We start from the raw sequence: 72089 nt of genomic DNA, 5'->3' as shown, positions 1-72089 counted from the left end.
CTTACTCACATACCCATAGGATTCTATCAATTCTGATCCACTCTCAACCTATCATGATAAGTTGATAAAATCATGAATAACTCAATCCCTCCCAAATAAACTTTAAAAACTTAAAAATAAAAACCTAAATAATATACACACACTATCTACCTTAAAGAGCATCAAACAAGGTTATTTGAGTACTCGAGTGATAACAATTATTATAAGAAAACACAATAAAAGGTAAATAATCATCCCAATTATTTTTAAATTCAACCACACAAGTTCTCATAATATCCTTCAAGGTATGAATAGTTCATTCATCCTAATCATCGGTGTGCAAGTGAAAATTTATGTTAAGCTTAACATGGGTACGACGACCTTTATGAAACAATCCAAAACTAGGAAGTGAATTGGGAGTTTCTATCTCAAATGATTGATAAAGGCACTCCATTCAACTTAATCATCTCCTAAATATTGAGCCTAGAATAGTCTTCAGTTGAATAAGAGGTCTTCTAAGAAAAAATGCACAAACTTAGTCATTTGGTCTACAACAACCCAAATAGAATTACATTATCGACGAGTCCAAGGTAAGCCCATAATAAATTCCATATTCAAATATTCCCACTTTTAAGAAGGAATGCTAATATCTTGAGTCCTACCTCTCCGAATCTGATGCTCAACTTTCACTTGTTCGCATTTGGGTACTTAGCCACAAATTTTGCAAAATCCTTCCTCATACCATTTCAGTAATAAACTTTTGGTAAAATCATGGTACATCTTAGCGGTTCTTGGGTAAATAGAAAAATCAATAATTGTGAGCTTTTGATAATATATATTGCCTCAGCTTATCAAAATTTGGACCACATAAATAATCCTGATAACGAAGCACGCCATCTTCCTTTAGGGAGAAAGCCTCAACATGTTTTTAGAATTTTTTTATTCAACTCAACTTAAATCGAAACAATATCCTATTTTGCCTTTATATCCGATTAAAGACACCTAACCATGTTGCATCAAAACACAACCAAGACCAATTTTGCAGGAAACATAATACACCAAAAAAACATATGAACTTCTAATAAAGTCAAAACCAAGGCTGAAATAAGTCGAGTCTTCAACTCCTGAGAACTATTCTCATAAGCTTAAGACAATTGAAATTTACTTTATTTAAAGTTAAAGGAGAAGCAATATAGAAAAGTCCTTCTTCAAACCTCCATTATAACTGCTAAGCCCAAGAAACTCCAAACATCTAAGGGATAAAAATGTCTATCACGGTTCTTAACTACCTCGATCTTCTAAAGATTAACTTTAATACCTTCCCCCAAAATAATATGGCTAAGGAATGCAATCGACCTCAACAAAAATTTTCATTCATTAAATATGGAAAACGACTAACGATCCTTTTAAATTTGAAATACAGTGCTTAAATAATTGACAATGTCATCCTCACTCGGACAATAGATCAAAATGTCATTGATAAATAAAATAACAAACATATATTAGTATCACTTGAAGATCATGTTCATTAAGTTTGTGAAAGTTGCATGAGTATTCATGAATCCAAAAGACATAAGCACAAATTTGTAGTAACCATACTGAGTCCCGAAGACTATCTTTAGAATTTCAAATCTCTCACTCTATGTTGATGATAAACTGATCGAGGTCAATCTTGGAAAATATGCTAGAAGCCTGAAGTTGATCAAACAAATCATCAATACTTGCGTAGTGATACTTATTCTTAATTGTGATCCTATTCAACTAATTATAATCAATGCACATTCATATATACTCATCTTGTTTACTAACAAAGAGAACTAGCATACCCCATGGAAAAATACTTGGTCTAAATAAAAGATTTTCCAAAAGGTCCTTTGACTAATCTTTCAACTCTTTAAATTTTATCAAAATCATTATGTAAGGTGGAATAGAGATAGCTTGCTTATCTAAAATAAGTCCAATTCTAAAGTTTGTTTCCCTTTTAATATCATCTATCAATACTTCTGGAAACTCATCCGTGATAGGGATTTATTCAAGAATAAAGGCTTCCGAACTTGCATCCCAAACCAAAACTAGATGATAGCTTCAACCCTTAGAAACATCTCTAATGCCATCAAGAACCAGATAAAATGGCATATAGTCGTTGAGTTACTACCTACGACTCAATGAATGTTCATTTAAAACTAAAATTTAACAGCTCTAGTCTTGTAGTTAATAAAGGCATAAATAGCATGAAGCCAATACATATCAAGAATAACATAAAAATCAAGCATATCTTAGCTCCACTAGATCAACTGAGGTGATTTTTAGAAAAAATGAGATCTGGCGATTTCTAAAAAAACATTTAGCTAAAAGAAGTCTCACCAAAAATAGTAGGGACCGAGAAGGACAATAGTAGAATTTTGAGGCTGAAATCAAATTTCATACCAAAGTATAAAGTCATGAAAGAAAATTTGGATCCTGATTTAACAAGGAATAAACATCAAACTTAAAGACTCACAATATACAAGTGAGCACATCAGGGGAAACCTCATGATTTCATCGAGCTTGAAGAGCACATAAATTATTCTAACATTGTCCACCACCAGAGCTAGATAAAGTACCCTATTGAGTCGGGCGACCTGAAGAAACACTAGGTTGACTCTGTCGACACCCATATCCACCCTTGTTAGCAACCAAAGGAAAATCCCTCAACATATGACCAGACTATCTAGAACTGAAATATCCACCAATACCGACTAAACATTCTCCACGATGGCTCTTCCCACATTTTTGACATGAGGGGAAAGAAGATCCACTAGCAGAACTACTTGGAGACTTAGTTTTTTGCACCCTATCCATATTGAACTTAGGCCACGAAGCAGTATTAGAAGATTGGTCTGGTCTTGAATACCTATGTCGGAATTGAGAATTACCACTACCATCGGATCTATGATGAGAGTAGTCATAATTATTGATCCCAGTCTTTTTAGTCTCCCTAACACTCTCTTTGAGTTTCTCTTCCTCAATTTGTTGATCATAAGTCATCAGCTTTGAAATAACCATCTCTTTGATGAACATGGAAACTCTACACTCTTTCACACCTTCTTTGAGACACCATAAATGAACTTGCTCATCTAAGCTCTATACTCAACCACTATACGCAAAGCATACTATGAGAGTTGAGTGAACTGAAAAACGTATTCCTTCACACTCATATTGTCTTGCCTGAAGTTAATGAACTCTTTCACCTTAGCTCGTGGACAAAATTAAAAATGCACCATTTTTTATCCCCAAAATGCCATTTTATACTCATGCCCAACCATTTTAATAGACATCTCAAAAAAACATTGAAACTCTATCCATTGAATAATTTTCTTTTAGTTATTAGCTTGGATAACAAATTTCCTCACAATTCACACTTGGGTTTGAAGATTGAAAGCTTCATTGTAGTAATTTTTACCCCCTCATTCCTTTATTTGAATTTCTTGAAATATGGGTTTAATTGATCATTGTAGATTTGGGGTTTTGTGCTACAGATAAATAATTGATTGGGTTGTTGAATTTGTTTTTCTTTTTTTCTTTTGTAATTGATGGAATTCTTCTCATTTGTGAAATGTGTTTTTGAATATCAAATCAATTTCATGCTTAAATTTCTTTCCTAATGAAAATGATCACTCCTTTGGCCCGCCCAGTTTACTTTGATTGAGTTTGAGAGAAACAATTGAGGTTGAGAAAGTTGATTAGTGCATATTGGGTGTAACAATTCATACATAGAAACATAGCTAGAGATAGTGATTCCATACTATACATATGATTGGATTAGTTGTTTGCTACCTAGCTAGATTCGAGAGAACTTGTTGAGATATAATTTCCTATGTTTGATAAAAATAGGTAGATGATTGTGATTCCAAGGTATATGCGACTCTACCCGTGATTTAGCTGCATAATGTTGAGTTACAATGGATTGCTTGAGTGAAACTAATTTCTCATTCCCCTTTGATTCCTTGCCTGATTAGATTTTTGCCCCTATCCGTAATTGTTACTAAAATCATCTTTTTATATAATTTGTACTTTTTGTTTGGATTCAAACAGGTAATTTGTAATTCTTTATCTTTTCAATTTATAATATATTGTTCCTTGTGGGATTTAACCCCAACTTCATAAGTTGGCTATTAAATTACTAACAACCGCTTACTTGTTTAATCATTTTACAAGTAATTTCAGTGTTATAGCACGTAGAGAAGATTTAGCAGAAATATATAGTTATAATTCATTTAATTTTAGAAAGAAAATTGATTATATATTTAATGTTATTAAAGCTTGTATTTAAGGTATGTTAAGACAAAACTATCTTTTTCATATCACACCAATCCTAGAAAGTACAAATCAACGAATGTTGTCCTTTTTACTATTCTATTACAAGAAACACCCGATGAGAAGGGCATTGAGATGTCAAATAATTTTATTTGTTGAACTTATTGTATCATTATGACACTTGTAAATCTATGAAGTATGTCTGACAATTTAAGTTATTTCCTTTCAAGTTTCTTATTCGTTACATATAGTAGCGAGCTATTATCCTCAAAGGTAGGTTGCCATGTTGTAGAATTGTTATGTTACATCTAAGAGAGTTATTAAGTAATTTTTCAATTAAGAAGGTTTTACGAAATAACAAGTGTTATTTGAAACGATATTAATATTAAATGTTGTGCTCCATTATTTTGGTTAGATACGTATAAAGCAACCTTATTTCTAAAAAGGATCATACATTTATCAGTTGGTCTCCTTTTGAGTTCCTAAATGATTAGTTTGCTAAGTTGAAGACGATTCAAGAACATCGAGTCAATTATGAGCTTTATAGATCTAAATCGCATGAAAGGTTAATCAAGTCATAGGAAGATTTTAAGGACAAAACAGCAAAAATTAGTTAAGTTATTGTTATTACATACTATATGCATTCAGTTTTATCTAATCCTGAATCACAATCTAAAAAGAATACGCTTATTTGCCTAATCGTGTATACAGTACATAGCCACAAAATGACAGAGATGATACCATATTAGCTATCAAACATGACTTCACTGACAGAAATTAGTCGAATGAGCGTTCATGCATATGCATATATATGTATCAAAATTCATGTACATTGTCATATAAGCATTTTATACAAAGTTGAGTATTTTAATTAAATTTAGTGGTCTCCCTATTGTTACTAGCAGGATTCAATTTCAGGTGGTTCTATGATATACCGTGGTTTCAGGGTATAATTAATACTTTTTCCTTAAGTTTAGTGTGTCCGAAAGTCTTTTTGTGCTAGTTTTTATATGAGTTTCTCCTTGTTTTGCAGGAAATCTGTCCAAAGTTGAATGCGGAGATTTTGAGTGAAGAAATGCAGAAGAGACCACCTATGAAGATGATGACGGTCCGTCGTGCTTGTGACGGTCCATAGGTGGCAGCGTAGAGAAGCTGCTGAAGGATATGGGGAAGTCTGACCAAGTGTGGGGTTACGTAGCTTGTGACTGCCCGTCATGGCTACGACGGTCCGTACTGCAGGTTCGTCATGAAGTTCAGAGAAGTGATCCCAGTACCCAGATTCCAAGAGTTGAAGTGTTTTGAAACGAAGACCCTCGACGGACCGTTGTGCCTCTGACGGTCCGTCATACTTGCCGTTGAGGGGAATGAAGAGAGAAGCAAAAGAAATTGCTAAGTATGGGACGACGGAGTCCATGACGGTCCATCGTGACCACGATGGTCCGTCGTGAGGTCCGTCGACCCAGCCACGTTTTGGCAGATTTCCAGAAATTAGAATCCTTGTTTAATTAGGTTTTTATTTTTTATAAATAGTTCAAAAAACCTCGTTTTTGAGGTTAGACTCTGCTAGATTAGACATCATATTATTAGACTCTGTGTATTAATGTTTTTATTTAGAGATTCTTACAAGTGATTTGTGGTGATTAATCAAGCAAACTTTCGGACTTTATTCTTTCTCATTGAAGTAAGTACATAAATTCTTATTTAATATATTTGTATATTGTGTTTATGGCTATGAGTAACTAAACTCCATAATTAGGGTTGTGGGAACCATAGGTAAATAATGAGATAAACCCTAATTAAAAGAACAATTCTAGAATAGGGTCTTGCATGCATTAATAATTCTTTCGTTTAGAAGTCTTTTTAACGGATGGTGAACGTTATAACTCGCCTTAATGCTACTTGCCGAACCAAGGAGGTAGATAATAGGAAAAGAATTATTAACATAGATTTAGTGCATACTATCTAATAGGCTAGTATTGATTGGTACGAGGTAATAACTTAGTTAAATATCGAATATGATACTTAATATGAGGTAAGGATAAGGGTTAGGATAGCAACACACGTAGCCGGACCAAGGTGCGGAGTGAGATTTTCTAGATGCCGAACCAAGGATTTAGAAATACATAACTTATCACTTTGCATGCAAGATACTAGGAAAGAATTGTTATAGTTAGAGTTATCAAGTTATGAACCTGTGGGGAACACGTAACCCTAGTTACTTTGATTAATTGATTAAAACCCAACATTAAAAGTTGTTAAGTGTCTCTTTCAACTTCGTTGTTTATTTTCATTTATTTAGAGATAGAACCCCCCTTTTTATATTTTTACTTTCCAAGGAAGTTATTGACCAAACGATAGTAATAATAGGTTGAGGTTAAGTCTAGACTATTTTCCTCGTGGGAACGATCCCAACCTCACTAGTTGGGTTATTTACTTGACACGACCGCTTTACTTCTCATTTGAGAAGTAAGTTTGAGCGTATCAAATTTTAGCGCCGCTGCCGGGGATTTTAGCTTTTAGATTAACTTGAACTTATTACTATAGTTTAGTTGATATTTTCTTGATTTTACTTTGTTTTGTTGTTTTTGATTTCCTTTCAGAACTATCCTCCTTGTATGCCAAATACACGGAGAGGAAGAGAACCATTGTTTCCCTACGATCGTGAGTTAGAGCATACACTGCGCAATATGAATCGACACTTGGGAATAAATGATGAGGATCCAAACCAGAACATCCCAGATCCAGTGGATATTCATGGTCAGATGTTACCCGATGCTCCGGGTGAACATCAACAAAGGGGACAAAATCCTGTTCCACGGCCCCAAGCATACTATAGAGGGTATGATAACATAGCAAACTCGGATGGGCCACTTGTCTTGCCACCTCTACCCACAGGCCTCACTTTTGTGGTAACTAGTAGCCTGATGCAAATGCTCACTGCCAGAGATTTGTTTTCAGGGTTATCTTCTGAGGATCCACATGCCCATATAGCTAAGGTAAGGGCAGTGTGTAAAAGTTGTGTGGGGAGGCCTGATTTGGATCTAGATGTAATAGGTCTCAGAGTGTTTCCTCTCTCACTGACGGGAGAGGCTGCTATGTGGTTCACTAAGCTCCCATACAACTCCATCTTCATTTGGAACCAACTAAGGGATGTCTTCTTAGCACGCTACTATCGCGTCTCTAAGAAATTAAACCACAAAGACAGGGTGAACAACTTTGTGGCACTACCAGGAGAGTCAGTTAGTAGTTCTTGGGATAGATTCACCTCATTCTTGAGAAGTGTTCCAAGTCACCGTATAGATGATGAGTCACTGAAGGAATACTTCTATCGGAGACAGGATGATAATAATAAAGCGGTGTTGGACACTATAGCAGGTGGATTTTATGGAGAATGCCCTTATGCTGAGATTGCTGAGAAATTAGAGAAAATCTCCCGAAACAACAAAGCTTGGAGTACTAGGAAGTCTGATACAGGGAGAAACACCTTTGCAGTGTAGTCCACTCACAACCCAGCCACAGATAAGATTCGGGAAGAAATGGCTCAGATGAGAACTGAGCTTGGGTTGGTACTAAAACATATCACTGGGGGTGCAGAAAAGATTAATGCAGTCAACTACTTGGCTAAACCACCACCTCCAAATGATGAGTGTTACTATGACGAGGATTCCTATGCAGTAAATGAACAGATGGGGGGTTTCCGACCAAGTGCCCAAGGCTCTAATCAGGAGAATTGGAGCCAAGGTCAAGGGAACCAAGGTCAGAACTATGGTAACTACAATCGTGAGGGTCATTATGTCCGAGATGGAAACTACAATCGCGACAACAACTTCAACAGGGGTAACTATGGTAATAGGAACGACAAAAATGGACCCTATGTTCCTCCTCGAAATCGTGAAGTTACTCCTAGGGATGGTGGAGGTAGTATGTCACAAGTTGAGGATATGTTGCATAAAATTATGAGGAGGTTCGATGCTAGTGATGAGCACAATAAAGAGTTGAGGATGATTTAGCGGGTATTGGGCAAAAAGTTGATACACATGCAATATCGATTAAGCAACTTGAGTTACAATTGGCCCAATTATCTGCAACTGTGAACACATGGCAACCGGGCACTCTTCCTAGCCACACTGTCCAAAATCTGAAAAATGATGGACATTGTATGGCAATTACTACTCGCGGTGGCAAGCAAACCATTGACCCACCTATGCCATCTAATGAGAATAGGGTGACAAAAGATACTGATAAAGTGGTAAATGTTGATGCTGATTTAGAGGATAACATTGCAAAAGATGTTGAAGTGCCTAAAAAGGTAACTCCTATGCCTAGGCCACCACCCCCATTTCCTCAAAGATTAGTGAAAAATACCGAGGATGGCAAATATCGGTGTTTTATAACAATGTTGAAGCAACTTTCTATCAATGTCCCTTTGGTAGAAGCTTTAGAACAAATGCCCGGTTACGCCAAGTTTATGAAAGATCTGGTCACAAAGAAAAGATCGGTTACTTTTGAGGATGATGATAGAATGCAGCATTGTAGTGCTATTGCTACAAGATCTCTGGTCCAAAAGAAAGAAGATCCGGGTGCATTCACTATTCCTTGTACAATCGGGCTATTACATTTTGCGAAAGCATTATGTGATCTGGGGGCAATCATAAATCTCATGCCCCTCTCGATTTACAAGAAGTTGGGTTTGGGTGACCCAAAGCCCACTGCGATGCGGCTACTGATGGCTGATCGAACAGTAAAATGGCCCATAAGGATACTTCATGATGTGATAGTAAAAGTGGAGTCATTCATCTTTTCGGCTGATTTTGTTATTCTTGATTGCGAGGTTGATTTTGAAGTGCCTACTATCCTTGGGAGGCCATTCCTAGCTACGGGAAGAGCCTTAGTAGACATGGAAAAGGGGCAGATGAAATTTTGGTTGAACAATGAGGAAGTGACCTTTAATATTTGTAGGTCCATAAGGCAGAGTGGTGAGCTCCAATCGGTATCCGTTATATCCTACAACATGGGTGAGACATCTGGGACACAAATAGAAGAATGTCTAGGTGTTGAAGCACTAGCGGCAGTGATAATGAACTTTGATAGCAAATGCATTGAAGAATATGAGTCATTAGTCGCGGCTCTTGACCGAGGTGATGTTCGGTTTAAACCGAAGAAATTTGAGCTTGATATGAAAAATCGCGAGTCCCCACCCGCGAAACCATCGATAGAGGAGGCTCCAAAAGTTGAATTAAAAGCTCTCCCATCTCATCTTAGGTATGAATTCTTAGGAAATGCCGACACTTTGCCGGTAATCATTGCATCAGACCTGGATGAACAACAGGTTCAAAGTTTGGTGAAGGTACTAAAAAGGTTCAAAAGAGCTATTGGGTGGACCATTGTGGACATTATTGGGATCCCTCCTGGTATTTGCTCTCATAAAATCAAACTCATACCTGATCATAAGTCGAGTATTGAGCACCAGAGACGCTTGAATCCTCCTATGCAAGAGGTTGTGAAGAAGGAAATCATCAAGTGGTTGGATGCTGGAGTAATCTATCCAATCGCCAATAGTAGTTGGGTATGCCCAGTTCAGTGTGTACCTAAGAAAGGGGGAATGACCGTGGTCCTCAACGAAAAGAATGAACTTGTTCCAATGAGACTGGTTACTGGATGGAGGGTGTGTATGGATTACCGTAAACTGAACTCATGGACTGAAAAAGACCATTTTCCTATGCCCTTCATGGATCAGATGTTGGATAGACTTGCCGGAAAAGGGTGGTATTGTTTTCTTGATGGGTATTCGGGGTATAATCAGATTTCTATTGCACCAGAAGATCAAGAGAAAACCACTTTCACTTGTCCATATGGGACCTTTGCGTTCAGAAGAATGCCGTTTGGGTTGTGCAATGCACCCGCAACCTTTCAGAGATGTATGATGTCAATATTTTCTGACATGGTGGAGGATACTATAGAAGTTTTTATGGATGATTTTTCTGTGGTTGGTGATTCATTCGAGCGGTGTTTGACCAATTTATCTGTGATTCTTAAGAGATGTGAAGACTGCAATTTGGTATCAAACTGGGAAAAGTGTCATTTCATGGTGAAAGAGGGTATTGTGTTGGGTCATCGCATTTCAGAAAAGGGAATAGAGGTTGATCGAGCTAAAGTTGAGGTAACAAAGAGACTTCCCCCGCCGATCTTTGTGAAATGTGTGAGAAGCTTTCTTGGGCATGTAGGTTTTTACCGGAGATTCATCAAAGACTTTTCAAAGATTGCACACCCATTGTGCAAATTGCTGGAGAAAGAATGTAAAAAATTTTTTGATGAATCCTGTCTTAAAGCATTCGGTGAGCTAAAAGAAAAGTTAGTGTCTGCGCCTATCATTATTTCTCCGGATTGGAACAGTCCATTTGAGGTAATGTGTGATGCTAGTGGGGTGGCTCTTGGTGTAGTATTGGGACAGAGAAGAAACAAAATCCTTCACCAAATTTACTATGCTAGTAAAGCCCTAAATGAAGCTCAGAAGAACTACACAGTGACTGAGCAAGAACTCCTTGCAGTAGTCTTTGATTTTGAGAAATTTTGCTCCTATTTGCTAGGTACTAGAGTTATAGTGCATACTGACCATTCAGCCTTGAGATATTTGATGGCGAAGAAGGATGCGAAACCTAGGCTGATTCGTTGGGTATTACTGTTGCAAGAATTTGACTTTGAAGTGCTGGATAGCAAAGGAACTAAAAATCAAGTTGCTGATCACTTGTCTCGTCTAGAGGAGGAAGCTATGAGAGAGTTAGGGGATAAGACTGACATTAATGACACTTTCCCCGATGAACATGTATTGGCTGTTTCACAAGACTTGATTCCATGGTTCGCAGATTTTGCGAACTATCTGTCTAGTGATAGTGTTCCATCAGACTTGTCCTTTCATCAAAGGAAAAAGTTCATGTACGATGTGAAGAAGTTCTTTTGGGATGAACCATACTTGTATAGGAGTTGTGCCGATAGGCTTATTCGGCGTTGTGTGCCAGAATGTGAAATGTTAAGTGTGTTGGAGGCATGCCATTCTTCACCTGTTGGCGGACATCACATTGGTATCCGAACCGCTCACAAGATATTACAATGTGGTTACTATTGGCCAACTCTTCAACAAGATGCTCATGGGTTTGCTAAAGCATGTGACAAATGTCAACGAGATGGTGGTATTTCAAGAAAGCAAGAGCTCCCTCTAAACCCCATTCTTGTGATTGAGTTATTTGATGTTTGGGGTATTGACTTTATGGGCCCTTTCGTGAGTTCTCATGGAATGAAGTACATTCTAGTAGCAGTCGATTATGTATCTAAATGGGTCGAAGCCATAGCCCTCGCAAACAATGAAGGGAAGAGTGTCACTGCATTCTTGAAAAAGAATATATTCTCTCGTTTTGGCACCCCCAAGGGTCATTATTAGTGATGGGGGTTCCCACTTCTGCAAGAGATTGTTCAAGGGGTTATTGGAGAAATACGGGGTTCGCCATAATGTGGCCACTCCTTACCACCCTCAAACTAGTGGGCAAGTTGAAGTGTCGAATCGGGAAATAAAACAGATATTGTCAAAAACAGTGAATGCTAGTAGAACGGATTGGTCAAGGAGGCTTGATGATGCTCTTTGGGCCTACCGGACAGCATATAAGACTCCCATAGGTATGTCTCCATACCAACTTGTATATGGGAAAGCTTGTCATCTTCCGGTTGAGTTAGAGCATAAAGCCATGTGGGCTATGAAGAAGTTAAAAATGGATTGGAGTGAAGCTGCAAAGCAACGGTTAAATGGGTTGACTGAACTCGATGAATTTCGCCTAAAAGCCTATGATATCTCAGCACTATACAAATAAAAGATGAAGAAGTACCATGAAAACAAAACTGAAAAGCAAGAATTTATGGTCGGGGATTTGGTGCTTTTATTAAATTCCAGGTTGCGCTTATTTCCGGGCAAGATCAAGTCCAAATGGACTGGTCCTTACTTGGTTACCCAACTATTCCCTCATGGAGCAGTTGAGTTGGAAACTAAGGAGGCTGTGCGGTTCAAGGTGAATGGACAGCGCATAAAAATCTATTTCGAGCATGCTGAATCGGCAAATGAAGTGATAGAGGCATACCATCTTGATGAAGTCTGAGTAATCGAGTGTCCCCATTCGTGCCGCGACATTAAATTAGGCGCTTGTTGGGAGGCAACCCAATACTTATCGTCTTTTTAGTAATGGTAGCATTTTTCTATTAATGGGTTTTAAATTTGCAGGCACATCACCAGGAAATTCTGCAGAAAAGTACTCTGCAGCAGTCACTGACGGAGACCTCGACGGACCGTCGCGCCTGGGACGGACCGTCATACTAGGTATGTTTTTCTGTCATTATAAAATTAGGGCACACACGACGAAACCAACGACGATTCATCACAACTGTGACGGACCGTCGTCGGGGAACCGTCGCGTGATTAATGAGGTATACCCGACCCGGCCCGGCTGGATCCTTTTCCAAAATCTAACCGTTTAAACACCCCAACCCCTCATTTTCACCCCATTCATTCATTATTCCTCTCATCTCCCCTCTCTTTTCAACTTCCACATTTCCCCCTCACTGATCATTACCCCCACAATCTCCAAAGCCTTAAAACTATCATCTACTAGTCGGAGTTGCTGCTATAGGTGTCTACCTTGCCAACTGAGTCATTGTCCATTTGCTTTTTCTCCATTTCTACGGTATGTGTCTCTAAATTTATACCCATTTATCTTGCATTTGTGTTTACTAGTTAGTATTAAGCTTAGTTCCTCATTGTATTTATTTTACTGTAGATGACTCTGCCTAACCTAGGTTACAAATGTTCGAAATTTCCATGTTTACAACTTTAGACAAAGATGCTTTTGCATTGCTAGTTTCCTAGGTAGTTGGGTTAGATACATATAGGTCCAAACCACTTCAAGGTTGATGTGGGTTCATCAGAGTTGCTTAGGGTACCTTTAGTTCTGCCTCTGTCATTCAGAACGAGACCCCGATGACGGACCGTCGTAGGGTCCGTTGCACAAGCCCTAGCACCCCTGTCCTACTGGACACATATGACGGATCGTCGTCCTGGCGACGGTCCGTCTTGCATAACCGTCATGCTAGACAGAGACCCTGTTTCCAGGGGTCTCTCATTTTTTTTCCAAGTAATGACTCAGACACTCACCTTGGAGCGGCGGGTACTTACAGAGAGTCTCCCAACGATGCCAGAGATCCACAACCTCTTGACCAGGCATCGCTTAGAGTGGACAGCACGTCCGGTGGGACGATGCAGCGAGGAAATGGTCCGAGAGTTCTACGCATCATACGTAGCGACTCTCCGATCACAGATCGATAGGTGGGCTGCTCCCGCTAAATAGGACCCACTTGAGTAGGTTCGAGTCCGAGGCGTGCAGGTTGACATTTCCCTGCCAGCCATCTGCCGGTTTCTATAAGGCGAGAGTGCAGATGCTACTCGGACCCCCATCACTGCCGAGTTTGACTACCGCTGGCAGATAGTAAAGGATGGACAGTTCTTACGCGAGCCAGCACTGAGAGAGACCACCAAGAGGTGGATGGCCCTGCACTTGTAAGTAGATGGAGAGGGTGCCGATTGGGTTACTGAGCCGAAGGGGGCCATCAAGAAGGCCAACCTCACGTTCATAGCAAAGTTTTTGTGGCTGCTCGTCCGTCACTGCCTCTTCCCCACAGCTACTGATAAGATCGTTACCTGGGATCGAGCAGTGTTGATGGCGGTGATGATAGCTGGATTCGAGGTGGACTTCGCATATCTTCTCCAGGCAGTCATGCACGATAGGGCATTCAAGGTCACTACTACCTACCCCTTCCCGTGTATGATCTTTGCCCTTTGCATGTCCGCAGGCGAGCCCATATGGCACGTAGATCAACTGAAGACCCCACAGGGCACTGTTGACGTCGGCCTCATCAGAGACGAGGACAATGAGTTGGCTCCATGCAAAGGGCCCCGTCCAGAGCTGCCCCCACTTGCTGATGATCTAGCGGATACGGTAGCCCAGGCCCGCACAGCTACACAGGCGTCCACTGACACTAGTCCGGTCGAGTCTATCCCAGGTAGTAGCACAGCCCCGAGCTCCTCTCGCACAGCCCCTCTACTGGCACAGGTCCCGCTTGCTAGGGTCCAAAAACTAGAGGCACAAATGGCCACTCTTCTGCATCATATCCAGCCGTGGATGCAGAAGTCGATCACTGAGTCTGAAGAGCGTCTAAAGCGAAAAATGCAGCAGTTTACAGAGCGGAAGATTGCTGAGGTTAACCAGCGCCTGGAAACCTTTGAGTTGAGAGTGTTAGCCCGACCAGCCCCTCTGGTGGATGTGTCGACCCTTCAGGCTGCAGTCGACAGTCTTCGTGCAGACATCGACACAATCCTAGAGGCGAGGGTGCCGGAGTCTGAAGCTCTTTCTGTCGAGCCTGCTGAGGACACTGTGCTAGCAGCCCTATTTACTCCTTCAGAAATTCCACCACCTCCCCCTCGAGAGAGTGCCAAGAGGCGTATGGGGCGAGCAGAGGATGAGGCGCGAGCAAGGAAGGAGCGTCGAGAGATGGAGGCTGCGAGGAGAGCCTCACTTGCTGAGGAGGAGGCGCACCAGACAAGAGCATCACAGTTAGAGACTGGGGCGTCTAGTTCCCGCATTGTAGAGACAGCAGGAGGCACTACTGATGGTGCAGTTGTTGCTGAGGACACCACTGAGGGTGTCCAGATTGTAGAGGACGTGGGTTCCGGGGAACCGGACCCACCATTTTGCTGATCGTCTGGGCTTTGCGCCACAGGTTTGCTTCACCTACCACTCTAATATTTAGATTTTTTTTATGCATTGGGGACAATTGCATGCTTTTTTGTAGGGGGTGGGGTAAATGGAAAATGTGTGTTAGGGTGAAGTCTGAGTAGCCCAACTCACTATCCTCTTTTGGGGTTTTCTTGCCTATGTTCTTTTTCCCCAAAAGACTGATTACTTTTTCTGTTGAACCAGCATGTTTATATCTTTTGTACATAGTTTAACTCTGAAGCATGATGGCTAAAATGATATCCTGAGAAAACTGGAAAATGTTGCATGACTAGGCATAGTAACTGATAATTGTGTGGCTCTAAGCATGAAATAGAATTACACCATTGCATTACCCTAAGTCTTCAATTCGAACTAGGTGTCTAATAATCTGGTATAGTGATGAGATGTCAAGTGAGTGTGAGGAAATTTGAATAGTCCACTATTGGTACTGAGCTAGAACTTGCCTGGTTAGTCCTGCTAAAAGTAAGTTGTAACAGACAATTAGGAAAGGATCATAGGCCCTTATTCAAGATAGTCCATTTCTAGCCTAAATAAAAGAAACCAAATGAAAGTTATCCTTCTTTGATCCAAATAATCTGAGCTTAAAGTTAGACCTTTCTTTTTCACCCCAACTGATCTTTTCTGGGAACAATATGTTGGCCCTGGTCCCTCCTTGGACATGTGCACCTCAGCTTATGCCAAAAGCATAAGTTGAGGGTGGCTAATGCATAAACAACCTTCGCTATGGCCCTGACCCAACTTTGAGTATTGTGTACCTTGACTCATGGCAAAGCCATGAGTTGAGGGTGGCTGTTTTGAGGAATGCTCTGGAAAGTGGGGTTGAAAGAACAAAGAGAGAGAAAGAACAAAAGTAAAGTGACTCAAGAACTCGTTGAAAAAAAAGGGAAGAAAAAAAAGGGAAAAGAGTCACTTACACAAATGAAGAAAGATGGCAAAATAGCAAGGTGAAAGAATGGGAGAAACTGGGCGAGATAAAGTGATCGAAAGTGGAAGGTTTGGCCGATATGTCAAGGAGGGCAATAAGTCACTAAAGTATACCTAAATATACCCATCCTGACTCTGAGCCTATGTTACAAGCTATGAAAGTCCTATCGTGATCCTAAGGGTTGTATAGCGAACTTAAGGCAGTGAAAATAAGGGCAAGCTTATGGCAATAGGTATGAATGAGTGTGACTTTGTTCTGAGAGCGAGTGTTGAAAATTAATCCATATACTCAAATTGAAATCATTGTGTGAAAAATGAGGATTTTGTTTTGAAGTGAGGACACTAGTTGCCATACCGGAATTGTTAGCACCTCGGTGAGAAATTGAAGAGGATAGGTATAGTGCATGGTGAGTCTGCGTCATGTTCTAATCCCACAAAATTCAAGCCTAATAGTGATAGCATGCATAGATTTGATGAGATTAATCGGGATTGATAGTCAAATGATTGCAAAGGAGAAAACATGAATACTATTGTACAAAGATTGTGTAGTCAGTCATAGTGCGTCGCTTGAGGACAAACAACGAATTTAAGTTGAGGGTGTTGATATACCGTGGTTTCACGGTATAATTAATACTTTTTCCTTAAGTTTATTGTGTCCGAAAGTCTTTTTTTGCTAGTTTTTATATGAGTTTCTCCTTGTTTTGCACGAAATATGTCAAAAGTTGAATGGGGAGATTTTGAGTGAAGAAAATGCAGAAGAGACCACCTACGGAGCTGATGACGGTCCGTCGTGCTTGTGACGGTCTGTAGGTGGCAGCGTAGAGAAGCTGCTGAAGGAAAATTGGGAAGTCTGACCAAGTGTGGGGTTACGTAGCTTGTGACGGTCCGTCGTGGCTATGACGGTCTGTCCTGCAGGTTCGTCATGAAGTTCAGAGAAGTGATCCTAGTACCTAGATTCCAAGAGTTGAAGTGTTTTGAAACGAAGACCCTCGACGGACCGTTGTGCCTATGACGGTCCGTCATACTTGCCGTTGAGGGGAATGAAGAGAGCAGCAGAAGAAATTGCTAAGTATGGGATGACGGAGTCCATGATGGTCCGTCGTGACACGACGGTCCGCCGCGAGGTCCGTCGACCCAGCCGCGTTTTGGCAGATTTCCAGAAATTAGAATCCTTGTTTAATTAGGTTTTTATTTTTTATAAATAGTTTGAAAAACCTCGTTTTTGAGGTTAGACTCTGCTAGATTAGACATCATATTATTAGACTCTGTGTATTAATGTTTTGATTTAGAGATTCTTACAAGTGATTTGTTGTGATTAATCAAGCAAACTTTCGGACTTTATTCTTTCTCATTGAAGTAAGTACATGAATTCTTATTTCATATATTTGAATATTGTGTTTATAGCTATGAGTAACTAAACTCCATAACTAGGGTTGTGGGAACCATAGGCAAATAATGAGATAAACCATAATTAAAAGAACAATTCTAGAATAGTGTCTTGCATGTATTAATAATTCTTTCATTTAGAAGTCTTTTTAACGGATGGTCAACGTTAGAACTCGCTTAATGCTACTTGCCAGACCAAGGAGGTAGATAATAGGAAAAGAATTATTAACATAGATTTAGTGCATACTATCTAATAGGCTAGTATTGATTAATACGAGGTAATAACATAATCAAATATCGAATACGATGCTTAATATGAGGTAAGGATAAGGGTTAGGATAGCAACACATGTAGCCGGACCAAGGTGCGGAGTGAGATTTTCTAGATGCCGGACCAAGGATTTAGAAATACATAACTTATCACTTTGCATGCAAGATACTAGGAAAGAATTGTTATAGTTAGAGTTATCGAGTTATGAACCTGTGGGGAACACGTAACCCTAGTTACTTTTATTAATTGATTAAAACCCAACATTAAAAGCTGTTAAGTGTCTCTTTCAAGTTCGTTGTTTATTTTCACTTATTTAGAGATAGAACCCCCCCCCCTTTTTATATTTTTACTTTCCAAGGAAGTTATTGACCAAACGATAGTAATAATAGGTTGAGGTTAAGTCTAGACTATTTTTCTCGTGGGAACGATCCCAACCTCACTAGTTGGGTTATTTACTTGACACGACCGCTTTACTTCTCAAATGAGAAGTAAGTTTGAGCGTATCATTCTATTACCCTTTCTACCACAATTATTTATATTTAAATTTTGATGTTACAACAGTATATTTTAACTCATACTAACATTGCAATGTCTGAGGATGTTGTATTCATGCTACAAGTTCAAATAAAGGATATGATCAACCTTTGCAATGTTATCTCAGTTGAAGATTAGTATACTCCATTCTTCTTGGAGTTGTAATTGTTTGTAGATTTTGCATACATGAGTGTTTTTTTTTTGTACAATTTGTGGTTTTTGTTGGGCCTTGTCTCAACCAATGGGGCTATAGCATTCGTAGAGACTATTAAGATGATTTGTTGGATCTTTCAATATTTTGTTTGTAGCCTTGTAAGTTTATAGTATATCTGGTTTTATTTGCAACCTTCTCGACTTTCTATTTTATCAATTAGGTTGTTTCAACAATCATTGTAACTCGTTTGTCCTTGTTATTCTCTTTCAGTTGTGTTTCAACTATTAGCTTGATCAATAAGGTACTGAGTATTAATTGTGCCCTCTAATGTTGAGTGACACTTTTGATGCAAATAACATCCTCTAAAGGAAGAGTATGTATCTCAAAGCTTTGATAATGTCACCACTAGAGGGATATTATGATTTGAGGTCTTGTATGTCATAAATAGTTGAACGAGTGCTAGATCCAAGTATGAAGTTCGGAATATAGTAGTAAAAAACTAGTGATAGTGATTGATTGAACTACGTACATAGAGTAAAGTATTTGTTAAGTAAATAATGAGATTACAATGCTCTTAGGTATTGACAAAGAGCTAATGGTATTTGTGCAGATGTCATACCAACAAGTAGAGCAAAGTTTATTGGATAAAATTACTTAGAGTATACAACTAAGGCAAGATATCATGATGGTTTAATACTGTGTTATTAAATATCAAGTATAGGATATGAATGGGAGGTTTAAATAATTAGGAATTACATGTATAAGCTACATCCTGGAGATTCTAGAGAGAGGACTCCATAACTTTCACGAGGCTTTCAAACCTTTTTTTCACCCTCTATATTTTATATGACATATGATTCTTTGCAACTACGATTTTTAAGATTTTAAAACAAAATGGGACTTATAAGTATGAGACTTTAGGATAACTATGAACATGAATTGAAAGGAATAAATAGTTTATTGTGAATCATAATTTTATATGACAAGTGTCTGAATTACATTTGTTGACATAAGATTTGGATATTGCCATTAAGTCAGGTGATACACTCAAGGTACACCAACCAATGATAAAACACATTCATGATCAATAATAGTAAGCCAACTAGGTTGAGGTCGATAACATAAGAAATATTGAAGAACTTTTGAAGATTATAGTATTGGTATGCATACCAAACTTATAGTTGAATTCTATTTATTAAGGTTACAGAAAGATTGAAGCTAAAATTTAATAGCAAAAAATAAATATGAATAGGTGAATAGGATTATAAAACTTACAAGATTAAAACATTGAGATCATGTCCTTAAAATGAATTTTTTTTTGATCGATTATAATCTAAATAAACAATTATTTTGGATAACAAATATGCACTCAGTCTCCTGCACTATCAATCAATTTCTCGAATGTCATGAATGATTTATGTATATATGAGGCTTCCGCAATTACATAAATTATTGACATAAAACCGACCAAATAGACCTAGCAAATTCTATTAATCTTGATATAATTAATCAAACAAGGATTAGCGCCTTGAGTTCATGCGAAGCTTATTTTATCAAATTCTAACCCGGTCCTACAATTTTAAAAAGATATTATGTTGTATCTTAATGATTGAAACCATTAACCTATTATTTAAGAACATAAAGAATTTTGGTATCTTATAATCTTAGTACATATGCAACCACACAAATAACTTTATGAACTATACTACCTCATTAGGTTTCACAACCTCTGTCAAGAATTAAGGTACTCATACTGAATTAAAAAAAAGAATATAAAGATGAAGATTGTATATCTTACTATAAATATTGCAAGTTTGAATAAAATTGATAATCTTTTTTCTTGAACAAAAGAGAAAAACTTGTAAAAGATGATCAACGACAACAAACTACTAGCTAGTTTACAACTAAAAAAATGTCTGTCTCTCTTCAATTGAGACCTAACATGTCTATTTATAATGGTCCAAGAAATTAAAATTATAAAAATATTAAATTCATCCACTGGCATAATTCAACAGTTAATCCACGACGGACAAATGATATGCGATATGTGGATTTTTCTTGTGCCACCATTGATTGCCCTTAGACTTTGTTGGATTCGCGTCATTCCTTTGCGAGCGTGAATATCTATTACCTTCTGTATCTTTCGCCCGCAATTTTTTTTATAGTTCCTGTCCTTCTTCTTTATGTACATGTCATCAATTGATTTTATGATTTTCTTCATCTTCACATTTTTATTATTTCAGTAGGGTCATAATTTAAATTATTTTTTATCTTTTTAACAATTTGTTTTACGATCTGTCAACTAATATGAAATTTTAAATACAATCATAAATCATCAAAAACTAACAATTTATTGCGTTTTTCATCTTTAGGGAATATATAATCATCACAATCCTACAAAGAGTGTAAACTAACATAGAAACACAAATATATATGGTGAAACAAGTATAGAAGCAACATCAAATAAAAGATATAAGAGAGGCACATCAACACTTCCAACGTAACTCAAGCAAATAACACCAGACTCAACTATATAACTATGTCTAAGTAAAAAAATTAAGTTGCCTAAAATAATTTCAAAAAGTTGTTGTGTCATTCAGTTTCTAATTTAGTTTTGCCACATTTATTTTCATAAGCTTTTCAACACCATTCTAGTTTTGGCCTCTATATTTTCAAAACCTACTAAATAAAATTATTATCTAAAAAATATTTATATATAATCTAGGCAAACACTGTAAAAGATGAGGGTGTGGGGTGGCGAAGGTGGGAAATATGAGGGGTGAGGGTGAGATGAAATGTATTGGAGTATGTGAAAGAGTTCAATCTCACTTTAGAAATTTATTTCCACTATTTTTACCAAGAATTTTTTTTAAATTACTTTTAAGGAACTTTATTTATTAGAGAAAATATTTTTCAAAAATTTGACCAACCAAACATGAATAATTCATAAAATCCTTCTCCATACTAATTATACGAAGCTCTTACACTGTAAAAATATTTCCCTTTTTTTCTAGAGTTGTACTCCGAAAATACATTTTCCTATAAAAATCAGAATTAAACCTTCAACTTCAACTAGAATTTCAAAATTTTAAAGAATTTGAAAAACAATAAGATAATATTTTCACTCAAATCACTCGTAAAAAGTCAAAGATAAATTTAATTGTATTTCGATTTTGAAATATAATTTTTTATTTTAAATACAAAATCTATTTTTTAAAAATTTCAAAAAAGATGTGTTGTTAAAAACTAGGGATTTTTTAAAAATCGTGACAATCAAGTTTTAAAATAAATGGACGGTGACAATTATGTGATTAATGATTAATGATTATGGAGTTGCTCTCAAGTTTATAAGTTGACATTGTGGTCCACTAAAGTAAATGAAGGGTAAAAGTGTAATTTCATAAACCTAATTTAACCAACTTTTGTGGGAATTAAATAAGCGGTAAAAGGTTAAATTGACTAAACCAAACCTAATTTAACCAATTTTTCTGGGAAATATTGAGCCAAAAAGGGAAATAAAAGCTTTTTTCCCCCGCCTCTAGTCGTCGTATTCATCCTCTTCTTCTTCATCATCTCCTTCTTCTTCTGCACTCATCTTTGCTTGCTTTCTTTCCTTTCTTCCCGCTCTCTTAATATTCTTCTTCTTCTTCTTTTCGTACATTGTGGTTCTTGGCTGCTAGTGTTTGTGCTTTCTTCTTCTTGAATCAGATTTACCTAATCTGTAATTAGTGGACCAAATTTCATTTTGTTTCAATTGGAATTACTTCAAAAGAGATTGGTTCACACACCATTGTTTATGGAAGTAAAATTAATAGTTATTTAAAATCAATTCATTATCATTTGATCAGGGTATCTGCAATTTTTTTCAATAATTTGTACCGCGGTTCCAACATATTTTTATATATGTTGCAAAAGTTGACTATTTTAACATATTATAGTCATATGTAGCAACATAAATGTTATTTCAATCGTAACAGAACAATCAAAGTAGCAACATATGACTTACATCTCACAACAGAAAATCCATATGTGGCAACATATGATATAATATAAACATGTTGTCATATGTGATTTATTGTCACAACAACAGAGTCATATGGAGCAACATATGAGTTACATTTCGCAACAGAAAAATCATATGTGGCAACATATGATACAACATAAAAATGTTGCCACATGTGATTTATTTTTCACAACAAAACAGTCAAATCTAGCAACATCTTACTTACATCTCGCCATAGAATAGTCATATGTTGTAACATATGATATTATATAAGCATGTTGACACATGTGACTTATCGTCACAACTATTCAGTCATATGTAGCAACATATGACTTACATTTCGCAACAGAAAATATATATGTGGCAACATATGATAAAACATAAAAATGTTGCCACATATAATTTATTAGTCATAACAGAACAATCATTTAGGGACGAGTGAATTTTCACGTCCCTAAAAGTATATATATTAGGACAAGATTATATTTTGGTCCTTAATTGTATATTTTACTAAGAATGTAATAAATCTAGTCCTTAAAAAATATTCACTGGTCCCTAAGTACATTGAGGGCGTTGAGCGGGGAAAAATTTCAGCATTTTTATACCAAAATATTAAAAAAAAACAAAACTTTCAGTTTTACCAAAATTTTAAGCGCTAAAATTAAAGTATATTGAGGGTAAAGAAAAAGAACATCGTCTTTTTTCCTCAAAATATAGCAGCCCGTCCTAATGCCCTAGTTTGAGTGAGATAGATCGCCATTGCAACTGATAAAGCTAAGGTCATCACATTGCCCTCGTCACGTTTTTTTCTTACTCTTGACTTTTCTTGATGTTCCTCTACGCTAATAGCATGTATTTGCTTGTATGGTTGCTGCTCTGATATGTTCAAAACAGAATTTTGCCCCAACTTTGCTGGAAAAGAATTCTAGGTTGCTTTCTCTTCCGATCTAGTTGTTGTGTTTCTCATATATGTTTTGTTGATATCGTTTTTACATTGTTATATTCAAGCTACTCTTATTATTCTTCCTGGTTATTCATATGTAGACGTTTCTCTGCCTAATCACTTCTTTTTTCTTATTGTATCGTTATTGCTCGATCCGCTCAAAACAGAATTCCACCCCCACTTTGCTCAAAAAAATTTTCAAGTTAGCTCCTCTTCTTTTGAGTAACAACATTGTGGATTCTAAAAGCCAGCTGTAACAGTAAGTTCAACTTGGGTTTTTTTAGTGTTCGTCAAAGGAGTTCATCATACCATAAAAGAACATAATTCTTGATTAGTCAGGTTGTACTTTCTGGTTTAAAGTGTATTGATGAGTCAGAATTCTCCGTAAGTTTCTAATCATTTTTAAACTCTTGACTCATGGTCCAAATATTATAGATTTATCAATTGTTGTGAGCATGAACTGTAGTATTCATGTATAAATCTATTTATCTATCTATCTCTCTCTCTCTCTCTATCTATCTATCTCTATCTATCTATCTATCTATCTATCTATCTATCTATATATATATATATATATGTTTTGTGTGTGTAATACTCAAACTCAAACAAACATTCAACCTCTATTATGATTTAGTTATGTAAAATGAAATATTATTTTAAAACAAATTTCTAGCGCTAAAGTATACTGAAGCTAGGTAAATGAAAAGACCATCGTTCTGTTTTTTCACAAAATACAGTAGCCCCGCGCATAATGCCCTAGTATGAGCTATAATATCGTCAGTGCAACTGATCAAGGTCATCACTTTCACCCTCTTCACGCTTTTTGCTTAATCTTGACGTTTCTATGCCTTAATCGCATTTTTTTGCCTGTATTGTTGCTTCTCTGCTCAAAGAAGAATTCCACCCAGCTTTGCTCGAAACAAAATTCTATATTTTTTCCTCTTCCGATCAAGGAGAGCTTGTACTTCCATGTATTTATAGATGCAGTAGTCTGCATTGCCGCATTCTTGGACTGCCTCTTTATTTATTAAATTCTCTATGCACATATAGCATTTGAATCCTTTTAAATGCATCACAATGTTTGCCTGATCATTTCTTATTATGTTCTGTAGCTTTTGTTGTTGTTTCTAGATAACAATTGGTGAAATTTAAACTGCTTTTGGGGTGAGTGATCGACCTAATTCTAGTATGAAGTTTACATGTATGTAATTTATTTATTGTTTCAAGTCAAGATACAAGTTTGAAAGTAACGTAGAAGATTGTTATAAGTTTTCTACAAATGTTATGCAAAACTCATTAGTATTGTCTAAACTCAAATGTTAGATGAGTTTTTTTGAAGAAAACGTTGCAACTAACATCATGGGACGTTAACCAATTTATTATAATTAATCGCAATCTTTATCTCTATCTTCTTGATTTTTTCTGTTTTTCGAATCGAGCGTTTTAGTAGAGATTTAGTGTTTGTTAAAGAGTTTAATTTATTGTATATCAATTTAACTATGACCATTAATGTTCAATCTAGGGCCAGAAGTGTTGCTCGACTCTAAATAACAATTTATGATTAGAATCTAGGACCTGAAATATTCTCGTCCCTAAAACTAATAAACGACCAGATCATTCTTGTCTGTAAACATAATCTAGGACTAGATCATTGTCATCTCTAAAAATAATCAAGGACCAAGTCAAGCACAAGGCAATTCTCCTCCCTATAACTAATCAAGGTCCAGGTCATTATCGTCTCCAAAACAAATCAAGGACCAGGTCATTCCCATCTCTAAAACTAATCAAGGACAAGGTCATTATCGTCTCTAAAACTAATTCAATGACCAGTAATTATAGTCTCTAAAACTAATCAAGGACTAGGTAATTCTAGTCTCTAAAAGGATCTCACGATAAGATTTTCCTCATCTCCAATGCCATTTAACGACCAGCCTTTTCTCTTCGTCGCTAAAGGCCAATTACGATGAAAACGGTTGCGACGGGTGGCGACCAGATTTTCTGGTCACTACTTCATATTTGGGACCAGATATAGACTTTTAGGGACTAGATTTCTCTTTCTTAGAGACTATTTTTCTTGTAGTGTAATTGTTTTTTTAATTAATTTCTTCAGGTACAATGTCATTGTTTGTAGGGATTTATTGTCGTGGTGAATGGGTGGAGAAGAAAAATCAATTCATATGGCATTCGGAGAATAGTAAAAAAATGAGGAGCCGGTTCAATTGGGATGTATATTGAAAGAACCATTTTTTATGATGATTTCTTCAATTTAGTCGTGTAAAAGTCTGGATATAATTGTAAACCACAAAATATTGTCATGAGTTACATTCACCATTTTTTTCATAATGAGAAGGAATTTACCTTTTAGAATAATTGATCAATCTAGTTTGATTGTTTATTTGGGAGGAGCAGAGAAACCGCTCATATTAAGAGTCTACGTAGAAGAAAATCCTATCAAGGAGGATCATAATATAGACAAAGGCCAACAAGATATTTTTAATGATGAATTTGATCATGCGGACATGAATAATCCTGATGATGAAATTGGAATAGGTGAAGGTGAAAGTGAAGGTGTAGGTAAAGGTGAAGGAATGAACCTTGAGAGAAACTTTACTCCAACACCAATAGTTGGCATCAACAATCCATGTGCTTCTCAATCTTCACGTGTGAATGATGTTTGAGATGATGAAACAGGTTTTTATAAGGGAATGACATTCAAGAACAAGCAAGAACTGGCAAATTCATTGAAAATTGCTTGCTTGAAAAAAGATTTTAGACTAAAAAGGTGATCAATTCTCATAATGTGTTTTCCTTTAAATGTTCATACTCGGATTGCAATTGGTGGCTGAGGGTTGTGAAATCTACAAGTAGCGACAGGTTTGCTATTAGAATCTATGAAAATTACCATACGTGTGGTTTAGAGCATCTTACAAGTCATAATCCCCACGCCACACCAAAGTCATACCTAAGTACTTTGAAAATAGGTTTTCAATGGTAAAGGGTCATCCAAAAGATACATGTCAAACCAACTCCGCACAGAATTGAGTTGTAAGGTAAGCTATTGGAAAATTTATAAGGGCATGGAGCATGCTAAGTCTAATGTTAGGGTAGCACATGAGTAGGAGTATGCAGTGCTTAATGTGTATCGTTATATGCTTGAAGTTGCAAATCCAAAACGCAAGACGACATTGTCGCTCGATGAAAATGGGAGGTTGTAGTACTTCTTTGTATCATATGCGACTTGGATAATTGATTTTCAAGAAATGAGAAAATTAATAGTCGTTGATGGCACATTCCTGAGAAGCAAGTATGGAGGAGTTCTGCTATCAGTGGTGGCACAAGATGCCGAGAATCATATATTTCCAGTGGTTTTTTGTGTCGTGGACAAGGAATGTGATTCCTCATATGAATATTTTTTTTTCAAAATATGAGAAGCTTTATAGATGATACTTATGAGTTGTGAATTATCTCTGATAGGCATCCAAGTATTTGAAAGATTGTTACGAGAATATACCTTACATCTCATTATGGTTGTTGAATGAGACACTTTGGGGAAAATATTTGAACTAACTTTCATAATTTGAAGGTAGTGTCCCATTTTTATAAAGCAGCAAAGGTGTACGATATATGTGAGTTCAATGACCATTTCAATCAAATAAGAGATTTAGTACCAAAGGCGGCTGAAACTCTTGAACGTATTGGATTCCACACATGGAGTAGGGCATTTTATCCGAAATATAGGTACCATATCTCATTGAGTTTATTTTTACTTTATGTGCTTTGTTTGATTTTTATCTTTTGTTGTGTAGATATAACATTATGATGTCAAACATCGCGGAGTCGGTGAATGCTATGCTTGATGTTGAAAGAGAATTTCCCATTGTCACTCTATTTGATTACATAAACAGGAGATTTGCATTGTTATTTCACCAGAGGCGTATGGGACTGGTGCACTCTGCAAATCGATTTGTTCCCTCAATTGAAAAAGACATATCAGAGTATGTCAACGCGAGCAACAAGTTGTTGGCCCATCAAATCTCTAACTACAAGTTCAATGTCACTTGTCATGGAGATGTTGTTACTATGGATCTACAAAGAAGAACTTGTACTTGTAGAAATTTTTACTTGGACAAAATACCTTGTCCACATGCCACGGCAGCGCTTCGATCCCAACATGGTACCAATTTTGGAAATCAGATTTTATGTGCACTCCTCTCCATATTATTTTGGTAAAAATACATAATGGCATATTGTCAGAAAATTTGCCCAATGCCACCTCAAGATTCTTGGATTGTACCTTTGCATATCATACAGAGAGAAATATCTCCTCCATATGTTGATCTAAGTAAACCCGGAAGAAGGAGATATAAGAGACGGCATGGAGTTGGTGAATCATTTTCAACAAGAAAAAATAAGTGTTCCGTATGTAGGGACTTTGACCACAAAAAACTACATGCCCAAATTGAAATGTCCCATAAGAAGTGTTGTTGAATTTTAATGAATGTTCTTTCTTATTTGAGGATGATCCCTATTTTCTTATCTTATTTATAATCAACTTATGTGATGTTATTTATATATAATGCGTGATTTATTTAATTATGTGTCACTACTTACTAGTGCTGGCATGGGACCGGGTCATCCCGCCCCGGCCCGCGTCCCGTCCCGACCCGCCCCGGAACTGGCCCATCCCCCAGGGTTTAAGGGGATTACGGGATGGGGGATGAGAGGACCGGTCAGGGGCCATTTCACCCCTGCGTCCCGGTCGACCCGGCCCGGTCAACCCGTCCCGGTCCCCGCCCTGTTTAACCGGCCGGTTCGCGGGATCCCCCCCAATATTTTTTTTTAAAATTTAAAAATGTAGCCGTTACTATCCGTTGGGGTAACGGCTAGTGGGCCCCCCCCCAACGGATTTATGCCTCTTTTTGACTTCCCAAACACCCCCTACCACCCCCCTACTTTTAAAAAATTATTTTAAACCCTCAAGTTATTATAATTACATTTTAACCCATTTTTAATACTATAAATACACCTATCCTCTACTATTTCTTACAAAATCATCTATTCTCATTTCTCTCATCTATTTTCTATATTTTATCAACTCTCAAGTGTCAATCTTAATATCTATTCAATTTCAATTCTCATATTATTAGAATCCATATATTTCAATTTTCAATTCAAAATTTTCATATTATATCAATAAATATAATTATATTATCTCATATTTGTTATCAAGTATTGGCTTGGAGTTACAAATTACAAGTTACAACAAATCACAAGCTTCAACAATCGGTTTGACGTCTGCTATTAACGCAGACGTTTGGTACATTCGTTTCATAATATTTATATTTTATTATTCGTCTTTACTTTTGTGTTATTATTATTTTTATATTACACTATATATATATATATATATATATATATATATATATATATATATATATATATATATATATAAAATTAAGTATGAGTTCTAGCAAAAAAAATAGCGGTAAAGGAAAAGAGAAAGCACAAGATAACGAAGAAAGTAGACTTTTTAAATTATTTAATTTTGGTAAGAAAAAAAGTAAAGAAAAAAAGAGTAGTAAAAGTGGTGGTTCACCACTTCATCTAAATCAACGAGTAGAGTTAGATTTAACATAAATGATTCTACTTATGTTGATGATACTCCTTATAATATTGATTCAAATGTTGAACTCGATCACGAAAGTTTAGAACGACGTTATGGTAATATTAATTCTAATGTTGATGAAAATTCAGGTGAAGAAGTAGAAGCTGATTTGGGAGAAGAGGAGTTAGATGAAACACCTACTAGTCCGGTGACAGAAGTTCCAAATGAGACTATCAATTTACCGGAGCAAAATTTTGGACATCCACCCCTTATACCTCCCAGAAGGGAGAAGGTGAAGTATCAACGACCTAAAACTTCTATTGTGTGGCAATTTATGACTTATGATAAAGAAGATAGTGTTGCTATTTGTAATAAGTGTAAGCAAGCTTTTAAACATAAACAAGGTGGGGTCAAGGTGGAACGGGGGGATTAAATAGACATTTGTTATCTTGTGTGCCAATTCAATATAAAGAAGCTAAACCATTAGCCAATAGAAAAAAGGGAATTTCAATTAATGAATTAGATATTACCGGTAATGCATCGATAGCGGCTTCTAACATGGTTCAAGGAACATTAGATCCTTTTAACTGTCACGACCCAAAACCGGGCCGCGACTGGCACCCACACTTACCCTCCTATATGAGCGAACCAACCAATCTAAACCTTAACATTTCAATATAATATCAACAGAAAGTAATGCGGAAGACTTAACTCATTAATAAAAACCAATTCAATAACTTCTAAAACTCAACAACTATTATTATCCCCAAAATCTGGAAGTCATCATCACAAGAACATTTATCCTCAAATTACTAATTCTAAGAGTATCTAGAAAGCTAGAATAAATAAAAAGCTAGTCCATGCCGGAACTTCAAGGCATCAAGACATGAAGAAGAAGATCCAGTCCAACCTAGAAGCGTTAGCTCACCCTGAAATCCGGTGTAATGAAGACTGGCTAGAGTTACTGTTGAGTCGAAGATGACGGCACGTTTGCTGCACTCCACAAATAAACAAGAAGAAAAACATAAAAGTAGGGGTCAGTACAAAACACAGGTACTGAGTAGATATCATCGGCCAACTCAAAATAGAAATCAATATATACCAAGTAATATCATAAAATCAACTATGATACTCAACATGTAGCAACAGCAAGTACTATTTCATTAACAATTACCGTCAAGTTCACACATGAGGACTCAAGCATTATCAGGTTACTAAAAAAATGAACAGAAATATGCAAATATGAAAATAATCATGAAATTTTGTGGAAAAATGACTTCTACGTTGATGAAAATCTAAAAATAATCGTGAAAATTTGCAAAAAAAAAAAAGATCAATTGCAACGATGATGCAAATAGGTTTCAAAATGCCAATATGAAAATAATCTGCAAATCTGATAAAATATTTTAAGGAATTAAATCAAAAAGATAAATATCATTTAAACTAACTTGAGATATTTAAGGCAGTGATGCTAATCTGAACTATTTTTATATCCCTAAAAACGTGTTAATCTAATATTAAATTTTAATTAAAATCCCTTAAAACATGCTAGTTTACAATTTCAAAATGTGCTAACTACATTTAATGTAATTAATTAAGTATTCCATTTTCCATTATTAGTTTGTCCGTGTGTTAATTAGGTATATTAATTATCCATTATTAGTTTATCCTTTTTTTTTATTAATTCTTAATAATAAATCTTTTTGATAAATTATAATTAATATTATATTTATCAATAAAATGCTATAGATTGATATATTAAATGCTATACACTGAAATTCAAATTCTAATGCTATAACTTAAGAATATACTTTATAAAATGTTATATACCTAATTTACACTTTTAAAATATCTCTAACTTCAAATCAACCGGCCCATTTGACATCTCTCAACAAAGGCAATATCTTAGTCCAAATAAAAGTTTGAAGACTAATAACATCAAACATTACATGTACTTTAGATTTTAATGAAGATTACCCTATGTACGAAGAATTTATGAATTTTTATTAAATTCAAACAAGGAAAGGATGATTAGGATATCAAGGTCTACTACCAAAATGTGAAAAAGGAAGTTGTAATCCTCCTTGAACAAAATGACTAAAAATGAATAATAATATAGATAAAAACAATTATAATAAAATAGTTCGAAACTAGGAATAGTGTAAATCATGAAACGTATTAAAATCATCAATTATAAAGAATTAATCAAGTTCAAGTCATTTTAATAAAATATATATGTCAAAGCATCCAAGACCAAATATCAAATCAAATAGTTCATCAAATCATGCCAATTAAAGAAAAAGTCAATAAATAAATACATGTCACCTAGAGGGCAATCGCATCACTGTTCTTTCCTATATTGTCATACTTTCAAACGACTAAAGATGGGAGATCATTCCATTTCAAAATCTTATTTCCTTGTGGATGTTAACCCACAGAGGTCAATCATCCTTTTAACTAACAGACCTTGATTGAAGCAATTTGTTAGGATCTCGGACAAGCTCAAACACACATAAAAAAATATGTCTTATAAGTCGAAAACCTTCAAAATTACTCTCACAAATAAAGGTATATGAATTGTTTCACAAAGTTTAAAAAGCATTTTTCAAGTCAAAAGTTCGTTCATAGAGAAAGTTCATGCTTGAAAAAAAAATCATTTTGAGATGAGAAAATACATAAATTTCCTCTTAAACTTGTACGCACAAATTACTTTAACACTTTAACTATACGAATGTTTGTTTACCCTCCTAATATAATTTAAAGTGAATTTAATTACCCCTTAAAGGGTGATGTGATGAAATTTGTATCACCAACTTTCTATAAGTGTGTGAGACAGAAAAAAACTAAAAAACTGACACATGCCATCTTTTTATTAGATGACATATTTAATAACTTGTTTTACTAATTTTTAAGCTTTTTATTTTTGGACTAAATTCTCTTTCTCTGTAGGCTTTCTTTTCTCTTTATTTTTCATCTTCTTCTTCCTTTTTTTTGTTTTCTCAAGACTCTTTTTCTTTCTTATTTTTTAATTCAGGTAAACATTACTCCCCGATGTAACTTTCTCCATATTTTTTCTTCTTTTCTTTTCTGTTTTTAATCGTTTCTTTTTTTATATAAATTTTTCTTTCACAAAATTTTTAATTTTTGATTCATGGAAATCATTTTTAACATCAAAAAAGATTATTAGATCTAGCATTTAAAGAGTAATAAAAAAAAGGATTTCCACTAAAAAAAAATCAAAGATATTGTTGGCAAACAATTGATTGCGGAGATTTCGTTCAATTTATTGATAAATTAACATTTTTATGCAAATAATTTTTTTAACATTCAAGGAAGATGGTATGATTTATTAAAACTGAACTGAAATTGCAATTGAAATTTGAATTATAATTTGTAGATTGAGGGGTAAATTCATTTGTGGTTTAGTTTTAACTCAATTTCAGATATAATCATAGTGGGTGTAGGAGTTATTGGTTTAATGTGGAAATTTATGTCTACAAATGAAATATTGAAACCTATTTTCTCACCAAAAGAAAAAAAATGGAGATTTTTTTTAAATTCTTTACATAAAGAGGATTATTATATAACGGAAGAAGAAAAGTTGAAGAAAATTTCAATGTAAAAATAAGAGTTGTTGAGAATGTGACAAACATTGGAGAAGACAATCATTGATGAAAAAAATAATTATGATGGAGATTTAAGTAGTTAATAAGGAATTTAGTTAATATACACGTGGACGAATAAAAATACGTGTGACTCAAAAACAACCACCCTCAACAGGGCTAGTGATGGAAGGGTTGAAAGAAAACACTTAAAAGATGTTAAGGATGTCTTTAAACACCCGTATAGTTAAAGTGATAAAGTAAATTATGCGAACAAATTCAATAAATTTTATATCTTTTTCCTTTTGAGATCAGGTTCAAATAATCTCAATAGTATGATCAATCATGCAAACATATATATAGTTCATAATATAAAAAAATTAAAATAATAAGACTTAAAGATGATCTTATTTCTCGTGCACATAAAGTCTTGTTAAAAATCACTTTATAGTAACAAAAATGTGTTCATACTCCATACTTCAAAAAAGAAAATTGGATAAATAATCATGACTCAATATTGACAGATCTAGATGAATTTTATATTTTAGCTCATCATCATCATCATCATATATATATATATATATATATATATATATACACACACACACACCTAAATTTTCCTACGTGGGGCCATCACAAACAAAAATTCCCTTTTAATTTATTTATTTCTAAAATTAGTAATTCCCTTTCATGAAAAGTTGGGAGTTTATTAAAAGTTGTGAGTTTTATGAAAAATTGTGACTTTTATTGAAAAGTTGTGATTTTTCATTAAAAGTTGTGACTTTTATGAAGAGTTGCGATTTTTATGTAGAGTTGCGACTTTATGAAAGGTTGTGACCATCCCGAAAAGTTGTGAATTTTTCGGTAAGGCACAATAAACATTTGTTCACACTACCATTTGTTGTCTATAAATAGACTTTCATTTTAAATTAACAAAATTGTGAACTTCTTCTTCTAAATATTTGTGTATATTGATTGCTCTTGTTGAGCTGCTCACTGACACTATTATTTTTTAATATTATTACACTGGTGAATAAAATCATCTCATCCTAAGAGGATCGATTTCTTTAAAACTCGAGTATTAGAGGGGAATAATTTTCTTAAGGACATTATGAATTCAGTGAGCTCGATTTTCCTTTATGTTTCATTCTTGTTACCAATCCCTGTATGTTTATTTACAATCATTAATTTATGTTATGATATTAATTATTGTTTTGAGATATGTTTTAAATTTTGTTGTTTATGTTTCTGTAAAGTTATTGTTATAAGTATTTGGCAGTACACTCTATGTAAATTCAACTACTTCAGATTCACAAATAACTTTTTACAAAATATATTTATTTACAACATTTTTCAAAGAAAGTTTTTCTTCTCCAAGAGATCAAGCCTAACAATTTATATGATTTTTTGTTGTTGTCATAATAATGTTAATATTAACAAGGGTAAAAAAAAACATAGAAAGTCAAATGGTAGAATTAGAACTAGCTATTAATTATAATTACATGATCCACAATGATGACTATTTCCTCACACTAAAGAATATTTTTGAACTTTTTCCCCATTATCCCAGATCCTTAATGCTTTGTATATGAACAACTTCAATTCCAAAACACTATCATAAATATATTACATATTAAATTTAGATTTTGGAAGATTGCATTTTTATTTTAAAACACATAATGACTACATATTACTTATTGATATATCATTTGATTATGAAACATTTGCTCTTGATAAACATATATATATATATATATGTAAATATTTTTCTCAATTTTTTTCTTTGTGAATTTCGTTAGTATAACACTATCAATTACTTTTAAAATATTACTTTTGTATATAAGTAATATTTTGAAAGTAATTGATAGTGTTATACTAACGAAATTCACAAAGAAAAAAATTGAGAAAAATATTTACTTTGACTCACTAATTAAAGACCCTATGTAACCATGCATATAGATGACAAAAATAAACTAACCATTTTAAAACTTGAAAAGCAAATTAACGAATATATAAAAGGAAATTATGTAAACTAGAAAAAAATAGTATTATGATTTGTAATTTTATCTTTTTTTTTTAATAAAATAAATGGCAATTTCAATTGAACAACCACTATACCCTTAAAATAGATTTATATAAAAATATTATAACATCAAAATACAAGAAAAATTCTATTTTAATAAATTTTAAAAAAGAGTAATTCAACAGCGCGAAGTGTGACTCATTTACTAGTTTAAATAATAATGTGGACATATTGTTTTTGTCATGTATACAAGGTGGCACGTCAAACTGAATGTGTTTTTTGTTTTAAAAAAATGGCACGGATAAAAATTTTGTTACTTCCGTAGTTTGTTTTTAAATTTTCATGTTGTAATTTTTGAGAGGCAATTTACTTTTATCTTCAAAATTAAATTAGATTACATTAATTCGATATATTACAACAAAACTTAAGATATTAAAAAAATTATACAAAAGTACTTTAAATTGCAACTTTTTTCATATCAGTAAGATGAAAAAATACAACTGAAAATATTAGTTAAAATTCATATAATTTGAACTCTCAAAAAGAAAATTATGAAAATGAATACTAATGGAGGAAGTAAATGACAATAGCATAGATGATCACAACCCTTAAAAAGATGACATAAATGAGTCGTTTCTCAAAGTCTAATAAAATATTTGAGTTATTTCCCTCCATGAAATAACCACAATTCCTGTGAAATACATGATTGCACATAGAAAGAAGGCAAAAAACATATTTATCCAAAGCTCTCTTGTGTAGGTGTTATGTTTTCTTGCTTTTTTGTTGATATATGTTGTTTTGGCAGCCTCTTATACTGTCATAGATCTAGACAATTAACACTTTTTAAAAGGGAAAACTCATAGGTACTTGAATCTAAAAATCCAAGTGTTTATTCATGCAATAACCACAAGCTGTGGTTTATCCCTGTACTTGTTTTCATCTTGAAATACATTATTGCGCATAGAGAGAAGGCAAAAACACGAAAAGAAAAAGAACTGGAAAACTAGGAAATCTTGATCTGATACAGATTTGTGACACGTTAATAGGACCTGATCACTTCTTTGAAACTGCTGACATCCTCTTGTAGCCGTTTACTAGGGGTACAAATATATGACAAAACAACAGGTTATATAGATCACCATTCTCTGAAACTGTAATATCCTTGTAGCCTGATTTAGAGAAGATTTACTTTCGGATGAAACGTTACTGCCCACTCTCTTCCATCTTCTTTTTCATTTTGAATTGCAATGTGGCAGGAGCACAATCCAGTGGTGTCTCACCTTATACAAAATCAACACCAATAGATAGAATGATCAGCCACAATGACTAAATAGATGCACTAAAGGATTTTTAGATTGACAAGGACCAGAATATTTGCATCCCCGAGTGTTGAACCTGTTTGCCAACAGGGGATGGACTAGCCAACTCTCAGGAGATGCATCGGTCAGCAGAAGGAAAAAAAAAACAGAATATTTGCAAGCACACAAAAACTGTATGATAAAGTAGACTACCCTTTCATCAGGAGAATATTGGTTTAAATTTATGCTCTCTTTAACAAACATAGAAATATCCTATTACTTTGTTATGAGGCCTCAAAATGGATTGTCATTTGGATGCTATTTGCAGCTCCAATTCGACAGAAAAGGTTCTATCCTTCAGATATATTTTACCTTGTGAATTTTTGCAGTACAAACTTGATCCATTCTCCATCAGTGCAAATGCTATTTCTGTTCGATTGAATACCGCTGCCTACATCAGACAATGCTAGTTATAATTGTCACTCTGTAAGAAGAGTATTATATGCTAATTGTACAATTATGTAGTTGAGCATGAGATAAGAGTACCAGATGCAGCAATGATGATCCTTGCTTGTCAAAGTAATTTGCATCAACTCCCTGAGAAAATTGAGATCAATTGTCGCAACTAAGACTGATAAATGCCATATCGAATTATAAGAGAAAGAAAGTCTAAATAAATACCTGACTTAGGAGCTTCTTTGCTGCACCGACATCACCATTTTTTATTGCTTCTCTTAAACCCTGCACAAAAGAAAGAAAAAAATATCAACTTCCTCAACGGCTCAACCACACGATGTTACTGTTTGCAATGTAGCAATGTTAAGGTACGGTCTACACCAGTAAGTCCCTAATAAACTTTGTCACTCTTTAGGTCCCCTTTCGGCAATTGTTTTCTATCCTTATACAATAACCTTGTGTTCCAAGTAACTAAATGGCTGATGAATCATTTGGCTTCATACATCTTTGAAATAACTGGGTATCTGATTTTGTTCTTCCCTGCTTCTTCAACTACACCTTCCTACAATCATTCAGTTTTCCCAGAACCAACCTACTTTATCTATCTGTACATCTATTCCCCGTGAGTAAATCGGGGGTTACCACTAGAAAAGCAAGGTAAAGCACAATACCTCGCCACTGACTTCATAATCCGCTGTCATTGTCTCCATATTGCAGCTGGTAGCTGGACCAACATTGAAAGTTGTACTGCAAAATATATGCTTAATTAGTTATGTGATTAAATTCCTAAGGCCTAAGCAGTTAACAAATGGGAGAGCACCAAAGGTTATGGATTTGGAAGAAAACATCTTATAAACTAACACTTAGGGTGTGTTTGGTATGGAGGAAAATGTTTTTCTAGAGAATGTTTTCACGGAAAACAAGTAGATTTTGGACTTATTTTCTCATGTTTGGTTGGTGAATAGAAAATATTTTTTCGAAAATGATTTTGTGTTTGATTTATGAATGAGAAATGTTTTTGAGAGATGTCTTTTATTCTACTAGAGTAAAAAATAATTTATGAAATTGAAAATATTTTTTAAAAATAAAATTATTATTTTTTAGGGGTGGGGGTGGGGATGGGGTGGGGGTAGTTGGTTGGGGCAGGGGGGAGGGGGTAGGAGTGAAAAAATAAAAATTTGAAGTTGATAGCAGTTTTAAAAACAAAATTAATTTTTTGGGGGGGTTGGGGGGGTGGGGGTTAGGAGTTTTTTAAAAAAAAATTGAAGTTGAAAATATTTTTAAAAACAAAGTTAATTTTTTGGGGAGGGGGTGGGGTTGGGGGGGCTGGACGGTGGTGGTGGTGGTGGCTCAGGGATCGGGTGAAAAAAAAAAATTAGAAATCGAAAATGTTTTTTTAAAATTGATGTCTTTCCCAAAAAAAAAATAATTTTAAATTGGAGGAGAGTTTTGAAAAATGTTTTCCTTAATTTTTGAAGGGAAGTCATTTTCCTTAATTTTGAGGAAAATGAGTTGATTTGGAAAACATTTTTCAAAACTTTTGTCCCAACCAAACATGGAAAAATTGGAAAATATTTTCCAGAAAATGTTTTTCTTCATACCAAACACACTCTTAACGTCAAAAGTAAGAAAAAGAGAACAAGAAAGATTATGGATTTTGAAGAAAACATCTTATAAACCAACACTTATGGTCAAAAGTAGGAGCAGGAGAACAAGAAAGTGAAAGTGGGAAAATTCAAAGGGGAAGTTGGAGATTAAATTCTCCTTCCTCTTGTCTGATTAAAATAGAAAATAACAAAGTTGAACAGAAAACAATTTCTCTTGCTTACAGTCTCAAAAGGTAGGGGTACGGTAATGCATATAACATACCCTTCCCAGACACCACTTGTGGGATACACTCGGTATGTTGCTGTGAGTCTCAAAAAGGAGGAAGGAAATAAATTGTTGATAGAAACATGTTTTTCAATTTGTATTCGGAATTTTCTCTAGATTTTGGAGAATTTTCTGGGGCATATACACAATTCACTCTATAGAGAATGCTCGTCAGACTCTTTGGAGTTCTATTATAAATCGGAATAACTCACAGTGATCTTGACCCTCAAGAATATGACACTATTTAACCATGAGGGAAGGTGGAATTAACTATCAAGGGAAAAATCATCATCGTATATGTGTATAAAAGACTCATGTGGCCTTGGTTTGATTTCACAAGTTACAATAATACCGCTAACCATTTCACTTTATTTTGGCAATCCTCATGCAAGTTCAGTAAAAGAATATGCATGCCTACAATATGCAATTAGAATTACTATATATATCTACCATTACTCCCACCATCTGCTCGTGTATAATTTTTTTGAAACAGGTTACTTTGTATTATATCAAAAAGTGTAATGAAACCATTATATACAAATGTCTTCTTTTCCACTTGTTTCAGTCTATATTGAGTCTAAAACATCAATTACTGACACAGTGTCATTGGAATATACCTGATTACACCAAAACTATATTGCATATGTCAGAGAAAAGAACTTCCAGGTTTCCCTTTTCATGCCACTCATCTTTACAGAATCTGGTCTTGCTCTATCTACAACTTTGATCCTTGCATTACTCCCAACTTTATCCCACATGTCTCTTATTGATCTCCACAAACTCACTCCATAAGGTGTAGTCAATTCTTTGGTCATCCACATATCTTCACCTTCATATTTTGCACCTGTTACCCTTTTCCATAGCATCTTATTTTCATTGGCAAACTTCCACAGCCATTTCATTCTGAGAGCTTTACTCTGTACTTGAAGTTCTTTATCCCCATACCTCCTACCTTCTTGTCAGTTATAACCACTTTCAACTTCACCAAATTGAAGCCTTTCCTCTCCTTGTTGCCATGCCATAGGAACTTTCAACTGATACTGTCCAATCTTTTGATAACTATTGCTGGTATTGGGAGCAAGGTCATCATGTAAGTTGGCAAGGAATCTAAGACTGAATTGAAGAGAGTCAGTCTACCTCCGATAGACAGATATTGAGTTTTCCATCTAGCCTAATTTTTTTCACACTTCTCCAGCACACCATTCCATATATCAACTGAGATGAAGTTTCCACCTAGAGGCATTCCCGAGTCAGTTGTTGGCAGAGTACCAATTTCCCCACTAAGGATTGCTGCTAGGCAGTTCATATTCGTGACTTCATTGATTGGATACGCTAAGCTCTTCCTCCGGTTGATATGTAATCCACAGACATCCCTTCAAATAGAATCAGTATAACCCTTAGATATTTCAGTTGTTGCTCCTCAGTATCACAAAAGATTAGGGTACCATCTGCATATTGTAGGTGTGTTATCTCCAAACTGTCACCACCCTCTCTTGCAACATCAAAGCATTTCAACCATGCTCTGCTGCTTTCTGTTTTGATCACACTATTCAGCCCCTCCATATCGATTAAAAAATAAAAAAGGTGACATAAGGGGACCCTTGCCTGAGACCTTTATGAGTATTGAAAAATCTTGTAGGGGCTCCATTTATAAGCACGGAAAACTTAGCAGTTGAGATACAATCGTTATCCATTTCAACCATTTATGTCCGAAGCTCATTCTTTCCAGTATATTCAGTAAATACCTCCAATTGACATGATCATATGCATTCTCTATGTCCAGTTTGCATAGTATACCAGGCTTCTTTTGTTTGATTCCGGAGTCTATAGCTTCATTAGAAATCAACGCAGCATCCATGATTGGTCTACCCTTAAAAAATGCCATCTGTTGGGAATCAACCAATTTAGCAATCACTCCTTTCAACCTCTCAGTTAGTACTTTGGAGAGTAGTTTCTAGATTCTACCTATCAGGCTTATAGGTCTGAAGTCCTTTAGCTCATTTGCTCTTTTCTTCTTTGGTATGAGTGCAATGAATGTTGCACTAAAGCTTTTCTCAAAAACTTCTTGTTCATGGAAGTTTTGAAAAGTATCCATTATGTCTTGTTTAACAATTTCGCAACAGTTGATGAAGAATCCCATAGTGAATCCATTCAGGAGCCTTATCCACTGCACACACCTTCATACATCTCAACACTTCACTCTCTTAAAAGTTGGCTTGTAAAGCTTCCTTTTCCTCCTCTTTTTTAATTGGAAATTGGACATCTTTAAGAGTAGCCCTCCATTGAGCTGTTTCAGTGTACAATTTTTTATAGAAATCAATGATTTCCCCTTCAATTTTGGGTTGCTCTTGAGTGATTTCTCGCAGTACAATGAGCTGATCTATGTTATTATATCTTCTATGAGCATTTGCTATTCTATGAAAAAACTTAGTGTTCTTGTCCCCTTCTGTGAGCTGTGACCCACAATGCTCTTGATTTTTGACTCCACAGACTTTCTTCCCTTTTGACCAGCTCCACATACTCCAATATAATCCCTGCCTTCTTTGTTATCTCTTTCTCTGTGAGAATTCTACCTTCTCTATTTGCATCTATTACTGCCATTTGTTCAAGTAGCTTTTTCCGCTGATTGCCCAGATTTCCAGCATCATATTTCCTCCATTCCTTTAGTTTAGTTTTAACAACTTTGAGTTTGGATGCTAAAACATGGTCAGGTCTTCCAGTGAAGTTGAAAGAATCCCACCATCTTTTCATCTGTCAACAAGTTGACACCTTCTGTTTCAAGCCACCAGTTTTCAAATTTGAAATAGTTCTTGTTTCTCTCCCAAGATCCACCCAACAAGGCTAATGGAATGTGGCCTGAACTCAATCTTTGGAGGGGTACATGTTTCAAATTATTGAAGTTAGCATCGTATTCTTCTGAATTCAAGATCCTGTCAATTCTGGGTGCTACTTCATGTTGTTCCCCTATGAACCAAGTGTAAGTAGCATCCTATAGTTGAAAATCAATCAGCTTCACGTCTTCAATGAAATTTGAAAATTCATGCCTTATGTTCTATTGTTTTTTATTTTTTGAAACTGTAAATTTGTATTTCACAGAGTACTTAGGTAGTACTGAAAAACCATATTTACAAAAGCAGAAAGTAAGTATAATCTATCCAACAATTGAACCAAATCTAAATGAATCCTAAAATATCTATGATTGACTCAGTTTCATTGGAATAGACATTTGTACACCAAAAACAGAACAACAAAATACACTTAAGCTTAACTTCCTGCAGGTTGTTGTTCCTTATGTTCTATGGTTACAGTTCTTTTTCTCAGAATTGAACCTTGATACATTGAAATCCCCACATAGAGCCCATGGTCACTGTATCAGAATCTCACTGCTCCTATTTCTTCCCAAACCAACCTCCTTTCCTTGTAGCAATTAGGAGCATATACTCCTGTTATATGACATGAATAATTTAGTATTTGGGATAAAATTTACAAGAAATTGTATACATTCCTATTTCCAGAATCTCCCCCTTCCACTTCCTCTCATCCCACATAACGAGAATCCCCCTTCTTGTATCACTTGCATCCAAACATGCATGTCTAATCCATCTCCCTCCCCAAAGTTGTTGAACCATCTCTAAGATATCTCCTTCTATTTTTGATTCTTGTAAACACATTACATCTGCACCCCACTCCTTAATCAAACTATTCACGATTCTCCTCTTTCTCTATTGTTTAGTCCCCTAACGTTCCATGACACCAGCTAGTGTATATTTATTTCCACATTCTCAAAAAGAATATCTTTACTACACTTTTTGAACATTTTCATATTTAGTATCAAAAAGACACTTTAGAATTCATCAAATTCTAAACATCTAAAATACTGTCATAATCTCTGACTTGGGAAAAGTGCCTATACTTTTTCTCTCTTTGAATATGCTACCACAAGAAAAAATTTCCAAGTGATAGCTCTTTTCAGTTCATATTGAATACAAAATCTTCTTCATTCCAGGCGATAAATCATTTGAAGTAATCGACTCTGAGGATCAGTTATTTTTTCTAAAAAAAGATGACGCATCAAAAAGATAGACAGAAAATTGTCTCTTAATAATTTTATAAAGCATAGAAGGGTTTTAAATAGCAAATTTACAACCAACAAAACTGAATAATTAAGAAAACAAAAATATCTCAACAAACCAAAAAAACCTAATAAAATTTTAAAAAATTCAAATTCCTAAACCTAATTAACTTAATCATTAGACTAGAAAGAAAATTACTGTAGTAACTTAAAGAAATTTTCAACACTCCTCAATTTTTGTTCTGACAGTTGATGCTGAATTCGTTTGATTATTTTGAACTTGCACATTTTTTTATATTGATCTTTCTCTTCTTCTTTCTTTTTCTTCTTTCGATTTGTGCTTAGAAAACACCCTCAATAATCTTGTCTTGTTTGAAAGTGCTCTCATCTTGACAGTGATAGGATTTGTAAGGAGTGCTTGTGAGAATTCTTCTATTACAACATTCCATAAATTATAGGTGGGGTATTGAGAGACTGTCATGGTTGAAAATAAGTTTAAAATGGCATTGATTGAAAATAGCTTGTGCATTGAAAATAACCACGACAGGCTAAAAACAGCCCTAGAGGGTTTAAAGTAGTCGCGACAGGTTGAAAATAATTCTTTACAAGAACTCACATGTCCCGTAAAATCAATGAGGCTCTTATAGCACTGTTGGTTTTTTGTAAAGATGAGGCAACAAAAAGATCAATTGAAAATTATCTCCTCTATACAACTAAAAAACTGCACGATTATTTACTTGTATGTGTTGAGAGTCTATAAAGCATGTTACCCTTCGGGGTGGCCCAGTGGTTTGATCTTGGGACTTCCATGTTGGAGGTCTCAAGTTCGAAACCCCTTGCCAACGAAAGAAAGGGGTTTGCCTTCTGGGTCGAGCTCGTCGCACCAAGCTTGCCTAGTGCGGGTTACCTCTCCTATGTGGTTTGCGAGCTACTGCATAGGAGCGGGGTTTTACCCTGTGCGCACCCAAAAGGGTAGGGGCTGCGGGTTTCCCTTGTCGTAAAAAAAAAGAGAGTCTATAAAGCATGTTTATTTCGTCTTCATATATAGTCTGTGGTGGATATTTGTTGACTTGACAATGCTTGTATGAATATGTTGTTAAATTGTGAAGCATGTCTTTAGATGACTTGTAATTGTGATGTGCAATTGTTATATTCATTGTGTACTTGTTATTATCCTGAGAGATAACTAAATAAAGAACATACATAGATATGTTAAGAGGATTGAGAATATGTATACTATTCTAATGATTAGTGGCTCAACTCTAATGTGAGCTTACACTCAAACAACAATGTGATAGATCAGGTACCACACAGGTACGCTACATAGACACTTAGGGGGTGTTTGGTTGGGAGCATTAGGAGAAATAGTCCAAGTATTACGTGTGATTTAATACTATATTTGGTAGGAATTTTAGGTCTATGTATAATCAATCCATGGATTAGTTATACACCCTACATGATATTAGAGGGTGTATAACTAATACCTTTCATTTGGAGGTATTAGCTCTAATACTATGGGACTAATCTAGGTAAAGACAAAAATACCCCCTCAAGTCCTTTTAACCAATTTGTTTATTTTCTTGATTTTGTATTTTATAGTTATATTAATAAATTTATTTGAATAAATTAGCTTACAAATTTTCTTATTTACATATAATTATTTGTTTCTAAAATATGAGTTATTTAATCTATTTATTAATAATATAAAATATTATAATTCGACTAATATGCTAATATTTATGTACAAATTTAAGAACAATTCATAAGTCAAATATTGTCTCTTAACGGAAGTCATTAAACATTACACAGGCAATCTAAAACAAGAGTATGTATATATATATATATATATATATATAATTTAATTTATTTTGCTATATTTTTTTATTTTTTTTATTTTATGATTAAGAGTTTTTCTTTTAATTTATTGATACAAAACAAAATTCAATAAATTTTCTCTTTAATTATTATAGTTGTGTGACCTTTTGAGATATTAACTCCAATTTATTAAGATGATAATTATTTACTCTCAAATAATTTAAGCGAGAAAATAGAAACATGACGATAATTTTTTTATCCTCCTAACTAGTTAAAAATGCTATAAAAAATAATATTGTCCGTTAATTATCTAGCTTGACCCAATTACATGAAATAGAAAATCCCATAATAACTCTAGGGTATAATTGGAAGAATATTTTTGTAGAGTTTTAAACCACACACAAGACTAGGTCAGAAACAATGAACCAAACACTTGATAAAAATAACCCTTGCATTACCAATCCCTGCATTATTGATCTTTGTACCAAACGACACCTAAGGGTCTCTGCAGTCAACAATTGGTATTATTCTTTTAGTTGTTTATGTTGACGATATTTTATTACAAGAGATGATTGTGCAGCAATTTCTTCTCTGAAGGAGTTTTTACATGCCAAGTTTCATACCAAAGATTTGGGGCAATTGAAATACTTCTTGGGTAATTGAAGTAGCAAGAAGAAAGAAAATAATTTTCTTGCCTTAAAGAAAGTATGTACTTACACTACTTGCAGAAACTGGAAAATCGGGAGCGAAACCATGTTGCACACCAACGGTTCCTAAAGTTCATTTTACTAAGGATGATGGTGATCCTGTTGATGATCCAGAAAGATATAGAAAATTGGTTGGGAAATTGAACTACATCACAGTGACCCGTCCAGATGTTGCATATTCAGTCAGTATTGTTATGTGTGCACCAACAATCAAAAATTGCGCAGCCTTGGAACAAATCTTGTGCTACTTGAAAGGAGCTCCTAGCCTTGGCATTTTGTATAGCGACCACGGACATACTCGTATCGAGTGTTTTGCAGTTGTTGATTGGGCTGGATCAAGAATAGATAGAAGATCTACTACTGGCTATTGCATTTTTGTTGGTGGAAATTTGGTATCTTGGAGGAGTAAGAAACAAACTTTTGTATCTCGATCTAATACAGAAGCTGAGTTTAGAGCTATGGCTCAATCCACATGTGAAATACTATGGATTCATCACCTTTTAATTGTGATCGGTTTGAACCCTTTGTCCCAGCAAAACTTTGGTATGATAACCAGGCTGCTATACACATTGCCTCAAATTCAATGTAAAGACAGGAGAGCAATTGTGTGATATATTTACCAAGGCTTTTAATGGTACTCGAGTGGAATATCTTTGTAACAAGTTGGGCATGATTAATATCTATGCTCAAACTTGAGGGGGAGTGTTAGAATATACATAGACATATTTTCCTATGGAATACATAGCACAATCTCAACACAATCATATTTAGAGATATTTACGAATTTTCTGATTTTGTTTTCCTTAAATAGATTATTTGTAAACCTACAAATAGCTTTCCTTTTTGAATTAATCTAATATGGAAGATTGCTTCGTTCTCTTTGTATTTTACATGGTATTAGAGCTAGGTCCATCCCATTTGGGCTCTCAGTCGACGCTCCAGTCGGGCCTGGGCGTAAAGGGGACATTAGAGTAGGCAAAAGTTTCACATTGGTTGAGAATGGACTGATGGTCTCTTTATATGGACTCGGACAATCCTCCCATCATGAGCTAGCTTTTGGGGTTGAGTTAGGCCTAGGTGTCATATCTTTAGAATTAATTTGCTCATTTTTGTAATATAGCTATTTTTGCAAGACTAGTATAAATAGTATTTGTCTTGCACAATAGAGTTAGTTAGCTTTTGAATGACATTTGAAATTTAGGCTCCTTTGTGAGTATTAAAGAAAAATCCTTTCATCTCTCCAATTAAACCCTCTTGATCACTTTTGTAAGCATTTGTAACACTTTGAAAATCCAAGACGTGTCGTAAAGCCTAACATAGGTGTCATGGGGTCTAAGTATTGTTTTTAAGTTTGTTTTAATGAATATAGGTCATTTAGGAAATTTAAGAACCAAAACTTCCAAGAACGTCCATGACGTCCGAAAGTTGGTTCAAAGGGGTAACAGTGTGCCTTAGCCTCTTTTGACTAGCTTTTAGGAGTCACAAATTTATAAAAAGTGGTGACGGGGTAGCTAATAGGTGTTTAAGTTGTTTCATGGTCGAACATCTGGGTACGACTCCCCAAGGACCAACCAAGGGCCCTTGAGGAGGAACCCTGCAGTTTCAGGCAACACTGCATGGCAGTGTGCATCGACGGGACAAGGAACGACCCATGTGTGTTTGACGAGGCGTCGATGCCACCGTCGTCCCACACTTAGACAATTCGAGGAAGCCCCTCGCCTGCACAGTCTCTGAACTTACCTACGGAGTGCAGAACGGAGGGGGTCCCGTCTTTGAGGGTCTTGACTTTGCTGCACGTTTTAATGTTAAGTCATTTAATTAATTAAGTGGTTTAGTGGTTAGCTAAGGGTTTAGGGGAGCCTAATTATGTTGATTAAGTCCCAATATAAACACCCTCAACCCTCATTAATCTAAACACAACTCACAAATAAACTTTTTTCCTTCTCTCTCTACTTGAACTCACCATTGAAGACTAGCAAGGAAAAGGGTTCGAGGGCTGGAAAAGGGACGAATTCACCATCAATTCTTCATCAAACGTTAAGGTATGTGATCTATTCACCTTTGAGACTCTTTCCTCAAAGGGTTCCATTAAAATGGATTTCAAAAGTTGAGTTTTCATGTGGGTTTTATCCAATTTACGAAATTGATGTTGTGAATTGAGTTGTTTATGGCTTCTTTAGGGTATAATGGATAAATTAACATGTAATTGAACTTGATTATGATTAATTGTAATGTTTTGATTCAAATTGAAGAATGTGATCTTTAACCCCTAACCCTAAGTTTGATCTTAATGTAAATTGGGTTGTGATTGATTTAATTGTCTTGCTTATGGGTTATATCACTATTTAATGATGTAGTTACAATAATCATTTTAAATTGGAGCGAATTGTAGTCTTTCATGCTAGTCTTGAGAAGATGATCTAGGTCAGAAGGTGAGTTGACCTAGGCATCTTATTTTAAGTATGATCTAGTATTGAATTGTGCTATAGTGATTATTCTAGTCTAGTTATCATGTTGAATATTGAATTATGATGTTGAACATCTAAATTGGATGGAATTGAGGATTTATGGTAAGACCTTGATGATGAACTATGAGGAAGACTTGGTAAGTCTTGGAATCTCTATCTTTACTTCCACCTGTAAATAATTGTGGTTAAGTCATGATGTCATATTGGAGTATCTCTTATATTAGGATGATAGGGTGATATGATGTTGAATTGAAATGTCTTGACTATGTTGTGAGGTTGATTAAGGTGTATGTGATATAAGGATGGTGAAAACTATCAATGTGCCTTGACATGCTATAAAATGCTAATGTGTTAACCTCACTTATGTGAAATTGTGATGAAAGGACTATACTCATGCAATTCTTATTGAGCTATTGATGATGATGATTATACAAAGGGTAGACCCTATGATCTAAACTAAGCTATGATTGGTAATTAAAGGCTTAAAGACATTTCAATAAAGGGACTTAGCTTAGCACCGAGTGAACTTGACAAGGGTGGTGATGACAGTTAAATTTGACAAGATTCAAAAATGGATTAATGAGAAAATGTGATAGTTAGGAGGATAATTCTTCATTGGTAGAAAAGTCGAGATAGCACCTTTTGTAGGTGAAATAGGTGAACTATAAATTGATTTCACAAGGTAAATGTTGACATTTTGACATATTGTGATGTCATGGATGACATCAATAGGAAGAATTCACTCCTATAAATAGGTAGCTCCTAATTCATTTGTAACACACCTCTCACTTGCCTTCTCATCTCCTAAGGCATTTGTTCTTCTTTCTCTCTTGTAGTATTTCACTTGTACTATTTTGGAGTGAAATAAATATTGGTTGGTTGTGTCCGAGGAGTAGGCAAAAGAAAGTAAAAGTTTGCCGAACCTCGTTAATTCCTGGCGTTCTTTTTGTTGTTGTCTCATTTACTATTTATTAGCTACCTTTAGATATAGTAATTGTGATTCCATCACTCTCTATATATTTGGCTTCCGCAACAATTGGTATCAGAGCCAAGGTATTATCTGAGTATGATCTGTGGTTGCAGCATAGTCTGAACTTCCACATCAGAAAGAGATTTACTTTGGTCTTTGAATTGTTAGCTAGTAAATAGTATTTGTAGTAAAATAGGAGACAAGAAAAATGATGAGTCCACATCAAGTGTCAATAATACGTCATCATTGGCATCTTCGCTTATGACAAGAATTGTGTCAAATGCGAAATTTGTAGTTGAAATTTTTGACGTGTCAGGACATTTCGGAATGTGGCAAGGCAAGGTCCTTGATGTTCTTTTTCAGTAATATATATATATATATATATATATATATGTAATATTTTTGAAAAAAATTATGTCACAGTAAGCAAGGGTACACCTACCACATTGTTAGTTACATGAGACTTTAACCTTCCGTGATCACCCCAAGGAGTTCAATTAGTAATTTAGGATGTGGAGTAGCTAGGATCTGGTTATTTATATTCTAAGAATGTTCTCTTGCCCCCAGGTGTTCATCATGGTCGCGATAAAGGTTTGTTGGAGTCTGGTCGAGAAGTTCAGATGTTCATCCTGCGTAACGAGGGACAAATTCATATGTTCATCCTATACAACGAGGGACAAGTAGTGACAGAGGAAAGTTTCGTCATGGATATAGGTTTTCTAATCCTAAGGGATCGAGGGAAACTTTACCCTCTAAAACATAAACCTTTGACATTGAATATGTTAGGTATTTTTAAACCTTATACTTGTGACTTTACTAACTGAATCCTAATTAAACTCACTGAAATATAATATTTTAAACCCCTTTTACCTTTATATGTGTGTGCAGTATAATAGTTATGTATGGAATTTCACGTCATTTTTAATGGCACATAAGAAATTAAATGTAAAAAAAACGGCCTAAGTCATCGATAGCGCCCCTTAATGTTGTCCGCATAATTCATTTAGACACCTCAACTGAGACTCTTACCTATTAGACACTTTAATATTAATAAATATTTATCTATTGAACATAAAATAACAACTATCTTTACAAATATTGTGCGTGTAATGCACACTCTTTATCTTGACAAAAAGTACGAATAGAACTACGACACGTGGCACATGGGCCCATTAATTTAATTTTAAAAAATAAAGAATATTTTCCTTCCTTTAATAATATATAAAAAATTAAATTAACATTAAAAAAAATCTTTCCCCTCACCCTCACCCTCACCCCCACCTAACCCCATCCCATCTAACTTACTGCCCTTTTTTCTTCATCTTATTCTCTTCTTCTTCTCTTCTTCTTCTCTCTTGTTCCATAATCACCATTCCTCTTCATAACAAAAAAAATGCCTAACCCCATCTCATTTCGAAAAAAATGCCTAACCCCAAATATTGCCATTGAAGAAAAGAAACCAGACGGTGTAGGATAAGAAGATTGGAAGATCATCAACCGTGTAGCTTGCGATACCATTCGATCTTACCTTGCAAGAGAACAAAAGTATCCATACACGAAGGAAACATCTGCAAATAAATTATGGAATTCATTGGAGGAGAAATTCTTGAAGAAAAACAGTCAAAATAAACTTGACATGAAAAGAAGACTGTTATGCTTCACTTATGTTCCCGGTAGCACAATGAATGATCATATCACCAGCTTTAATAAGTTGGCAACAAATTTGCGAAATATGGACGTGACTTTTACGGATGGAGATATGACCTTAATGTTGTTAAGTTCACTTCCCGATGAGTTTGATCATCTTGAAACGACTCTACTGCATGGGAATGATGAAGTATCTCTCAAAGAAGTTTGTTCTGCCTTATACAGTTATGAACAAAGAAAGAGAGAAAAACAAAAAGACGGAGAAGCAGAAGCACTAGTTGCGAGAGGTCGTTCTCAAAATAATATGAGAACGAAGAAAGGGAGATCCAAGTCAAGATCGAGACTCAACAAAGATGAATATGCCTTTTGCCGAGAAAAAGGGCATTGGAAGAAAGACTGCCCAAAGTTGAATAGCAAAGCTAAACCAAATAATGGGAAGGCTGTCATGGATTCAAATGTGGCTGATTGTGATGATTCCGATTACTCACTTGTTACAACAGATCCATCCAAATCATCTGATGTATGGTTGATGGATTCAGCTTGTAGTTATCATATGTGTCCAAATCGGGACTGGTTTATTGATTTACAAGAAGGAGAATGTGGAGTTATTCACACTGCAAACAATAATCCTCTTATCGCATATGGTGTTGGTTCAATCCGATTAAGGAACCATGATGGATTAAGTAGAACATTAATAGATGTTTGATATGTACCTGATTTGAAGAAAAATCTCATTTCTGTAAAAGCCCTAGAATCAAAGGGGTTCAAAGTCATTGCAGATAATAGCATGATGAGAACATGTTCTGGTGCACTGGTGGTAATGAAGGCAATTCGAAGAAATAATAACATGTACCACTATCAAGGTAGTACAGTTATTGGGACAGCGACAACAACATCCATTGACGAGAAGGAGGCAGAAATGACCAAGCTGTGGCACAGGCGCTTGCGGCATGCTGGAGGGAAATCCTTGAAAACTTTATCAGATCAAGGATTGCTAAAAGGAGTAAAAACTTGCAACTTGGAGTTTTGTGAGCATTGTATCAAGGGAAAGCAAACAAGGGTTAAATTTGGAACAACTATCCATAATACTAAAGGTATTTTGAATTATGTTCATTCGGATGTTTGGGGTGCTTCCAAAACACCTTCATTAGGTTTGAAACACTATTTTGTAACCTTTGTTGATGACTTTTCTCGAAGATTGTGGGTGTATACGATGAAAACAAAAGATGAAGTATTGGGAATTTTTCTCAAATGGAAGGCGATGATAGAAACTCAAAGTGGCAGAAAGATCAAGTGTCTTCGCACAGACAATGGTGGCGAATACAAAAATGATCTTTTTCAGAAAATTTGTGAGGAAAATGGCATTGTTAGACATTTCACCGTAAAAAATACACCACAACAGAATGGAGTGGCAGAACGCATGAACCGAACTTTGCTGGAGAAAGTTCGATGTATGTTGTCCAATGCTGGCTTGGGCAAAGAATTTTGGGCTGAGGGAATAACATATGTGTGTCACCTCATTAATCGTCTACCATCTGCTGCTATTGGTGGGAAGACACCATTTGAAAAATGGTATGGAAAACCTGCTGAAGATTATGGTTCTTTATATGTATTTGGCTCAATTGCATATTATCATGTAAGAGAGTCAAAATTGGACCCAAGAGCAAAGAAAGCTTTATTTATGGGAATTACTTCTGGAGTCAAAAGATACCGTTTATGGTGTCCAGAGACAAGAAAAGTTATTTTCAGCAGGGGTGTTACCTTTGATGAATCTGCCTTGACAAATAAGGTAACACTTGAAGAAGCCAAACAAATTGATGGTGCTTCAAAGCAGGTGGAGTTTGAGGGAAAGATAATTTTCCCAACACAGGGATCAAACGAGGAAACAACAGAAAATTTTCCTCTAGAAGGAGAGCCAGTCGAAGAGGAGGTTCCATCTCAAGAACCTCAGCCACAACTTGAATCAATAGCAACCAGCAAGCCAAAAAGGACATTAAGAAAACCTGCTCGACTCATAGATATGGTGGCTTGTGCGGACTCAATTGCAGGTGATGACATTCCTACCACTTATAAAGACGCAGTCCAAAGTTCAGAAGAAGATAAGTGGAGGATTGCCATGGATGAAGAAATGCAGTCCCTTCATCAGAATCATACATGGAGATTGGCCAATCTCCCAGAGGGCAAGAAAGCAATTGGGTGCAAATGGGTATTTGCAAAGAAAGAAGGATTTCCTAACCAAGAAGATGCTCGCTACAAAGCAAGATTGGTGGCCAAAGGATATGCTCAAAAGGAGGGAATTGATTATAATGATGTGTTTTCTCCAGTTGTGAAACACTCCTCCATTAGAGTTTTGTTGGCTTTGGTAGCACAGTTAAATTTGGAACTAGTTCAGTTGGATGTAAAAACTGCATTTTTACATGGAGAATTGGAAGAGGAAATCTACATGACTCAGCCAGAAGGATTCAAAGTTGATGGAAAAGAAAATATGGTGTGCAAACTTGAAAAATCATTGTACGGATTGAAACAATCTTCTAGACAATGGTACAAACGATTTGACAAGTTTATGTTGCAGCAAAGGTACATAAGAAGCAAATACCATCATTGTGTGTATTTGTGCAAGCTTGAAGATAATTCCTTTATATACCTTCTCCTATATGTTGATGATATGTTGATAGCTTCTAAGAGTCAAGAGGAAATTGAGAAGCTAAAGATTCAACTAAGAAAGGCGTTTGAGATGAAGGATTTGGGTGAGGCAAAGAAGATTCTTGGTATGGAGATAAAAAGAGATAGACATTCAAAGAAACTCTATTTATCTCAAAAAGAATATTTGAAGAGAGTACTAAAGCGATTCGGTATGAATAAAAAAACGAAGTCGGTTAGCACTCCGCTTGCTCCTCATTTTAAGCTTAGTGATGCTATGTCACCTAATAATGAAGCTGAACGAGAATATATGTCAAGAGTACCATACGCTAATGCTATTGGTAGCTTGATGTATGCAATGGTTTATACAAGGCCAGATATTTCACATGTTGTTGGAGTTGTAAGCAGGTACATGCACAATCCTGGAAAGGATCATTGGGAGGCTGTAAAATGGATTCTACGGTATATTCATAATACTGTAAATGTTGGTTTGGTTTTTGAGCAGAAAGATAGTCAATATCTTGTTGGATATTGTGACTCAGATTATGCAGGTGATTTGGACAAACGAAGATCAACTACTGGTTATGTTTTCACTATTGCAAATGCACCAGTTAGTTGGAAGTCTACTTTGCAGTCAGCAGTTGCTTTGTCTACCACTGAGGCAGAGTACATGACAATTACAGAGGCTGAGAAGGAAGCAATTTGGCTTCAAGGATTGCTTAGAGAGCTTGGTATTGGACAAGAAGAAATCACAATATTTTGTGATAGTCAGAGTGCTATTCAATTAGCAAAGAACCAAGTTATCATGCAAGGACGAAGCACATTGACGTCCGATATCATTTCATACGAGAAATCATAGAAGATGGTGGAGTCATATTGCAGAAAATTCATACTATAGATAATCCTGCCGATATGTTGACAAAAGTGGTGACTGCGGTCAAGTTTCAACATTGTTTGAACTTGATCAACATTGTTGAACATCGAAGATTAGGGTTGAAGACACAATCAAAATTGTTGTTGATAGAAAGTTGAAAATGGAGAATCTTGCCAAGGTGGAGATTTGTTAAATTTGACAAGATTCAAAAATGGATTAATGAGAAGATGTGGTAGTTAGAAGGATAATTCTTCATTGGTAGAAAAGTCAAGATAGCACCTTTTGTAGGTGAAATAGGTGAACCATAAATTGATTTCACAAGGTAAATGTTGACATTTTGACATATTGTGATGTTATGGATGACATCAATAGAAAGAATTCACTCCTATAAATAGGTAGCTCCTAATTCATTTGTAACACACCTTTCACTTGCCTTCTCATCTCCCAAGGCATTTGTTCTTTCTTTCTCTCTTGTAGTATTTCACTTGTACTCTTTTAGAGTGAAATAAATATTGGTTGGTTGTGTCCAAGGAGTAGGCAAAAGAAAGTAAAAGTTTGCCGAACCTCGTTAATTCCTAGTGTTCTTTTTGTTGTTGTCTCATTTACTATTTATTAGCTACCTTTAGATATAGTAGTTGTGATTCCATCACTCTCTATATATTCGGCTTCCGCAACAATGACTACCCGAGAGAAAGATCCGCCCTATAGTTCTATATGAGATGTTGACTTCCCAAAGAGGAATACTCATCCAATGGATTCCCATGAGAGGAGGCCCCAACTACCAAGTGGTATGAAGAGGGAATATGCCATCTCTTGATTCTTGAACTATGTTGCCCCAATAGGAAGACTACCTAGTAAATCCACCTAGAAAGCTACGTTTATGTTTCGTTCTACTTTGCCGGTAGACCACCTTCCATCAATGTAAAATTTAAAAACACTGGATTCCACACTTAGATCTTATGGTCTATGTCGGTTAAAGCAAGTGTTCCCTAAAGTAAAATAAAGTAATGAAGTATAAACTAACTAAGGTGACTTGAGAGGTTTAACTTAGCTTAGGTAGGGGTATGGGGGACTCTACTTATGCCTTGCACTAGTTGACCTTGATGGAAGCTTTAGGAAGTTGATATTATATATCTATATGATAATGATGTATATGATGATAATATGTTGATACTACAATGTAAATGACTATATGATGATGATTATTTCATTGATATATGTAGTTGGATTATATTGTTAAAGTTGGACATTGGTTATGTTTTCTTGTTAAGTCTACTTGGTTGAGCAAGGTTACGGAGCTTTGCTTGGTCATTGCACTTGTTGATTTGATGAGGATTCATGAATAGTTGTCTTGCTTGTTATGATGTGAATAACTCTTATTCATTCTTGTGATGTTATTCCTTGAAGATAGGGTTGTAGTAAATCATGGTTTCAAGTATGTTGGAATACATATTACGTGTTTGAGTTAGTAAGCATGTTTGGTTGGTTGGTATGACTTGCTTGACTTTGCACAAGACTTCTAAAAGAGTAAAATGACATGTTTTGACTAAAAGTCCCTTTTTAGCATGTTTTGACATTACATGTGCATATGGTCTCATACTTGGTCCATGTGAAGTACTAACCCCATTTTCTTATCTTTTTTCCCATACATTTTAGGTTCCGGTCGTTGAAGGCTCATTCGGGACGACTTGAAGAAGGCTTGGATATTCTCTATCATCCAAGTGGGTAGGTCCAAACTTTTCGAGGGCAATGCCAATATCTTGCCTACGAAGTTTCTTTGTTTCTAAGACTTTTATGTTCATTCCACTTTCATTGTGTACGACTTGTGTAAGCCTGCATATGGCTTCTTTACATTGATGTAGGGCTATGCCCAAAATTGTATGATCGTTTTGATGGTATGAGATGAGACAATCTTTGAGACTATTTTTCCATCCATATATATGTATGTGCAATAAAAGTAGAAGGCTATGTAACCTTCCTATACGAAGGGTCTATGTATACTCGATACGACTATATATTATATGTATGTAGAGGTCTATGTAAACCTCCAAGTAGATGTAATGAAAAGTTTTAAATTTTTCCGCATTTTCAACCTATGAATGTAATGACATGAGACTAAGAGGCTAGTCTTAGTCCTTAAAAGGGACGACGAGGCCGGTAACGTCTAGGAGGTAAACTCGGATGTGACAACATTCCCTTGTATGAGTTCAATTTCTCTCCCTCCCCCCCCCCACCCCAAAGATTTATTCTAGTAATTAAGGATCTTTTAAAGCTAAATTATTTTTTATTCTTCTGAATCTTTTCACATTCTCTTTCTATTCTTTAATCATATCATTGGTATCTTATCTTGCTTGTTTGGTTGTGAGTCAATTCATGATATTACATCTTGAATCATATTAGATCTACCTGTTTTATCAATTCCTTGAACCAAACAAGCTCTCTGAGTTATTGAGAAGAAATTTAGAGTCAAAAGATAATGTGTGTGTGTGTGTGTGTGTGTGAACAGATAGTAAGAGGTTAAATACATGCTAGACAAGTACATACAATTTCCCAAAATAATAACCCAAGTATTTGAATTCCGCCAAAACAAGGATTCTAATGTTAGTCAATCAAGACTTGAGTTACTGAAGATAATAACATCAACTACATCCTAAATTAACCCGGAGGCCAACAATAGAAAGTCCATAAAAGAGGAAAGACAACTTAAATAAAAATGCTGATAATGTTTTCTCGTAAAGAGTATTTAAATTTTTAATTGAAATATACTACCCCCTTTGTCCATCAATGCCCTGCTAATGCTAAGTATTAAGTTGAATGTTTAACCTGTAGGTTGTGCAATTAGTAGGTGCGAAAATATCTAAGACCATGGGTCCTTGTCTTTCAAGGATTAGAATAGGAGAATTAATTACATTGAGACAGTAAAAACTCAGGTCTATTTGTGTTTTCCTAGTGTCTGATAAATAGGCATAGGTTTCTTTATGGAGGGTAGCTATATACCATCTTATTAGACCTATTGTCTTCCTTTGACGTACACACATCTTTATCAATCGGGTCTGCGTTTCAACCATTCCCTGGTGAGTGTTGTTTCAATGACATAGTTAATGACAATGCTTCCGAGACGAATAGCATAACCTTGACTCAATCCCATAAAAAGTTACAACAGCCATAAGAAAAGAAAGCCTGTCTTTGAAGAAAATAGACTGGGCCTATTTCTCCAAAAGGACAACTAGATACATCAGTTACATACCCTTGCTTGTTGTATGATGTCGAAGCTCTACTTGTTGGAATTTTATTTTCCTTCTTTGGTTTTGGATTTATGTTTACAATTGGATTTGGCATAATAATTCCCTGCTGGAATCAAAAAAAAATATAAAGGAATTGTCATTTGCTCAAAAAGCATTTGAAGGCCAGTAAATATGTCCTTTCCTGTGAAGCAATGGATGTTGTTGGTGTAGCTGACACTTGGCAGATACACAAAGGCATCCCACATTTGCAGTCTGTGATGCCTACAGCAGGAGTCTGCTTGACAGTGTCTTCAGTTTTGATATCTGCCACGACACCAACATCTAAAGCTGAAAATGAATCTTTCAGGGCATTGACTTCACTTGCAGAAGCCATCACGCCATCTCCAACGGGTCCACTAAGAATCAGATTAGTAAAAAGATGTAAAACATTTTAAGTGTCATTAAAAAGAATTAAAGATACTAATTAGCAATTCTGTTAAATGATGTATAAATTGAAAAGAAGCTCGATGTATATAGGCAGATTATTTTCTTCAGACTATCAACACCGATATGCAGAATAGCCTTTCAGTCTCGTCAAAGATCTTTAGGGAGGTATAAATGAACAAGGGCCTGTTTGGATGAGCTTATAAAAGTAATTTATAAGTCAAAACGCTAAAAGTCATAAGTAGATGATACCCTACATTCGACTTTTGACTTATTTTAAAACTTTTTTGGCCAAAAAGTGAATGCTTAGAAGCACTTTTTAACCTTTCCAAACACCTCCAAAACTTATAAAATGCTTAAAAGACAAAAGCACCTAAAAGTGAGTTAATCCAACGGGCACTAAATCTATGGCCTCAAACCTCAAAGATGAAACAGTAATACCTTTCCAACATATTGCAGTACTGAAATATGATGATCCTTCGATCAATGAAACACCAAACAGAGCAAAAACTGGCTACTTTTCAAAATTTACCCATTTCTGTTATGTCCTGAATCCAAGTGCTTAACAGATGGTATCACAAGCACTTCAGACTGTTTCCAACTCCCTACATTCTTTAACAAATAAGGGAGGATGCTACTCTCAAGCTTCTATTCTCAAAAATGATGAAGCAATAAGGGCTTCAACATTTTCAAGGGTTTTTATTTATTATTATTTTAGTTTTGAGAACAGTGTTTATATATTAAAGTGTTTCCTGCTTGATGGCAGTTTTTTTGTCTTTCATGTACTAGTTGCCAATCACCCATGAGCTAATAAGAGTATAATATTACTTCCTAGATAAAAGATTCTTAATGACTTGCCTTGTGTGCACCCAAAGGGTAGCGGCTGCGGGTTTTCTTTGTCATACAAAAAGAGATTCTTAATGACTGAAAAATTGGAGGTTATGATTGAATAGGGTGAGAGAAGATGGAATTCCAAGAATAAATTCCTCATAACTCTATGACAGCATCTCTGACTTTAGAATTTGGGGCAAAATAAAAAGCATTTTTGGCATCAATATTGAGAAGTATACGATATATCATTGATAATAGTGGCAGAAATTTACCGAGAGGAGTTATTAAAACAATCTCCACAAACTCTCACACTTGAGTGAAGACCAAATTGTGGCAAGGCCTGAAAAGATTTTGGGTATAAGCACTAACGGTAAGCTAATAAAAAGCATAACAGATGCTTAAGGAAAGAGGCATGGAACAAATAGAACTGACCATCTGATTTGCTGAATGTTCAGCACATAATGTTCGGCCGCAACATCTGCAATGGTGCTACAAAAGAGGATGAAAAATCAGATATAATATTTGAAAATATTTTTTACGTTTCTTTTTTTTTCGGAACAGAAAGTAAGCAAAACATCTGGAACTAATTTAAAATAATAGCGGAAACCTTGCTCAGTCCCTGCAGGTTAATTGAACAGGTGATAAACAATAGGGACGACACGAGTTAAAAACGAAATTCTTAGGTCTAAAAGGAACAGAAAGACAGGTATCATCAAAAGAAAAAAATAACTAGTCCAATCACAAACCAGAGAACTTGATATGCAATACATTTTAAATCTTGTGACTAAGTTCATGCATGACCACAATGGAAACAACATATAGTCCAGTAACTAATACTAATACAGCTGTAAGCAGAGATATGTCCCAGCATCCATGGCAATTCTCTCTTTTCTTATAATAGACTGGATTACTTTCTTCATTTGTAGCCTACTAATCTGTAAGGCCTGGAACAGAAAAAAGGTGATATCAAGACATGGAAATGTAGTTCAATAGATAGATCAGGATCTCATAGGTTTGGTGGAACATGAGTTTTTCATGTAGGTCCAACTTGTCAAATGAAAAAAAATCACATCACCACGGATACTTGTTATAGAGTCATACATGGGTAATGCTCTGCAAGGTGGGTCCCCCAAGATGATAAAGACAGAAACATTAAGAGAGGATAAATAGATCAGATGCAAATTGCAAATTTTTATGGCCTTAAAAATGGCAGTAGCTTTGTTTTTTCAGTAGAATTCTTTAATGAATTGATTTCTACGCTAGTTGATCCTAGTTTTCCTTAATATCTTGTAATAAGGGTCTTTATTTAAAGATGCAGAAGGAATAAAAGAAACACAGGTACTTTACATCAAAAGAACAAGATTAGGATCCAATTTAATGAGCTTATTTGTATTATCAAAGTTGCTCACAGAATAGAAACAAGGAGAAGGATCTACTAAGCACAGACTTCCCAGTGAATCGCCCTGTAGCAAAATCTGTAGTGTGTGGCCATAACAACTTGGTATAAGAACCAAACACCGTGGGCAATCAAAGCAAACTTGAAGAGTTGAGGTGCAGGCTGCCAATTAAGTGTGAAAATGCAGAACAATGGCACAATCTGATTTGGTAATTATTGCTCAATTGCAACAGTTATCATTACAATTGTAGGAGTTTATTATTGAGATTAGCAAAAGCCAAGGAAGAGATTCTGATGCGGGAATGAGTAGCAATATAGGTTACCATCCCTACAGATCAGAAAAACAATCCAATTGATTCGTAGGAAATAGTGTGGTATCAAGATACATAGAGCTGGACTTCCCTACTTTTGATGGATCCGATGACCCATTGATTTGGCTACACCGTTGTGCAAAATTCTTCTCAAATCAGAGAACAGATGAAGCGTATAAGGTGGGATTGACAGCATTCTATCTTCTAGGTGAGGCACAGTTAAGGCATTATCAATTAGAAAGTATCACTAACTAGACTGGTCGGAGTTCAAGAAATATTGTACTCTCAGGTTTGGCACTCCACCGGGAAGTAACCCATTAGGTAATCTGGTTGAATTGAAGCAAATGGGCTCAATTGAAGAATTTCAGCGCCAATTTCGGAAACGGCTATCCAAGGCAGCGAGTATGTTTGCATAGACCAGCAAGTTAGTCTGTGTACTGCCGACCTGGTTGATTCCATTCAGCTTGATGTTGAGATGCATAGTCCGCAAGATTTGGTTCCTGCCATGAATATGGCTTCGAGAAGGTAATCCAGGCAACATCTTCTTGAAAAGAGGCCTGGTGAGGGACTCAAGGCTATTTCAATACTAAGTAGACTTCAAACAATTCCAACTCCTAAGGGCAACAACCCACTAAGTGGGGTTACTGAACCAAAATTATTCCGTACATCTACTCCATTTATAAGGAAATGACGAGCAGATATGGCAGAGAGAGGCCAAAGGGATTGTACTATAATTATGATGAACTGTATTCAACTAGGTATCAAAGCAAGAAAATGTTTAAATTGGAACTTGCTGACCCAGATTAAGAATATTTGGACCATAAAGATGTGCAAGAGGCACCCAAGGGTGTAGCCTAATGGTCAATGAAGTGGTTGAGAATACTGAGGTGTCTGGTTCAAAACCTAGAGAGACAAAAAACACTAGGTGATTCTTCAGGGGAGTGCTAGACTTGGTGGACAAAGTTACATGGTATCTGTTCCTAGACTTGGTGGACAAATACATAGTATCTGTTGTTGGTGAGAGGTGACACATTTGGTGATTCTTCCCATCTGTCCTAGCCTTGGTGGACAAAGTTACCAAGAAGCTTTTGTTGGTGGGAGGTGACAAATATCCCGTGGAGCTAGTTGAGGTGTGCAAAAGTTGGCCCGAACACCATGGTTATCCAAAAAAAAGATGTGCAAGAGCCTGAAATTTCCTTGCATGCCATCACGGGACAGAAGTGCACATTAACAATGCAGTTACGGGCTCAAATGAAGGGTCAAGCATTACTGAGTTTGGTTGATTCGGGTAACACACACGACTTATCATTTACACAGCAGCACAACACTTGGGGGTGCAAGTACAATCGGGGACAAGTGCCAACATTTCAGTTGCTAATGGAGAAAAAGATTAAAACAAGGGAATTGGCTCTGCGGTGTTTTTTTAATATTGACAACCATATTTTAAAAGCCTACTTGCGATCTCATGTTCCAACTTGTGGTCGCATATGGACAAATGAGGTCACTGTCTGTGCAGCGGAATACTTTGTACCCTTCCGGTTAAATGGTCATAACGTTTTGCTCTAAACTTGGAATTGACAAACGGTTTGATTTGCTGGAAAGAAGACTCACAGATCTTCAATTTGATGGTAGAACACCCTCTAAATCCATGTATATTGGGAGATACACTCGTTTAAAGTTAGACCATGCACGAGATCATTTGAAACAATCAACCATTAACCATAGTGCAACCTTTAACTTGAACTTTTGTGCGAAGGTTCCATTAACACTTCAAATACATATTTAAATTGGCTCCTTAAATTATTTAGCTACTTAACACCTTATCCTCCCAAGAACAGATTCATCGGTGTTTGACTAGTTGTACTATGGCATAGAGAAATGGGGCATTACGACTTTAATTGTGTCGAGGCTGATAAACTTGTTATCTTATTGTGGCTTACAACAAAAAAAGAAGCTGCTATGAGTCGAGTTGGAATTAATTATATGTCCTTGCTTTCTCATCAACAATTCCATGGTCATTTCGCCAGGTCTTTTGTTCTATGCGTGTTATGTTTCTTGACACCAACACTCTTATATCAAGCATGCCAGATAACAGAAACAGAAATTATGATAAAGAGATCTTTTATGAAAGATATGAACGAGGAGAAGGATTAAAATTTGGATGGTAAATATACCAAGTCTGTTCAGCGCAAAGTATTAAGAATGGGATCCTAATTAACTGTTATTGCAGCTTCTGCAAATAATTCTCACATCTTGTAACCCTACTAGTGGAGAATTCATAAAGAAGTTTGCCTGGGTTGAATTTACTTTTGACAGTGGTGGCTTCATTATCAGGACTAGACCTCGTTGTTTGATTGAGCTAATAAATTTTGACATGGGAAGATTAAGTTGGCCTCCATTTGATCGCGCAAGGATGAAGTTCCTCACCCTTGAGGGCAAGGGTGCTGTTAATGTGGGAGTACTGATATGATTCATACAGCTGAGCTAATAGTACTCTATGTTTCCAAAAGTGTACAGGGGAGTTGAGTTAGAAATTTACCCACTAGTTATTAAAGTCCAATAAGAAGTTATTACATTTCCCCTAAGCTCCCATTGTTTCACTTCTTATTTTCAGAGTTATCAATGAGAATACTGCTATAGTTAGCTTAGCTCATATCTTGCAATTCCTTTCCTAAAATCCCCAGGTTGTAACATGTTTGCCCATCCCTTTCTTGGTTGGGAAACAATTCAAATGTGTTTTTACAAACTGATTGTTAATACTCATAACTGTATTAATTAACTGGTTATTTAGGCACATCGCAGAACTTTTCCATGAAAGATAACTGTAGAATTCAATAACAAACATCCCTTCACTGCATTCATCATTCATAACACTGCGTCAGAAAACTCTTATTGCTGACAAGGCAGTAATAACTCAGCTTTTATGCAAATTAATTCCACCATAATTGAAGGTGATAAATGAATCTCCCAAAAATATCAAGAATAGACTGCGAAATCAATCACTATGCAGACATGAGCGTACTAAAAGTCCAAAAAACTTGAGTCATCAGATCAAACTAAGTGACAGATGAAAATGTCAGAAAGAATCTAGAAGAGTACCCGTCGCCGGAAAGTATTGAAGCTGCAATTGCAGACATCACAACGTGAAGCTTCTTGAAATGGCGGTGGTTCCGACGACATCTTCCGATCTCCGATCTCGCTTACTCGCTCGCCCTCCCGCTCGATTCACTGCTATTCCTGATATTTTCGGAGTACTACTTTTCTTCTGTTCGTTTTCTTTTTTCTTTTTTTTTAATCTTTTTACTACTTCTATTATTTTTAAATTAAAATTGGGGTAATTTACGTGCACTGATCAAACTCGATTAAGAAAAGATTTTTAAAATTGAATTTAAGTGAGTGTTTAGAGAAAATTAAGGGAAAGGTTTTTTGTTTTTGGTGACAATTGATCAGAGCTGGTCAAATTCTTTTTAAAATACAATTAAGTAAATATGAGATCAAATTTAATTTTTTTAAAATTTTTTGATCTTTTATAAAATATAAAAAAGCATTTTATTTTTGAACTTCTATAATTCAATTCAAATTATTTAAAAAGAAATCTTTTCATCTTCTTCTCCCAACGTGTTCTCTCTTTTCTCTTGGGATGGTTCTTCTTCTTTTCCTTAGAAATCGGAAAATCCGACAATCTCTCCTCCACAATCTTCCTCTCCGATTATCTTTATCTCCATTATTTTTCTCCTCATCTCCAGTCGTTACTCTCTCCTCTTTTTAAACTGAAATTGTGTTCGTCTTATAATGGCAAGTTATTGTTTTGAAAGATTTTACAATTTTCGAAGTTTTTTTCATGTATTAATGAACAATAAATCGTTCTATAGATATAAAAATTGAATAATGATGTAATGGTGCCTATTATTTATTGTTTTTAAAAGACAATCAACCTATCTGAAAAAAACCTAATTTTGAGAAAATATACATTTATTGTTAACATTTCAGTGAAATGCGATTTGTATTGCTTTTCTTTTCCTTTGTGGCCACTTTGTTGATATGATTTTAGAAATATAGTCTTGTTGAGTTGTCCAACATATATTTTATTTGTTGAAAGATGTATCGTATGTTGTCACATTTTAGTGATATGTTGGTGCATATTCCAACATTCATCATATGTGTAACATCTCACTTATGCGTTAGGGCAACAAAATGGTCATTAGTGGCAACATAAGATTCATCTGTGGAAACTTAGGATTCATCTATGGCAACATAAGAATCATCTGTGACAATTTAGGATTCATCTGTGGCAACTTAGGATTCATCAGTGGCAACATAAGATTCATCTGTGGCAATATAAGATTCATACGGGTCAACATATGATTCATCTGTGGCAACATATGATTCATCTGTGGCAACATAAGATTTATATGTGGCAATACAAATTTCATGTGTGGCAACAGTAGATACATATGTGGCAACATAATGTTAATTTATGACAATAGTAGATATATATGTGGCAACATAATGTTGATTTATGGTAACAGACTATCCATTTGTGGCAACATAATGTTAATATTATTTTCTAATGAATTGTAAACTCTCAATCTTTTTAATTTGCCTTAAGATGAAATGATACAAGAAGTTTCATCCATAACAACAAATCAATCTTTATTGGTCTTGCATCCTCTTCTAACATCAAATGCTCGTTTTGTTTATGCGAAGAATGTGAACAACAATATAATTATTTTATTAGTTGTGTTAAAAAATTCACTGATATTTTTAAGAAAATGTCTCATAATATTGATGTCCAAAGATCCAAGAAGAATTCACAGCCTATGAAGTGTAGGAGGTTGAAAAAATTTATTTTCCAACACTTTCTACAATTAGTAAGAATAAGTAGAAGGAGAAGAAGGAAAAGGAGGAGAAGGAGAAGCAAAAGCAGAAGAAGGAGGATAAGAAGAAAAAGAACTAGAACGAGAAGGAGAAGGATAAGAAGAAGGAAAAATAAGAGAAGCAGAAAGAAAAAGCGAAAGCGAAAAAGAAAAAGAAGAAATTTGAAGTCGTCATTTGTGATGTGAAGTGAAAATATCCATTTGAAGGTTTTAACATTGACGGCGAGGGTCCAACTTAAATAATGTCTTCCTTCTCGCAATGGATAAATGAGGGTCTTTACAAACATCATGTAAAAAAGTAAGATCGTTCAACAATTATTAGTATTTCTTCTTGTTGTCCACTAAATAATTATTTATAATGATTACACAATTGCAGAAGAGACAATGACGATCACTACTTAGTCAATTGCTCAAAACTTGATTTTGTAGTTGCATTCTCAAAGAATAAGGATTGATTTTACGTAATGTCTCAACCCAATAAGTGTTGGACTGATGAGGCAAATCCATGTCCACTTTTATATTTGAGTAATACATGAATATATACAAATAAAATTATGCAGAGATACACTTGTTTGATGCATCAGTGCAGTATGTGGATGTCGTTTTTTACTATTTGCATAAGAAGTCGAAGCAACAACAGAGTCATTCTAAATATCGATATACCACCACTAGTTGTTTTTTCAAAACATACATTGACAATGCTAGTGCTGTTCTTGTATATGAGGATAAAATCATTGTCACTATGAAAGGATTTGGTATACCTTGTGGATTGCATTGAGACTTGACAGATGATGTTTATATCCCTTTAAATAGTAATGGGGAATTCTATTGGATCTTGGAAGTCATCTCATTGAAGAAATGGTGCATAAAAATATATAATTCGATGTCCTCAATTAGGTCTAACAAAAAATTGTCCTCCGAGATTCAAAAGTTGTCTACAATGTTGCCAAAGTACCTTGAGTTAAGCAGATTTTTGAGCAAAAAGAGTGAACCAACTGGTCAGTTCTTGAATGTTACCAAGGAAAGAACAAATCTCACTCATTTAAAGTCAGACATGTTACTGGTATTTCCCAACAAGAAAGCAGTAGGCTATAAGTATCACATTTTTTTCTTATGACTATCGAAATGTGATGTTATTATATTTTCTAAATAATGATATACCATGCAGAGATTGTGGCCTTTTTGTTTCTACATACGTTGAAATTTTTAAGTGATGGACTAGAAGTACCATCTTCTGGAGTTAGTGCTGAAATCCTTCGCATGAGATATGCTTCACTCCTATATTGTGGCTACCACCATTGATTAAATAGGTGGTTATGTATATCATTCTGAATTACCTTCTTATTAATACGTTGTATAAAAGAATTTGTGAAGTATTATTTTTTGCTGATAATATTAATATAAGTGGTTGTCAATTATGATGAAAATGATCAAATGTGGTGTATGTAGCAACATATATTACTTATGTAGTAAAAGAACACCACATTATTATCTGCATGTGTACCAACAGAAAGGATACATGTTGCAACATATTACACCAAAAGGAGATATATGCTAAGATATGTCACAGGAAGGAGATATGTGACAACATTATACTATATAGCATATGCCACACAGAAAGATGGTATGTGACCCATCAGAACGTATATATGTGATTACATATGTCACAGTTTGAATTGTCAAAATTCAAAAAAAAAAAATAAAAAACTTTAGTATAATCGTTCCTTCATTTTCATTTTTCCTCTCTCCTCTCTTCTATAAAAGTCGTTTCATATTTTAAATTTAATTTTTTACACAGAAAGGAGATATGAGGTAAGATATGTCACAGAAAGGATATATGTGGCAACATTATACTATATAACATATGTCACACAGAAAGGTGGTGTATGACCCAACAGAACGTATATATGTGGCAACATCTGTCACACTTTAAATTGTCAAAATTCAAAAAAAAATTAAAACAATTTAGTACAAGCATCCCATCCCTTCATTGTTATTTTCCCCCCTCTCTCATCTCTCTCTTATCTCTTCTCTTCTATAAAATTAGTTTCATATTCCAAATTTAATTTTTTTTACTAATTTCAGTTGTCTTCTCTCTTCTTTCCTTTATTCTCCTCCTCTCGTTCCATTATTCCTTCCTTTACAGATCATTCTTCTTGTGATATTTTCTAAAACATCAGTGGTAATTTGTTGTGATCCTCTTCTACAGCAAGACGTCGTTGTCCTCATCATTTCTAGTTTATCGTTGATATCCTCTCGGATAATATATTAGGGTTTGAAATGCATGCTTACAAGTTTGTCCTATTTTTAGTGAGTTTATCACTTTTTTAGTTGTGTAGCTATTCTTTTTTGAAATATTTTCTTATTTCAAAATACTTCATTATAGTCTGTTGGATAGGGTTTAGGGAGGGTTCGGTTTTGTGGTTTGTTTGTTGGTTCATGTGTGGCATTGAATCATATTTGTTGTTTGTGTTGTTGTGTATTTCAAAAGGCTTCATTTGCAGCTCATGTGTGTCATTCAAATATTTTATGCAGACACAAAGGGTACAAATATAATGGCTTCTGTCAAAAGAAAATTTGATACATCTGACACAACATAGATCCAGAAGAAGACTAGGTCTAAAAATTCTAGGAAGAGAAATGAAAATACCACTCTTTTAGAAGAACTTGCATGTGAATCAGTTTCTTCTTCTCAAGTAAAAGCAGAATTTTCTCAAAAAGAATATGAAGAAAGAGAAAAAATGAGGTTATTAATGATGGATAAGAGCAGAAGTAGTTGAGGAAGAAGAGTAAAAACAAAAAGAAGTTTAGGAAGAACAAGGAAAAAATATAAGTAGTTGAGGAAGAAGAGGAAAAACAAAAAGAAGCCGAGGAAGAAAGAACAAATAGAGAACTAGTTGAGGCACAAGAAGAAAAAATTAATGAAGTTGATGAAGAAGAACAAGAACTTCATGAACTTAATGAATTAGTTATTTTTGATTGCGTTGATGGTGTTGGTGTTGATGTTGGTGTTGGTGTTGGTGCTGGTATTGATGTTGGTGTTGGTGCTGCACAAGACTGAGGGGCTACCTCTTGTAGAAGATGTTGTGACTTTCTCTTTGACAAGTGCAAGAAACATGATGAAGATTTTATCATGTATCTTCTAACATTGAGTCAAGCTGTCAATGGATTTAAAAATAAGAGGGTGGTCAAAGACATTCTATCAAAGAATGTTCAGCATCCATATACTCCACATGCCAAGAGGAGGAAAGAATCATTTGTCAAGAAAATACAAAATTTAAAGAAAAAGATATTCAGAGAATCGCCAAGGGCCGTAATCGAGGAAGTGAAGGAGTACAAAAAGTTGAATATTTATAAGCATGCGAGTGTAGCGGAAAGAACCAAAGTATTGAGTCTGACGAGTGCAAAGAATATTCAAATAGAATACAACATGCATGTTTTTACAAAACAAAATTTCAGGAACATGACATGCATAAAAGTTTGGTGGGAAGACTGGGTAATCCTTCAATTTATAATGCGCGTTTATTTTATCTTTTCAATGACTACTCTTCTTTACTCTTTAATATTAGTTTTTATTTCAGTATATTGACGTTATCCTTAACCTCATGCATTAGAGGCATGAGACATACTCGGATTACTATGGTCCTAGAGGTAAAATCATGTATCTCAACTTCTACACTAACTTCCAAAAAAGATATAATGAATTGAGCGATGAGGCAACAACTGTTGGTGGTAGAAGCATTAAACAATTAGTAGATGAGTTTGTATGGGATGAAGATATGATTGACTATGTCAGGGGCATTAGGACATATTTTAGAGGCATGGATTGAATTGATGCAAAAAAGGAAGCAACCCTACGGTTGAAAAAATCATAATACAGAACAAATAACACACTTAAAATGCAAAATAAGAAAAGTGAACACAGTAAAAAAATATTAAAAATTACCACGCCTTTTTTGTATAATGCTTCTAAATTCCCTGATTCTCTGCACATTTCCAGAAAATAAATCCTTGTTGAACAATCGACCATCTACGATAAGGAAACTGAACAATGTTACCTTTTTATATACCGAACGTTCATTAGCTACTTCATTGAGCAACCCGTAGCTGAGAAATGAAATAAAATGATTAGTAAATGAAATTAAAGAGCGAAAAATTGATTAATACATACATACAAAAATTTAACTCTCATTAAATCTTGTATGGAGTAGGAAGCAACCCTTTGAATGATATCAATTAGTAGTTCCATCGGAAGGGATTCAGTGAAGTTTTTTTTAGTTATAGTGATTTTTGAAGATTTCTTATTCATATTGAAAATTCATGTGAATTTTGAAAAGTTGGAAGAGAAGAGAAAGAGACAAGTAAAAGTGTACTTATTTTTTTTTTTTGCAAATTTGTTAAAACTGAAGAGTAATGTCATTAATTTTTTTAAAAAATTGAAGAGTCGCGTCATTAAAGTACCAATGAAGGTAATGGTATCATCACATTACATGAAAATATTTTTTAATAATATGTTGGTACAAATTCTTTTTTTGTACTACTTAGACATAATTGACATATGTTGGCAACAAATGCAATTTTATGTTGTAAGATTTAACACATATATGGCATATGTTGCCACAAATGCAATATTATGAGATATAATTGGCATATGTTTCCACAGATACAATATTCTGTATTTAGTGACAACACATAATTGTCATATGTTACAACAGATGAAATATTTTGTTGTAAGTAGTAGGGCTGGCAAGGGGACGGGGAAGGGGACTGGGGGACGGGACGGGGGACGGGGAGGGGGGATTTCATCCAGGACCGGGATTGGGGGGACGAAAATAGGTCCCATCCCGTCCCACTATATATATGGGATGGGATGGGATTTGAGGGGACGGGACGGGATGGGACGGGACGGGACGGGATGACATGGAACGGGGGATTCTTTTTTTTTTAATATTTATATATTTTTATTGAAATTGTACGTCTTTAGCTAATAAATTTTAAATTTAATTTTTGATTTTCAAATATCAAAATAAATTTTCTAATTTAAAGTTTCAATTTTCAAATTTTAAGATTCATTTATCAAATTTCAAGTTTCAACTTTAAAGTTTTAAATTTCAAATTTGAGAAGCTTAAATTTGTAATTTAAATATTTTAAAGTAATGTAAATTGTAAACTTTAAATTAAGTATTTTAAAATTAGTTTAGTACTTTAGTATATATATTTAATTGTATATATTAATTAAAATTCAAAACAATAATTTTATAAAAAAAATTATTCAATAGAACTTATAAGTTACAACTTACAATTAACAAATATTAGTGGAGTAACTAATCTACGCAGCCACCTTCTAGGAAGGGTTCTGTTTCAATAAGTTCTCATACGTAAAACTAATATTTGTTACAAATATTAGATGAGTAACTAATTTTACGCAGCCACCTTCTAGGAAGGGTTCTGTTTCAATTAGTTCTCGAATGTAATCTAATAATATCTGTTTTCTCCTTTAACATTTAATTCTAATTGTCGCATCATATCGATGGTGATATCCTCCGGTGTTGGCAAACTTGTTAGAAATTCTTGTGCCTCTAATTCATCATCAATGCATTCAATAAAAGTTTTGATCCAAGTTTGCTTGTTTTTTACTTAACTTTGGCAAATTGTTATTCCTCCTTTCGGCATTGCACCAGTCTCTAAATAAAACTATTGTTTCCAAACTGTCTTCCGCCAATGAATGTCTATGATCACCGATTTGAAACCTTGCCACACTGAAAGCAGCCTCCGATGCAACTGATGAAACTTGAATAGCTAGAATATCACGAACCATTTTGCTCAAAGTTGGAAATGCATCGCTTCGTCTACTCCACCATCCTAATAAATCTTCATTGCCATCTTTGATTTCCAAGTTTTCTAAAGATTGATTAAGATATTCTTCAAAATCATCACGGTTAGTAGAATTAAGACCAAGAAAACCTCGCATATAACATGAAATTGGAACTGACAAATCAATCTCAACATTAGAAAGTTTGACCAACTTCTCCTTCAAAATTTTCACTAGTTCTATATTTTTCATACAAAACTTTTGCTTCTATTTTTATGCTAGACTTACACGTTTCACAATCTGGAGTTTCTTCTAGTAAAATTTCTAAAGTTTCATAAAAAGTGTCGACAAGGCCTTTCACACCTTATAATTTATAAGCAGGATGAAGTAAAGTAGCCGTTAAAAAAACTTGAGGAATAGGAAAAAAATATTTTTTAAATTTTTCAATCATACCTTCAATTGCAACTCTAAAGTGATCTATTTTTTTATATTTAGAAAATTGAATTGAAAGAGCACAAATATTTATTAATACGGATGAAATAGTAGGATAATAAATTCCCGAAAACATGGTAGTAGCATCATAAAAAAGTCTTAAAAATTGCAATAGTTCTTTAGTTTCTTCCCAATCTTTATCACAAATTCTTTCTAATGGGTTAGCATTATGAGCATTAAAAACCATTTGTCTGGGTCTTCTATATTTATAAGCAACTGAAAGCATTTGGTAAAGAGAATTCCACCTTGTTTTAATATGTTTTGGAATTTTTCTAGGTGACAATTCACATAGTGAACAACGCTCATTAAATTCCCTAATTAAGGGAAAGCAGTTTAATGATTAAAAATTGATCTGGATCCGAGATAAAGTGTTGCAAGGAGAGGCTAAAGAAGCGACAATCGATGAGGAAGGTGTTTTGCGGATTAAGGGAAGGGTATGTGTACCCCGCGTCGATGATTTGGTCAACACTATTCTGACAGAGGCTCATAGTTCCGGATATTCTATACATCCTGGTGCAACCAAGATGTACCGTGACCTAAAGCAACACTTTTGGTGGAGTAGAATGAAGCGCGACATTGTTGATTTTGTTGCCAAATGTCCAAATTGTCAGCAAGTAAAGTATGAACACCCGAGGCCCAGAGGAACACTTCAGAGAATGCCCATTCCTGAATGAAAGTGGGAAAGGATTGCAATCGACTTCGTGGTTGGTCTTCCCAAGACAATGGGTAAGTATGACTCCATTTGGGTAATTGTTGATAGGTTAACTAAGTCTGCTCACTTCATTCCGGTCAAGGTGACTTACAATGCAGAAAAGTTAGCCAAACTTTACATCTCGGAAGTGGTGCGATTGCATGGTGTTCCACTCTCCATCATATCAGGTAGAGGTACGCAGTTTACTTCTAAGTTTTGGAAAACATTGCATGCGGAATTGGGTACTAGGTTGGACCTTAGTACTGCGTTCCATCCTCAGACTGATGGTCAGTCTAAGCGAACGATTCAAGTGTTGGAGGATATGCTTCGTGCATGTGTGATAGAATTTGGTGGTCATTGGGATAGCTTCTTACCCTTAGCAGAGTTCTCCTACAACAATAGCTATCACTCAAGCATTGATATGGCCCCATTTGAGGCACTATATGGGAGAAGATGTAGGTCTCCCATTGGGTGGTTTGATGCATTTGAGGTTAGACCTTGGGGTACTGACCTTCTGAGAGAATCGTTAGATAAAGTGAAATCTATTCAAGAAAAGCTTCTAGTGGCGCAAAGTAGACAGAAGGAGAATGCAGATCGGAAGGTTAGAGACTTGGAGTTTATGGAGGGTGAACAAGTCTTGTTGA

General features: G+C 35.2%; 1 protein-coding gene across 1 annotated transcript; it reads right to left on the bottom strand.

Annotated features, from left to right (window-relative positions):
* Positions 1-35415: 35415 nt before the first annotated feature.
* Positions 35416-62917, bottom strand: LOC101253493 (uncharacterized). Its single transcript, XM_069299127.1, has 10 exons — positions 62673-62917; positions 58299-58355; positions 58139-58206; positions 56797-57007; positions 56615-56718; positions 36974-37049; positions 36528-36587; positions 36393-36443; positions 36219-36297; positions 35416-35828 (listed from the first exon to the last, which is right to left on the bottom strand). Exons 1-10 carry the CDS (start codon positions 62751-62753, stop codon positions 35752-35754), a joined length of 864 nt encoding a protein of 287 aa, XP_069155228.1. The 5' UTR covers positions 62754-62917; the 3' UTR covers positions 35416-35751.
* Between the last annotated feature and the right edge of the window lie 9172 nt (positions 62918-72089).

Source organism: Solanum lycopersicum, chromosome 6, assembly GCF_036512215.1.
Source record: "Solanum lycopersicum chromosome 6, SLM_r2.1".
NCBI lineage: Eukaryota > Viridiplantae > Streptophyta > Magnoliopsida > Solanales > Solanaceae > Solanum > Solanum lycopersicum.
The sequence above is the reverse complement of the archived record's forward strand: the minus strand, read 5'-3'. Positions and strand labels throughout refer to the sequence as shown.

Coding starts and splice junctions, on each gene's coding strand:
- LOC101253493 (XM_069299127.1), bottom strand. CDS start 62,753: ATGTCGTCGGAACCACCGCCATTTCAAGAAGCTTCACGTTGTGATGTC. Junction 36,588..36,973: donor ATTATGAAGTCAGTGGCGAG/GTATTGTGCTTT, acceptor TCTTTTGTGCAG/GGTTTAAGAGAAGCAATAAA. Junction 36,444..36,527: donor CAAAGAAGCTCCTAAGTCAG/GTATTTATTTAG, acceptor CAATTTTCTCAG/GGAGTTGATGCAAATTACTT.